This window comes from Cynocephalus volans, chromosome 6 (genome assembly GCF_027409185.1).
Source record: "Cynocephalus volans isolate mCynVol1 chromosome 6, mCynVol1.pri, whole genome shotgun sequence".
Taxonomy (NCBI): Eukaryota; Metazoa; Chordata; class Mammalia; order Dermoptera; family Cynocephalidae; genus Cynocephalus; species Cynocephalus volans.
The window spans coordinates 113,971,533-114,037,372 of NC_084465.1; the positions used below are offsets into that span (position 1 = coordinate 113,971,533).

Sequence of the window (65,840 nt, forward strand, 5' to 3'; positions counted from 1 at the left end):
ATGCATTAAGAAAGTTGTACACCAAGCTCAAGGGTTCAGATACCCTTACCAGCCAGTTACCAAAAAAAAAATTGTTGACTGAACAAACTTTGTTTTAGGTTTTAACATAAACTTCACAAATGTTTAAGCATGGACAGACATGTTTCCAACTTTAAAATGACACTGAAGGTTGAACTCAGGAAAACTTACCTGTACAAAAAATAAATTGACCAACAAATATTTATTGAGTGAATACTTTGTTTAAACTATGAAAAGACCTGGAACTTGTAAGTTCGTACTACTCTAGGAGTTGAAGTCCTGGCTGGGGAGACCAAAATTAGGGAGATGTTGACTCGCTGGCCCAAGCTGGGCTGGGTGTGACTGGGGCATTAATGGGCAGAGACCTATGTAGTTGGTCGGGAGAGATCTTTTGGCAGGACTGAGCAAGGAGGATTTAGTGGGAAAGAGAATTGATTCAGTGTTGGAAAACTTGGGCTCAAGTTCTGGCTGAGGCTTAATTGGTGGAATGACTTAGGGCAAGTCCCTGAACCTCTCCAGACCTCAGTTTAGAATATGAAACATAAATTGGGGAGGCGGGGTGTTGTTGAACTTGCTCAGTTATTAAGTGCCTTCCAGTTCTTAGGTGCTAAGATTCTCTATCAGCCACGTTTATTTTTCCTTTGAGAAGAAAACACTTTCTATGCTTGGAATTTCAATTAAGCCAATCAATGGCATTTGTAGAGCACCTGCTATATACTCGAGGAGACTGGGCCATCAATTTTCTCCCCCATGGCTGTTTTAAAATTATTATTATTTTTTGGCAGCTGGCCTGTACAGGGATCTGAACCCTTGACCTTGGTGCTACATGGTGGTGCTCTAACCAACTGAGCCAACCAGCCAGCCACAATTTCCTTCCTTTTTAAGGCTAAATAATGTTCCATTATATGTTGTGTAAACCACACCTTGTTTATCCATTCATATGTCAGTGCACACTTGGGTTGCTTCCACTTTTTGGTTCTTGTGAGTAATGCTGCTATAAACATGCATATACAAATCTCTCTTTGAGACTCTGCTTTCAGTTCTTTTGGATATATACCCAGAAGTGGAATTGCTAAAACATATAGTAATTTTATTTTTATTTTTTTTAGGAACTGCCATACTATTTTTGATACCAGCTGCGCTATTTTATATTTCCACCAAAAGTGCACAATCGTTCCAATATCTCTACATCTTCACCAACACTTATTTTGATTTTTTGATAGTAGCCATCCTAATGGGTAAAAAGTGCTGTCATTTTGATCCCTAATGATTAGTGATGTTGAGCATCTTTTCATGTATTGTTGGTCATTTGTGTATCTTCTTTCAAAAATGTCTGTTCAAGTCCTTTGCCCATTTTTGTTTTTGCTTTTTAAAGAAGGCATAACAAATTTTAACTGCTGGGGATGGGCAATGCATGGGGGAATCACAAGATAGTAACTTCCCAGTTTCCCAGTGGGGAAGCTTATATACCTATTTTCATAGGGGAGAGGGGAGGTGGGGAACATAGACAATTCTTTTGAGGAACAGTAAATGAGTATTAGGGGATGAGACCAAGAGGCAGAAATTATCATGTGATAGGTCTGTTCAGGTGTCTTTGCCTTGGGTTTTAATCAGGTTGCTTCTTTCTGTGACTGTTGTTGAGTTGTAGGAGTTCTTTCTATATTCTAGGTATTAACCCCTTATCAGATACTCATATATGATGTGCAAATATTTCCTCCCATTCTGTGGTTGCCTTTCACTCTGTTGATTGTGTTATTTGATGCACAGAAAGAGACTGCCTTTTCCCACTGAATAGTCATGGCACTCCTGTCAAAAATCATTTGACCATGTGTGTGAAGGTTTTGTGACATACACTTTCACGACTGGTGGTACAGAATGATATGGTCTTTGCCTTAAGAAAGCCACAGTTAAGTTATATCCTCAGATTCCGTTTCAAGCAGCATGTGTCCAGTGCTAGATACGTGCTCTGAAGCTGACTTTGCCTCTGAAGCTTCCCATCTAACCTAGGATGATCCCTTTAATAGAGAGGTAAACTTAGTCCCTGGGAGAGCACGGTTGTGGCTTATGCAGGGGCATGGAGAGAGACAGGATTTGAACCATGACTTCCTGGCTCCATGTGTCATGGTATTTCAGGTAAGATGTTCTCATCTCTGAAATGTGGACACAAGTGAAATGAGATGATCACTATTGAGCAGCCTTGAGCTCTAGAATCCTATGCATTGAGGAGTCGCTAAAAGTCTACCGTGAGGTGTAGACAGTAAGCATTACCGGGGTTCAATGAAGAGCGGAGCCCAAACACCACTCCCAGCCCAGAAGGGCAGAGTCCTAAAGCGGGAGCTCCACCCCGCCGGGCGGACCCCTGCTCCTCACCCGGAACCTGGGCGCCGCTGGGCTGTGCTACTGGCTCGGGTGGGTGACTGGCCACAGAACGACGCCGGCGACGAGATTCTCGTTGAAATTCTCCCCTCGCCCCTCCGGAGGGAGATTGGAGGATTCTGCAGGGTCTCCAGCATTAGCCCCCTTGCTTCTCTCCGGTTCTGTCACCTCCCGCGGAGTTATTCTTTGCACGTTGCCCCTTCGCTGCATTTCCCTTTGGTACGCCCCCGCCCTGACTCGGAGGGGCGAGGCAGGCGCCCGCATGGCCACTGCGCATGCGAGCCTGCCGCGGGTGGGGGGGGGGGAGAGCCGAGCACGGACCCCGCCCCTTCGCGGCCCCACGCGTGACGTGGCGGGGGCGCCGGCCTCCGCCCGGCTCGGAGCGGTGAGAGTGAGCGGCGGGCGGGCCCGGCACCCAGACCGGGACGGGCCACGGGTGCTGAGATCCTTCAGGAAGGGTGGGGGATGGGGGCCCAGGTGCATCGCGGCCGCTGACCCTCAGGCTCTGTCCGTCCTCCTTTTTTTCCCTTCCGGAAGTGCCGGGATGGGAGGCTGAGCATTTGTGACACCTGCATTTCTGTGGCTCCCTCCTCTTCCCCCCACCCTATATGTTTATCTCCTCGCTTTCCAGATGTTCCTTTTAATCAGGCTGTCGCTTCTTGCGTGAGGAAAAGCACTTCACGTGGAGCAGGAGACGGGTTTCAGACCTGGACCTTACCACTCTTAAGTTGAAGTCCCCGAGCCTCAGTTTCACCCACAGTATTTTTGCCTTGCCTCACCTGGTTTTGAGGATCAGTATGAAGGAGAGGGAGGAAATGGACATTTATTGAGTTCCTCCAAGGCCAAGTACCATGCAGACTGCTTTATCAGCCACGTTTAATTTTCATTACTTGGTGTTCCTAGAGCTCTCATTTCACAGTTCTTAAGCTCACAAGGGTTAACTGACCTGGTCTCACATAGCTGGTGAGTGAGTAGCAGGGAGGGAGTCGGACCTAGCTACTTAGCTCCAAGGCGAAGTTCTCCTCAGACACTTCCCTTGTCTGGGCTCAGCCAAACCCTAGCCCCAAAGCAGCTGCTTCCTATTTCTTTGGCTGAGAATTCTCCCTTTCAGCTTCCTTTTTTTTCAGCAGAGCTCTCTGCTCTGCTTCTGCCTTGATTACTTCCGAAATGAAATGCAGCAAACATTTATTGAGTGGTGCTGGGAGATTAACTTTTGGAGTCAAAAGCCTTGGATTCTTGTCCTGGCTCTGCCACTAATTGGCTGCGTGGTATTGAACAAGTCCCTTGTCTTCTCTGAGCTTTAGCTTCCCTTTGCATAAAATGGGTGAGTGCCCTCTGACCAGAAGGATCTTGTCCCGTTTTCCCTCCCTGTCCTCCAGCAGGCTCTGCGTGGACGCCCAGACCCCTCTGCTCCCCATGGGCAACTGCCAGGCAGGGCACAACCTGCATCTATGTCTGACCCACCACCCACCTCTGGTCTGTGCCACCTTGATCCTGCTGCTTCTTGGCCTCTCTGGCCTGGGTCTTGGTGGCTTCCTCCTTACCCACAGGACTGGCCTGCGCAGCCCTGACATCCCTCAGGTAAGTACCCTTCTGTTCATCCTGATGATGAAGGCCTACTCTTGCTGCTAATCTCATCTCACCTCTCTCCCACTCTCCTTTTGCACACAGGACTGGGTCTCCTTTTTTAGATCTTTTGGCCAGCTGACCCTGTGCCCCATGAATGGGACAGCCACAGGGAAGTGGCAAGAGTCTCACGTCGTGGGCTTACTGACCACCTTGAACTTCAGAGATGGTCCAGACAGGAACAAAACCCAGACATTCCAAGCCACAGTCCGGGGTAGTCAGATGGGACTGAAAGGTGAGATCAGGGAGGATTGTGGGGTCTGGCATCATAACACTCAAGACTGGGCCCTGCCTTTGACTCCACTGACTTGGCAACCTTGGGCACATCCCCGGGCCTTAGTTGCTTTTGCTGTAATGAAGATTAGAAACTTTCAGTGAACGTGATGCCCACAGTGTAGCTTCTCCGTAAATGTTTTCTCTTTCCCCTTCTAGTTCTGTGTTTCTTTGATTTTATCCTTGAGGTGTGATGAGATGGGCTAGGTTTGACTCAGTGTTCCTTCTCATCCTATACCTGCCTCGTCTTAGAGGCATCTTCTTTTTCCTCAGGAATTTCAGAGAAGCATGCTCTGTTCAATTAAACTAGTATCTTAATTGCCTGTTAGGTGCTTAGCACAGTTCTGTGTGCTACAGAGGATACAGGAAAATATTAGACACCATCAATTTGCAACAACCTTATAGTCTTCTGGGAAAATGACAAATGAGAAAAAGAGAAAGTCTTTGGGTGCCATTATTTCCTGTGTGACTTTTGGCCCCAGGTTCCTTATGTAAAAAATAGGGAGATGAAGAAAGAGGAAAGAAAGGTGGAATTTTGTGACTTCTGAGGTCCTTTCCATCACTGCTATCATTCTGAGATTCTCCTGAGTCACATATGGGGGTGGGGGGGTAGGTCTACGTGTGCCCAGATGTACATGAATCTGAACAAAGAACAAGAATAAGGAATGTGTCTGATTGTCTACAGACTTGGGACATTTTCCCCTATTCTTTTTACTTTTAAAAAAATATGTAACAGCTTTATTGAGCTATGATTCACATACCATACAATTCACATATTTAAAGTGTACAGTTATGCTTGTAACACAAAGGTCAAGGGTTTGGATCCCCATGCTGGCCAGCTGCCAAAAAAATAAAAATAAAAAAATAAATAAAGTGTACAATTATAGTTAGAGAGTGGTGCTGATAACACCAACAACCAGGGTTCAATCTCTGTGCTGGCCAGCTGTCAAAAAAAAAAAAAAAAGTGTAAAATTAATGGCTTTTAGTATATTTACAAAAGTATGCATCCGTCACCACTATCCATTTTAGAACATTTTCATCACCCCAAAAAGAAACCCTACAGCTATTAGCAGTCACTCTCCCTTTCCTCCTCAGTCTCTCAGCCCTAGGCAACCACTAATCTATTTTCTGTCTCTGTAGATTTGCCTGCTGTGGACGTTTGATATGATACATGGTCTTTTGTAACTGGCTTCTTTCACTTGTCCTGATGTTTTTAAGGTTCATCCATGTATCTGTACTTCATTTCTTTTTATTGCTCAGTAACATTCATTGTATTAATATTCTAAATTTTTATTCACCCATTCATCATTTGATTAATATTCGGGTTTCCACTTTTTGACTATTATGAACGATGCTGCTATAAACACTCATGTCAGCATTTTTTGTGGACATATGTTTTTTTTTTTTTTTTTTTTTTCCAAAAAGATGACCAGTAAGGGGATCTCAACCCTTGGCTTGGTGTTGTCAGCACCACGCTCAGCCAGTGAGCAAACCGGCCATCCCTATATAGGATCCGAACCCGTGGCCTTGGTGTTATCAGCACCGCACTCTACCGAGTGAGCCACGGGCCGGCCTTGTGGACATATGTTTGAATTTCTCTTGAGAATATACTTTCAGATGGAATATATAACTCTATCTTTTGAGGGTCTGCCAAACTGTTTTCCAGATTGGCTATAACCTGTTACATTCCCACCAGCATCAGATTTCCAGTTTATCCACATCCTCACCAACAATTGTTATTATCTGTCTTTTTGATTATAGCCATCTTAGTGTGAAATGATATCTCACTGTGGTTCTGACTTGCATTTTCCTGATGACTAATGCGATTGGTAATGATTTTTCATGTGCTTATTGGCCATTTGTATATCTTGTTTGGATAAATATATTTTCAGAGTCTTTGCCCATTTTTAAAATTAGGTAATTTGTTTTTTAATTATGGAATTGTAAGTGTTCTTTATTTTCTAGATACAAGTCCCTTAACTGATGAATGATTTGCAGATCTTTTCTTTCGTTTTGTGAGTTGTCTTTTCACTTTGTTGATGGTATTCTTTGAAGCACAGAAAGTTTTTAATTCTGATGAAGTCCAATTTATGTATTTTTTATTTGTTGCTTGTGCTTTTAGTGTCATATCTAAGAAGGCTTTGCCTAACTCAAGGTCACTAAGATTTACTCTTCTATTTTATTCTAAGGATTTCATAGTTTCAGCTTTCAAATTTAGGTATTTGATCCATTTTTAGTTAATTTTTGTGCATGGTCTGAGGATGGGGTCCAAGTTCATTCTTTTGCATGTGGCTCTCCAGTTGTCCCAGCCCCTTTTGTTGAAAAGACTATCCTTTCCCCATTGAAAATCAATTGACCAAAAATGTATGAGTTTATTTCTAGACTCTCAGTTCTTCTCTATTGTCTATATGTCTATCTTTATGCTTGTACCACACTGTTTTGATTACTGTAGTTTTGTAGTAAGTTTTGAAAGAAGGAAATGTGAGTCCTCTAACATTGTTCTTCTTTTTCAAGATTGTTTTGGCTATTCCAGATCTCTTGAATTACCATATGAATTTTAGGATCAGCTTGTTAATTTTTGCTTCTGCAAAGAAGCCCTATTATTATTATTTTTTTAATAATGGTTAGAAACAAAGTAAAAATATCAAAGATTCCTGTGGAGAAAACAATTACCTATGATTGCATCATCCATGCAACAATTATTGAGTACCTACTATGTACCAGGCATGGGGAATACAGCGATCTTCAATACATGGGCCTTCCCCTCAAGGTGCTCACAGTCGAGCTAGGATACAGATGGTAATAGATGGAAATACCTTTCTTTCTTTCTCTCTCTTTTTTTTTTTTAAAGGTGACTGGTAAGGGGATCTTAACTCTTGACCTGGTGTTGTCAGCACCACACTCTCCCAAGTGAGCAAACCGGCCATCCCTTTATAGGGATCAGAACCCGAGGCCTTGGTGTTATCAGCACCATGCTCCCAAGTGAGCCATGGGCAGGCCCTGGAAATACCTTTCAATGTGTGAAGTATAACACAAGGTACAGTGGGAGTACCCAGAAGTCTGTAAAGCAGGAGCAAACCGGCCATCCCTTTATAGGGATCAGAACCCGAGGCCTTGGTGTTATCAGCACCATGCTCCCAAGTGAGCCATGGGCAGGCCCTGGAAATACCGTTCAATGTGTGAAGTATAACACAAGATACAGTGGGAGTACCCAGAAGTCTGTAAAGGAGGAATACCAAAGACAGGCTTTGGTAAGAGTGCAGTGCCTCAGTTGAGGCTTGGGGCATGCTTAGGAGTGAACAGATCTGGCCAGAGGGAACAGCATATGCAAAGACATGTAGATGGAACCACTACGGCATATTTAGGAACTTCCAGGGGTTGAGTTGGGCTGCTGCAGCGGAAGGAATTTGAATGAATAGTGGGTGATGGTCTAAAGAAGGAGGCAGAAGGGCCGAGCCCGTGGCGCACTCGGGAGAGTACAGCGCTGAGAGCGCAGCGACGCTCCCGCCGCGGGTTCGGATCCTACATAGGAATGGCCGGTGCACTCACTGGCTGAGTGCCAGTCACGAAAAAGACAAAAAAAGAAAAGAAAAAAAAAAGAAGGAGGCAGAAACCTATGGAGGGTCTTGTGTGCCCAGGCTAGGTAGCTGGACTTTATCCAGCACATTGGGCAAACTCAAAGATTTTAATCAGGAAAGTAACAGGATTTTGTTTTTGTTGTTCTTTTTTGAAAGATCACACCCTATTGGCTGATTGCCTGGAAGGAATGTGTCCAGACTCAGAAAGACTAGCTACAAGGTGGTTACAATAAAGAGAGGATAAGAACAGCTGAGCTGAGACAGCTGTGTGATCTGAGAGATGTTGCAAGTGTGGGACTGATTCGATGTGGGTGGTGTAGAAGAAAGGGGAGAAGTTCTCTAATAGAATTTTACATGTATGTTTTTCAGTTGCAATTGTGGTGTGTATACCAATTTGTATTTCCCTTTTTTCCCTTACGTGTAAGTGGTGTTCCATATTATTACATGGTCTTCAACATTATTATTATTATATATATATTTTGGGGGCAGATGGCCTATATGGGGATCCAAACCCTTGACCTTGGTATTGTCGGCACCATGCTCTAAGCAACTGAGCTAATTGGCCAGCCCAACATTATTATTTTAATGGCCATAAATTGATATATTAAGTGGCTAGGCCATCATTTGTTAATGCTTTCCCTGTTAAATATCTCTATTGTTTCCTACTTTTTGATGATTTTGATAAAATCACCGTAAACATCTTGGTATACTTTGTATTTTTCCTTTTAGTCCTTTCCTTAGGATTAATTTCTGTAAGTGGTATTACTGAGTCAAAGGGTATGGGCTTTTTTTTTTTTTTTTACTGTACAAATTCATTTTGTTTTGGATTCAGACCATGCAGAAGTATGCAAAGCAGATGTAAAAGAAGTCCACAGTGTGTTGGGCATCCTCTCAGTCCCTCTCTTGTCCATTTAATTGTGACAGATACAGCTAAATTGTCATATACAAGTGAGAATGGCCACTTCCTCACATCTTCAACAATTCTCATTATCATCAATCTTTCTAATTTTTACCAATTTAATGGGTTAAAGAATTACCTGATTGTTTTAATGTACTTTCTCCTTATTCCCAGTGAGGCCGAGCTTCTTCTTAAGGGTTTATTGGACATTTTCAAGTCATATGTGGATTATTTGTTGTGTTAGTCCATTTTCTGTTATGTATAACAGAATACCTGAAACTGGGTAATTTATAAGAAAATGAAATTTATTTCTTATGGTTTTGGAGGCTGGGAAGTCCAAGGTCCAGGCGGTGTATCTGGTGAGGGCCTTCTTCATAGGGACTTTCTGAAGAGTCCCCAGGGAGGTGCAGGTATTGTGTAATAGTCCATTTCTGTTACCTACGCAGAATACCTGAAACTGGGTAATTTATTTTAAAAAAAGAAAGAAAGAAATGTTTTTCTTACAGTTTTTGAAGGCAGGGAAGTCCAAAGACCAGGGAACACATCTGGTGAAGGCCTTCTTTTTGGTGGCTCTCCACAGCAGTACAGGGAATCATGTGGCAAATGGGCTGAGCAAGAGAGCTAACCTGTTCACTCACTCTCCTTATAAAGTCATCAGAACCATGCCTATTACCACCCATTAAACCATCAACTTATTACTCCATGAATGGATCAATCCATTCACTAGGGCATAGTCCTCACAATCTAATCATCTCTTAAAGGCCCCACTTTCAATTACCATAATAGGATTTCCCACCCTCAACACTATTACGGTGGAGATTAATACATGAACCTTTGGGGGACACAATTCAACCCATAGCACATGGTGAGGGGGGAGAGCATGCTAATGTGCTCACTCGCTCTCTTTGTAAAGCCACCGATGCCCTTTCCATCATAACCCGCTCATCCATTAACCCATTAATTCATTAATCCATGAAGAGATTAGTCCATTCATGAGGGCATAACCCTCACAATCCAATCATCTCCCTAAAGTCCCACCTCTCAACATTGCCCCATTGAGGATCAAGCTTCCACATGAGCTTTGGAGGGGACGTTCAGACCATAGCATCTGATTGTATCCTTTGCTCATTTTTCTTTAAAGTTATTTATCTTTTTCTTCTTGATTTATTCTAGAGCGTAAATGTTTTTATAGATTACTTGTATTATAGATATTTCAACCAATCTATCTGTTTTTTTAATGTATCTTTCAGTGTAGAGAGGTGTTTAATTTTCATGAAGTTAGTTTTATTGCTCTTCACCATTATAAAGCCCTTTACGTTTTGTGTCTTTCATAGGAAGGCCTTCTTCACTTTAAAATTAGAAAATATTTGTCTATTTTCTTTTAATACTTAAGGTCTTTTTCTTTTTTTAGTTTGCGTAATTCTTTAATACATCTGGACTTTATTTTATACTGTGAGATAGCAGTCTAACTTTTTACTTTTTTCCACATGGAAATTGTCCCAAGGCCATATACTGAATAGGCCATCCTTTCCCTGCTAATTTAAAATAGGGAGTGAACCTTTTAATGGATTTTGGTACCTAGTGGAAAACTGCTTTCTTTAAAAGGACAAACTAGTTTGTACAACTGACATCAGCAATGTGTATCTGCCCATTTCACTGCAACCTTGTGAGTATTGGCATAATTGTTTTATTGATTGTAAGCTAATTTAAGTTAATTTGTGCTTATAATACACAGTTATTTTCATTTCTCAATGATATAAATGATGGTATATGGAGTACATTGTTGAATAGAATCAATGCCAAAGCACTTGTATTACAGGAAGCCTTCAAAATGAATAGAAGTTTGAAGTTGGATGGTACCCTTCATTTTCTTCCATCTCCTCTCCTGTGCTTCTCACAGGATCCTTTGCTGAAAAGATGGTCCTCATCACAGCCAGGGTGAACAAAGAAAGGACCCTAGGAACCTGCCTATATTTTAGTGCTGCCCCAGGAATCCTGCCTACCAGCCAGCCACCCATATCCTGCTCCGAGGAGGGGGCAGGAAATGCCACACTGAGCCCTAGGATGGGTGAGGACTGTGTCAGGGTCTGGAGTCACGAAGGCCTTGTGCTTACCAAGCTGCTCACCTCGGTAAGAGCCTCAGGTTGGTCGTCAGGGTTTGGTAGATTGCCACGCTGAATGCTGTCTTGAAGGTTCCTGAAGGCAATTTTACCTAGTAGGAAAAGTACAGGCTTTATAACCCTGCCTTGGAGGCTGTGTGACTTAGAGCAAGCCTCTGAACCTTTCTGAGCCTCAGCTTCCTCATCTGTAAAACATGATGCAATCTTTTGATTATTTCCAACAAATAAGGTTTACATGAGAATGACTGTAAAATGCTCAGCACAATGCCTGGTAGTAACAGATTTGATGAATGACAGCTGTTACTGTTTACTATTGTCTTTAAATACAATAAAACGTGATCTCTACCTCAAAGGAATTTAGAAGCGGTAATAAGAGGCAGAATGGGTTAATTGCTATCATAGAGATGTGAGCAGAGTGTTATGTAAACACAGATTAAGGAGCAGTTAGCCCTAACTTAAACATTTATGGAGTGCACTTCACAGAGAAGGTGGCATTTAAGAAAGAGAATTGTGTATAGGAGTTTATAATGTACATAGCGTTTTCAGGTTCATTATCTTATTTCATCTTAAAATAGCCTTTTGAGGTAGGTGTCATTATCCCATTTTACAGATGAGGAAACAGGTTTAGAGAGAAGGAGTGAATTGCCTAAGGCCACACAACTGGTGAAGTGGCAGAGCCAGGATTGCAACCTACTGCTTCTGCTCTATTAGGATGATCCTTGAAGAATGAGGAAGATTTGGGCAAGGAGGGCACTAAAGGAGGTTCAGGAGAGGAGAGATACAGTCCAGGCAAAGGGACAAGCATGAACACAGACCTAGAGATTGAAAGTGTTAAGCCTTTGGGGGCACTCCTTGATGAGAGGCTCAGGAGTGCCTCAGGAGAAGAGGCAGGAGAGACTGCAGGCCCTGATCATGAAGTACTAGCTTTGAATGCCAAGCTAGGACACTAGACTTGACACTGAAGTCCGTGGAGGCTGCTGAGGGTTTTAAGGAGGAGAGAGAAATGCTCCACTGGTGCTGGGTGGAGGAGACTGGCTGAGTGGAGGGAGGGAGGTCAGTTAGGAGGCTGCTGCATATGCTTCCCTGGCATTTGAAAAGACCCTGTGCAGAGCATGACTTCGGAACTTGGAATCAGAGAAGCCCAGGTTTCTAGACCTGGCACTGCTTGCACATCTTTTAAGTGTGGATAAGTCATTATGGGGGTTCAGGTTGATGGTTGGGCAAGAAAGTGGTTTGGAAGCCATTGAGACAAATGTTAGCTTGTATAAAAATAATAATTTCCCTTTAGTAGCTCCCGAGATGTGGAGAGTCCTCTACATCCCGGAGGCTTTTCTCCATAGCCCTTGGGCTAAGGGCAAGATGCCTTCCCACAGGAAGATTCCCCACCCTCCCTCTCTCCATCATTCCCCTTTGCTCCCTGTGCCCACCCCTAGGAGGAGCTGGCTCTGTGTGGCTCCAGGCTGCTGGTCTTGGGCTCCTTCCTGCTTCTCTTCTGTGGCCTTCTCTGCTGTGTCACTGCTGTGTGCTTCCACCCACGCCGGGAATCCCACTGGTCTAGAACCCGGCTCTGAGGGCACTGGCCTAGTTCCCACCATGTTCAGGTGAGGTTCTTTGCTCTAGTCCTGTGGAAGCAGGGGATGGGTTGGGGGTGGCAGTTGTAACTGGGGTAGAGCAGTTCCTTGGAATCCACACTCAAATATTGCTTCTTCTCAGTCCCTGAGAACCCTGTTCAACTACAGCTGTCCCTGTAGAGGCTGGGAACAACTTACACCATCAGTATTCGATATTTTTCTTACTATTTTTATTTTTTTAATTATGAAATATTTAACATTCATGTTGAAAAGCCCAAAAAACATAAAAGTACAGCTTGTCAAATTATTATAAAGTAGACACTTTTAAATAGCACTCAGGGAAAAAGTAGAATATTACGGGAAACCCAGAAGCTCCCCACGGCCCCTCCCTTCCCAAGGAAGCCCTCCATCACCCTAGAAGTAGCTACTTGTCCTGCTTTATGGTTTATTACCAAGTATGCAGTCCTAAACAATATGGTTTGGTTTTACTTATTTTTGAACTATATATAGATGGAATCATCTTTTGTGATTGCTTTCAAGTAACGTTCTGATTATTTTTTTTTTTTAAGATGACCGGTAAGGGGATCTTAACCCTTGACTTGGTGTTGTCAGCACCACGCTCAGCCAGTGAGTGAACCTGCCATCCCTATATAGGATCCGAACCCGTGGCCTTGGTGTTACCAGCACCACACTCTCCCGAGTGAGCCAGGAGCCGGCCTGTAACATTCTGATTTTAAGATTCTCTCATAGCTGTAGTTGACATCCAAGCTTTTGGCAACAATGGTGAGTTAAGAGGTTTCAAGTTTGATGATTCCTTCTGGGTATGAATCATGTTGTCTCACCTTTGTCCTGAAATTCTGATACCCAGTTTTATGATGGAAATTTTGTAAAATTCAGCTTGAACAGCTCATAAGAATCTAATTGATGATGCCCATTTATTGGGCACATAGCACTTTATATGCATCTTATCTTTTCTATTTAGTCACTGTTGCATTCAGAAAAAGTTGATTCTTTTGGGCCGGCCCTGTGGCTCACTTGGGAGAATGGGGCGCTGGTAGTGCCGAGGCTGCGGGTTCAGATGCTATATAGGGATGGCTGGTGCGCTCACTGGCTGAGCGTAGTGCAGACCACACTGTGCTGAGGGTTGCGATCCCCTTACAGGTCAAAAGAAAAAAAAAAAAGAAAGAAAGAAAAAGTTGATTCTTCTAACAAGATCTTTGGAGGGAATTCGACTTCACAAAAGTAGGAGTGGGTGGGGGGCATATTGGCTAACTAGTTCACGTGTCAACTCATTAAGGAGAAAAAATATTTCTGCAAAAAAATCTTCGTCCTGTCATGTGGGTCTCGTATAATTTTAGAGCTGTATGTTACACATCCAGCTGCTCTTGGCTTCAGCTGGCTGCTGTGCCCTAGGAAGTTACTGTGGGAGAAATAGAAACAGCCCAGGCTCAGGGAACTGCTCTGGCTAGAGGAACTGGAAGCTCAAGATCAACTTTGCTTATTTTGCTCAGGGCTAGGCCTAACTGCCCCAGCTACCTAACCTGGGATAGGAAATGATGGAGCCCTCTCAGCTCTGAACTGGGAAAGGAAGGCTTTCTGGACCATGGCAGATCCTGGGGTCCTTAAGCCACCCTAATTGGGATTAAGTGCCTGTCACTATCTTTAGTTGTCAGTCCCTCTGCACCTTCCCCAATTTCTGCATCCATCCCAGAGCTTCCCCTGTGGGCTGTCTGACCTGTCCTGTTTTTTATTTTTTCCTCTCCAGGTGTGAATCAACTTCTGGGGCCTTGGTTATGAGTTGAAAGCAATGTTACAAAAAGTGAAGAGCTGGAATGTGGGGGAAATAAAAGGCTTGTTTTCCCAGTGTTGCCTAAGGTGTTTATTGGGGATTGGATTGAGATGAGAACTTTAGGATTAGACAAGCTTGGGAGGCTTGGGACCTTTTTCCTTGTTGACCCTTTAGTCTGGGATACAGGTTGGCAGGACTTTTGCTACTTCTGCTCTTCCCACGGTTGTGACGTGGCTTTGGAAAAACACCTGGTTTTGATCTCAGCTCTGCTACTTTGTCTTGTTTTCTTCTATGAAATAAAATTGGTAATTCCAGCTAGTTGGGGGGTCTAGTCTTGGAAATGCTTTGAAATAAACGCAGTCTGACCTTGGGCAAGTCATGCAATTCTTCAGGACATCAGTTAACTGAAAGGATTTAACTGATTGAGTTTTACCAACATTGACGTGCAAAGATTCCTCGCACTTGGGGCCTAGTCCGAGCTGAATGGTTGCTAACTTCAGATCAGCCCATTTTCCCGCCTTTTCCGAGCCCAGCAGCAGCCTCCCCTTACCCCTCCCACCTCTACCCTACACGCAGGCGCAGATCACGCAGATCGCGTCTGCTCTCCTTACATCCTTGCCTTGCCCGATCAAAGCTTCCCGTAGCAACAAGCTTCGGCTCGGAGCGAAGGCAGGGCGAGCGCATGCGCCCCGGCTCTCTCCGCCGCCAGTCGTCGGTCTGCGTGCTGGGCTCCTCCCCTTGCAAGCCCAGCCCTTTTTCCCGCTTCCTTCCGCCCCGGGTCCGCGTGGCTGGGCGCGCGCGCATTCGGGCTCGGTGGCTGCCGGTCTCCACTGCCGCGGCAGTAAGGAGAGAGGGGCGGGGCCCTTCCCTTCGGGGCCCCGCCCCCCTTGGCCCGGCCTTTCTACCGCGCCTGCGCGTTCCCGCCCGGTCTCCATCTTGGAATTGGGAGGAAGAGGGAGAGGGAGACCGGGACGAGACTGGGGCTGTGGTGCGGAGAGAGGCTGAGACGGAGAGGAGGCGAGGGAGAGAGGGCGCGGGGACTGTCAGCAGCGCCTTAGCTACAGTCTTTCAGCTATTCTTGGGAGAGAGAAGGGGAAAGGGAGGAGGCCGGGGCCGGAGTGGGGGCTGTCACCCTCGGACCCCGGCGTGAGAGGGGCCGTGCGGCCGGACGTCCTCGGGGTGGGCTGTAGGTGGCCGAAAACCTGGGGCTCAGGCTCCTGGGTCCCAAATTTCCGGGCTTGGCCCCTTGCTTCTCAGATACCCAGGTATCAGCCCTCCTATTCCAGATATCCGGGACTCGGGTCCCAACGTTTCTAAACCTGGGTCTCTGTTTCATAGAATTCCAAATATCTGGGGTTAATTCCCCAGGCGTTCAAATATCGGATTCAGTCTTACCCTTTTCCAATATACGGGGTTCAGACCCCAAAATCAGAAATCCGGGATTCAGCAACTGTCGCCCTCGAGGAGGGGGAGGACTGGACCGCGAGGTCAGATCAGGTTGTCATCCCCTCCCCTCCACGGGAGGCTTCCCGGGCCCGCCCCTCAGGAAGGGCGAAAGCCGAGGAAGAGGTGGCAAGGGGAAAGGTCTCCTTGCCCCTCTCCCTGCTTGGCAGAGCCGCTGGAGGACCCCAGGCGGAAGCGGAGGCGCTGGGGCACCATAGTGACCCCTCCCAGGTGAGACACGGGGTGCAGGGGCGCGGGTCCCTGTGTCTAGCACTGAGAAGAAAGGGTGCTCCTTACTGAGAAGCTGGGCCTGGGTAGGCCCTCTCCTCAGGATGGGGAAGCCCAACTGAGCCAGGGGTCAGCCTCTGGCTAGCCTTGCCTTCTATTGCCACCTTCTTTCCCTGCCTCTTCCCTTCATTGTGTCTGGTTAGTAGGGGATCTCAGGTGACAGAAGGGTCTCTGATGTCACCGAGGGTCACACCCTAAGGTGCTTGAGCTAATAAGATTGGTTTGCAACCTTCTGTTCTTCCCTCACAGCCACCTCTTCTCCATGATTATACCCTCTTTTTCCTTCCTGCTCTGGGGTGTTGATACCCACGGTGGGTTTATCTGCTTTTTAGTCCTGGTGTGGTTGGGTTTCTCATCCTTGCTAGGAAGTGTGTGTGTATGGGGGGGGCTGACAATATTTTCCTCCAGCTACAGTACCTTCCAACCTCTTGCTGTGATGGTATAATCAAATACATTTGTCAAACGATCTATCTTTTACAAAGTGCTTTTACATCATTCTCTCACGTGACACCCCCCATTTACCCTGTGGTGGCTCTTTTATTGCTGTTTTCCCATTTTACAGTTGAGAACATTGAGGCCCAGAAAGATTGCCAAAGTTACACAGTGGTAGGATCAAGATTTGAACCCAAGTCCTCAATCAAGTCTTGCCCCTGATCCATACCTGTTTCTTGCCATATCTTTTTCTCTGAGTCTGGGCTTTCCCAGTGGTCCATAGAAGGAGTTGGGGTGAGGTTTAATAAGAGTGGGGGTGAGATGAGCTTCCTTTCTAGGAGGGCTATACTCAGAAACTTTTTCTGATGGGAAGGCTGTGGCTCCTGCCTATGCCTCATGAATTTTTCTATCTACTGTGACCTTCATCTTTACCCTGATCCCATACTTTGGCCTGGGTCCCTGAGAGGGCTCTTTCTTCTGACAAATTATAAGCACTATGGTGTCTCTTAACCATTAAAGCTAAGCTGTTAGGGTAGGATGATCCCCCAAAGGATTAAAGCCTGTGGCGACCCTGGAGGCAAAGAAGGAAAAAATCCATATGCTGTGTGTCTGCATAGTGTTCCTAAGTGTGAGATCTCATTAAAATCTCACAACAGCCCCATGCTGTAATCCATTTTACTGAGAAGACCAAGAAATGTAAGGAACTTATTCAAAGCCCCTGTTGCTGTTCGTTGCAGATGGGATGTGTAGTGTAGGGACAGATAGATTTGGGTTTTATCATCTGCGGGATGGAGATAACATTGTCTATTTTAGAAGGTGATTATGATTTAGCTCAGACCTTGGTAATTGCTCAAATGTTTGTTGTTATTGTGAGGAAGGGGACCTGTGTGATGTTTTGCTAATGGCTGGCACCTCTTACGTGTGGCTGGGGCCCTGGGTTGGCATTTTTGGGCCCAGAGCTGGTAAAGAGGTCAGGAAGATTCCTTTGGCAATTGCAAGCACCTGCCTTTGTGTGTGGGTGTGTGGTGCAGGTGAGGGGTGTTTGGCAGAAGGGAGAAATGGGCCTGCTTTGAGCAGCCTGGGAGCTGCTGAGGGCAATCAATCAATCTCCCAGGCTATTCGGAGCCCTCCACACCCTGGGGGCCCACTGAAGAGTCAGGCTCCCTCCTTGCCCTCCAGCTTCCAGTTGGGCTGAGGAGACAAAATTAACAACACAATGGGAAACAATGCATGACAGAATATAATTACATGCTAAAATTGTTAGGTGTTTTTAAGTAGCTAGAACTCTGCCTTGGAAGTCCACCTCTGCTGAAGGCTCCTTTGTGCCTAAATTCTAAGTGCATTAAGCCTCTCCAGGAGCCTGTCCTGGAATCCCTTTCAGGGTCCTGGTTCTGATATCCTGCAGGAACTGTCTATGGGTGTTTGGCTTGGTGCTCTAGGAGCTCTCCCCAAGGACTGGAGTGGTCAGGGGAGGCTTCCTGCAAGAGGGGGGCTCAGCTTGGGGTAATGTGCTGAGCAAGTAATGAGCTTGCAGGCCTGACTGGAGGGGAAGAGGTCCTGTTCTCTGACCTGGGTGGAGACCTTTTTCCTCTCTGTGCCTCAGTGACCTCATCTGGGAAATGGTGATCATTTTTTTTTTTTTTTTTTTTTTTTTTTCTTAAAAGATGACCGGTAAGGGGATCTTAACCCTTGACTTGGTGTTGTCAGCACCATGCTCACCCAATGAGCAAACTGGCCATCCCTATATGGGATCCGAACCTGGGGCCTTGGTGTTATCAGCACCACACTCTCCCGAGTGAGCCACAGGCCGGCCCGGAAATGGTGATCATGATTCTGCCCTGATTGTTTCATAGGGCTGTTATGAAAGCATGGCGGTGGAGGACCAGTTGTGGGCAAGTCACTCAACCTTTCTGAGCCTGTTTTCTCATCTGTAAAATAATAATACTTACCTCTTAAGGTTGTGGTGAGGATTGAATGAGAGATAATACATGTAAGGTGTTTACTATACATGCCCAGTAAATGTTATTTGTACAAATGTTATTCGTACAGTGCAAATGCCCTGTACCTGTGTGTGATGCTTATGCAGTTGGACGGGACAAGTAAGGCAGCCTAGATCACGGAGGCCCTCAAAGCCAGATGCCATTTATATCCCTGTCCTTCCCATTCTAGATCTCCTCCCTGCCAGTGTCCCTAGCCCTTTCTGAGAGTGAGTCTCTTGGCTCCTCTGGGCTAGTACCGACTTCTAACAATGGCCGGATTTCCACTGCCTCCGGCCTGGCTGTTTCCTGTTCTCTTCCAGGGTGTGAGAGGTTGAGGGAAGGAGGGGGCCTCCTCGTCAAGGGGAACAAGAAGGTGCCTGGAATTAGTTGGCGTATGGGACTTGTGGGACAGGACACTTGGGGATCTAGAGCACTGGTTCTATATCTTTGAGAGGAGAAATAGGGGTTATAGGGAAATAGGAACTTGTTGAGGGCTGAGGGGGTTGGTGAGGATGCTTAGCTTCCCAGAGTCTTCCTAGCAATTTTAGGGACTCCAGGGACCCGGCCCCCGTGATCTGGTTGCTAGGGCAACTTCGTTCTTTTGGAGCTTTGATGTTGTTCCTAATCTCCCCCTGCCCTTCCTTGGCAGTGCCTCCCCCTCATCAAAGAACAAGGGGAGGAGAAGGTAGAAACTTGAGGGGCCCCTTCCTCTTCCTGAGGGCCCTGTCCTTGCTCTAAGGGTCCCATCTCCATTCCCCAGGCCAGGCCCCACTCTCAGGGCCCCCGAGGGCCACCATGCCAGCTGGGGGCCGGGCCAGGAGCCTGAAGGACCCCGATGTGGCTGAGCTCTTCTTCAAGGATGACCCGGAAAAGCTCTTCTCTGACCTCCGGGAAATTGGCCATGGCAGCTTTGGAGCCGTGTACTTCGTGAGTTGCATCTTGGGAGGCTGAAGTAGGGGTGGGGACTCTTATTCCGTACCCCTCTGGACTTGCAGCAGCACTTCTACACTGTACCACCCCAGGCTTTCCTGCTCTCTCCTACTGGGCCTGCAGGTCTTCCCACTACTCTGTTCTCATTGGGGTCTTCACCACCTTCTTGTCTGGTTCTCTAGGCCCGGGATGTCCGAAATAGTGAGGTGGTGGCCATTAAGAAGATGTCATACAGTGGGAAGCAATCAAATGAGGTGGGTCAGGCACATAAGACCAGGTTGGGGGGCAGGGGACCCCAGTCTCAAGGTGCAGGCTGGATAACCCCTTCCTACTCTGCCCGCCTCCTAGAAGTGGCAGGACATCATCAAGGAGGTGCGGTTCTTACAGAAGCTCCGGCATCCCAATACCATTCAGTACCGGGGCTGTTACCTGAGAGAGCACACGGCTTGGGTGAGCTGGCCCCCCGACTCTGGCCTGATCTTTACTCCTACTCAGGTCCTCCTCATCCTGGTCTAGTTTCTTAGGTGTACCTTGTTCGGGGTGCCATTGTGGGATCTTGGGAAGGAAGAAGTCTCTCCTGACCACTTTAGTACTCAGACGAACCCATGAGCAGCAGTGTCAGTACAGGAGAGGCTGGCTCAAAGAGTGACACAGACTGTTAGCAGGTGGAAGAGAGCATGGGGGCTGGAGGAGGTGGAGATTGGTGCTTTGGAAGGATTCAGGTGGGAGTGGTGATGAGTGTTTTGGGCTCTTTCTAGGGGAGGCCCTGACTTTAGGGACTCTTCCCCATTCCCTCATTTCTCCAGTTCCCCTTCCTCCCAGTCATTACCGTGGGGGCATTGCCTGAGTGGCAGGTAGGCAAGGAAGCTCTGTTTTGAGTCTCTGCCCAAGGGAGGTGGACCAAGGGGGTTCAGGATCTGCTGATCTCTGACCGTTGACCCTTCCTTAGCTGGTGATGGAGTATTGCCTGGGCTCAGCTTCTGACCTTCTAGAAGGTAAGTGACTCATTGGCCAATAAATGGCAGAAGAGCAGAGAAGCTATAGGGGAAAGGTTAAGGGGAGCTTAATTCCCTTAACCACCCTTGGGCTCCCTCAGTTTGATGTTTTCCCTCATTCCCCAGTGCACAAGAAGCCTCTTCAGGAGGTAGAGATTGCAGCTGTGACCCATGGGGCGCTTCAGGGCTTGGCATATCTTCATTCCCACAACATGATCCATAGGTACAAGCAGCACTGATGATGGCGGGGGTGGGTGTGGGGTGCTCTCTACACCATTCCTCGTTTAGCTGGGCTTCAGTCGTCTTGGAAGCTCTGTGCTAAAGTACCTGCTCAGCCTTCCTAAAACACATGTCTCATCCTTGTACTTCACCTCTGGCAGGGATGTGAAGGCTGGAAACATCCTGCTATCAGAGCCAGGCTTGGTGAAACTGGGGGACTTCGGCTCCGCTTCCATCATGGCACCCGCTAACTCCTTTGTGGGAACCCCATACTGGTGAGTGAGAGTGACAGTGAGTGGAGAGAGCTCCCAGGATGTTGGGAGTCGGAGCTATAGGGTCTGGGCAGATGATTAGTCTCTCTCTCCTGACCATTTTCCCAGGATGGCTCCAGAGGTTATCTTGGCAATGGATGAGGGGCAGTACGATGGCAAAGTGGATGTCTGGTCCTTGGGGATAACCTGTATCGAGCTGGGTAAGGACATCCTCCTCTCTGCTCTCTCATCCTATTTCTGCTCCACTTCTTTCTGTTACCTGTCCCCGTCCCATCCCATCCTCCTAGGGATGGGATCCATATCCGTTTTGACTCTACCCTGGAGCCCTGCTACAGCCAGCTGTCAAATCCTGCCAGTTCCTAAAGATTTGTAGCATTCATCTCTTCCTGTCCACTACCCTAATTTTAAATCTGTTTTGAGTGCCTACTGTGTACTGTGCACTGTTCTTCATTCTGGGGGTATAGCAGTGAATGAGATTCCTGCCCTTATGGAATTTATATTCAAGTTGGGCAAACCAGGCATATTTTCTCTTAGTGTGATGAAACCTGAATGGAGAAGTTGCAGAAGTGGTATAAACAAAACAAGGGACTTGACCTAGTTTAGGGGCTGAGGAAGTCCTCCTTGTAGCAGAGATATTTAAACAAACCCACAAGACAAATAGTAGCTGTTTGAAGGAGGTAGGGAAGCGCATTCCAGACAGAGAAAGCAGGATGTGCAGAAGTCTAGAGAGGTACGAGCAGGCAGGGGAATGGAGACTAGTTTCAGTGTGGAGCACAGCATATGGTGCAAGAGTAGTGAGTGAGAAGGCCAGAGAGTCAGGCCTGAGTGAGTGCACGAGGCCTTAAAGCCATGTCAGGGTTCTCAGCTCTGCCAGCCTACTGTATCGAAACAACTATTTATTGAGATAATGTCTGTAAGGCCTCTAACACAATGCAGCACAAAATACAAGCGTACTTCAAAAAGTTTGTGGAAGAATAGAAATAAAAGATAACACGAATCCTTCTGTGAACGTTTTGAAGGACCTTCATAGTTGCCCAAGAAAGAGTTGCTCTTAGTTGCTCTTATCAACAACCTCCTGCACAGATCTTCTTACCTCCAGTCTCTTCCAGTGGCTCCCCATTACCTTCAAGACTGAAGCCATCCTCATCCTTCCTTACACCAGGCTAAAGGCTCTGCTTCCTAAAAGCTGGCTCTCCTTCACAGGCTTCACCTCCTTCCCCAAGTGTGTAATGAACTTTTCCACTTCCTTGCCTTGGTTTGTATTGTGTCTTCTGCCCAAAGTCAGAGATTTGGACATGACCTGTCCCTCCATTTCCAGTCTTCATTTACCATTTAAGGCCAGAGCCAGGCAGGTGATGAAAATGTATGAAATAAACCAAGTATGAGAAATAGCTAGGTCTGTCCATTTTATTCCTAGTTTTTGGTAGAGACATGGATACAGAGAAATATTTCTGTACTATTGAGAAAACCCATCAAAACTGATATCAAAGACAACTGATCCTCAGAGTCAGAGTGGCAAAGTATAGATAGCTATTCCTTATAAAAAGGTCAGCTATTGGTCAGCTCTAGCCCAGTGTTATGCAGGATGTAGACTGTTTCACCAGATCTCATTTTTGAAGAGAAACTAGACTGATTATTATTTAGTTATTATTTTTAGCAGTTAATAAAAAGAATCACTGTTTAGGCCAAAAACAAACAATGCAAAACATTTGTCTGGGCCTCAAGGGGCTCACGGCTTGCAACTTCAATCTAAGGCCTAATTCCAGTATCCTTTTTTTTTTTTTTTTTTAAAAGATGACCGGTAAGGGGATCTTAACCCTTGACTTGGTGTTGTCAGCACCACACTCACCCAGTGAGCTAACCGGCCATCCCTATATGGGATCCGAACCCGGGGCCTTGGTGTTCTCAACACCGCACTCTCCCGAGTGAGCCACGGGCCGGCCCCGAGTGTCCTTTTTTCCAAAAGACCTTCCCTGAATTCCCTGCACACGGACTTGCTTCAGTGCCCACCACACACCCTCAACTTCCTGGCCATTTACGCCAGTTAACACTTTGAACTTGATGCTACTTGTTTAGTCCTATTTAATCCTCCCTTCTAGACTGGATGTTCCTTGAGAACAGGGCTTATTCTTGTTTTTCTTTGTCTTCCCCATAACACTTACCAAATTTTCTGCTCTCATTTGACACCTAATTATTAATTGGGCTTGATAACTGAATTTGCTTCCTTCTGCCTTCTTTGATGTGTTTTTGTATTTTTTTTTTTTTTTAAATCCCTATTCCACCTGTGTGCCGTGGAGAGGATGGGCATTGCATTTAGAAGAGGGAATTAATTGAGACTCAACAGGATTATGGGAATGGCCCAAGGTCATGCCACAAGGAGGTCAGGGAGCTGGGGTTTCAGCCCAAGTTGTCCAAGTTCCATTCCAGTCTCCTCTGCCCACCTGCCACCTCTCACTTTCTCCCCCTTGACCTTTCTCTGTAGCGGAACGGAAACCGCCACTGTTCAACATGAACGCGATGAGTGCCTTATACCACATTGCACAGAATGAGTCCCCTGTGCTCCAGTCAGGACACTGGTGAGGACTGGGATTCCTGGGACCACGCATCAGGCCAGGGGGTAATGTTGCCTGACTTATGCCCTTCCAACCCTCTCCCATCCTCCTGTGGCTTCCAGGTCTGAGTACTTCCGGAATTTTGTTGACTCTTGTCTTCAGAAAATCCCTCAAGACAGACCAACCTCAGAGGTTCTTCTGAAGGTAAGGGCTCACTGGCCTAGCATTCTCCTGAACTGCAGCTTGTTAGAGCCACAAGATACCCCTCAATGAAATCAGTGGTTCTGAACTCCTCCTCCACCAAGAGCTTCATTTATGAATACCCACCCCCATCCCTAATGCCCAGTGGACTCTGTTTTATAAGATTTTGCCTACCAGACTGCCTTAGTTTATTAAGTAATAATTTATTTTCCCATCTTTTATTAATCAAAGATGTACGTAATTGCCAGCCAGAGCTTCTGGTCAGCGTGCGATAACCAGGATTACCACACTGATCTGATGTAATTCAAGCCAAAAGCCAGTGTAGCCTTATCATGGGTAAATGTATGATTTCCCTTAGGTGTTTTTTGAGTTATCAAAAGTAGAGGGGTCCCATTCCCTGCACAGATTTTTGGGTGCCTAATGAGCCCTAGTTAGAAACTGACTTAGAGGGCCGACCTTGTGGCTCACTCGGGAGAGTGCGGTGCTGGGAGCACAGTGGCGCTCCCGCCGTGGGTTCGGATCCTATATAGGGATGGCCTGTGCGCTCACTGGCTGAGCATGGTGCGGGCGACACCAAGCCAAGGGTTGCGATCCCCTTACCAGTCACAAAAAAAAAAAAAAAAAAGTGACTTAGATTGTCTAGTTTGACCTACATGTTTTGTAATTGTGGGGTACCTTATGAAGCCCAGAGAGACCTTGTGACATGTCCGTGGTCAAATAGCACTTTGGTAGAGGAGCTGGACTAGAGTCCAGATCTCCTGACGTTCTTGCCCGTTAGCAATGCCTGGAGGAACAAGGGACCACCTGGGTAGTAGAGAGAGACTGGGTGGTGGAGAAAATTATTGTGGGAGAAGGGGTTGGGACAAGGCCAGCATCAACCCAGGGTGAGCATGGGCCCAGGGGAGTGCCTCAGGCCACAGAGAATGCTGCGAGCCATGGGTAATGGGGGAGCGGGCAGCAGGCCTCAGTGTTGTCTTCCACCAGCATCGCTTTGTGCTCCGGGAGCGGCCACCCACAGTCATCATGGACCTGATCCAGAGGACCAAGGATGCTGTGCGGGAGCTGGACAACCTGCAGTACCGCAAGATGAAGAAGATCCTGTTCCAAGAGGCACCCAATGGCCCTGGTGCTGAGGCCCCAGAGGAGGAGGAGGTGACCCAGCTCACCCTCCTCCCTTCTTCACCCCCATCCCGTGCTTGCCTCATAGCAGCTGCTTGGCCCCCTTCCCCATCTCTCCTCAAACCCTCTGTCTCCTGTGCCACCTCCAGGCACATGCCCTTGTCCTTCCCCTTCCCTGCCCAACAACCTACGCCCTGTTCACAGGAGGCGGAGCCCTACATGCACCGTGCCGGGACACTGACCAGTCTAGAGAGCAGCCACTCAGTGCCCAGCATGTCCATCAGCGCCTCCAGCCAGAGCAGCTCAGTTAACAGCTTAGCAGATGCCTCGGACAATGAGGAAGAGGAGGAGGAGGAAGAGGAGGAGGAGGAGGAGGAAGAAGGCCCTGAAACCCGGGAGATGGCTATGATGCAGGAGGGGGAGCACACCGTCACCTCCCACAGCTCCATCATCCACCGGCTGCCGGTATGCAGCTCATCTGGTAGGCCTGGCAGACAAGTGGCCAAGCCTAAGTTCTCTTACTCAGGAACCACCTGGGTTCCCTGTTCCTCCCAAGTCTGAATGGGTCTTCTCGGGTAGTGGCCTCTGAGCATTGAGCATCCCTTCTTCCTTTCCTTCCTCTAGGGCTCTGACAACCTGTATGATGACCCCTACCAGCCAGAGATGACCCCAGGCCCTCTCCAGCCACCTGCACCCCCAGCCCCCACCTCCACCACCTCATCTGCTCGTCGCCGGGCCTACTGCCGCAACCGGGACCACTTTGCAACCATCCGTACTGCCTCCCTGGTGAGTACAGCAGTCCTTACTCAAGTCTGCTTGCCATCATTTGTCTGCCTCGTCTGGATGCTCTTGTCTTTCTAAGTCTAGAAGTGATCTCCCTGTGGCCTATATTAAGCCCAGGTTCCACCCTCACTTCCTGTTGCTGTCTTTTGCTTTCTCACCTCGACTTCACCCTCCTCCTCCTCCCCACAGACTGTTTTTTGGTCCTATTGACTGGTCTGGGTGTTCCCAGCTTGACAAACGCATACTCCATTTTCATGGCCTGTCTTAAATAACACCTTCTGGGCTGCCTTCCCAGGCTCCTCTGGCCAGTCAGGAGTTTCCCATCCTGTATACAGGCATGTCCAGCCCTGTGCTGTGGTGCTCCTGCAGGACACTGTGTTCCATGCTTCCATCTACCCTGGAAGGGAGAGGTGAGGCAGCTGGGGCTCAGGGGCAGCTCGCCCAAGGCACTTGCCCAAACACTTCTGATGGTTCTCAAATTCTATAAGCAGGACCATAGTTCTCTCCTAAAATCAGGTCATGGAGTTTGGCAGTCTTTTTTTTTTTTTTTGGGCACCTGGCTGATAGGAGGATCTGAATCCTTGACCTTGGTGTTACAACACCACCCTCTAACCAACTGAGCTAGCTGGCCAGGCAAGTCATGGCAATCTTTTTCTCAGTTCATAGGAAAAAGTGGTTAGAATTTTCATAAAACGTACTTTTTAGATTTCATTCCTGCTTAGCTGTATTTGAGCACCAACAATCCCCTTAGAGGCCACTAGTTAAGTATAGTATGTTCTTATAGCCTCTCTTCAAGTCCTGTGGTGCTTAGTGCCTTGTGGTGCTGTGCAGAGAAGTCTGTGACCAGGGGCTTGGCCACCTGGACTAGCCTGAGAGCCACTGTCACAGCCGGTTGAGAATGGGCCCTGGGATCATACTTCAGGTGAGGACACCCAGGCCTGGTATTCTTGTTATTCCAGCATCTCATGGCCCAGATCCTAGTTCAGTAGCTGCGGTGTGTAATGGACCCTCCGTATTTGCTGAGAGGGAAGGAAGCCAACACTCTTTGGTTTAGAGAATGTTCTAGATAACTTTTTCTTTTTTGGTGGCTGGCCAGTATGGGGATCCAAACCCTTGACCTTGGTGTTACAAGTCTGCGCTCAAACCAACTGAGCTAACTGGCCAGCCCTAGATACTTTTATATATGTATTAATGTTATTTACACAGCCTGCTGTGAGGAGATATCATTTGCCCTATTTAACAGTGAGAGAACTGATGCTTTGAGAAGTTAACTGCTTGATATCACATGGTTAGTACATGGCAGAATTACGATTTGACCCTAGGTCTGTCTGATTCACTCTTTTGGACTAATCTAAATTGTTCCTATTTTTGTGCCAGGCCCTGTGCTTGCCACCTTTTATCATCTCATTCGATCACACTAAACCTGTGAAGTAGATGATATCTCCATTACCTAGTTGAGGAAAGAGGCTCAGTGATGTTATGTGTGGGAAGGTACTAAATGAGAGTGAAACCAGTTAATCTAAAACCCACCTTCTTTCCCCATGGAGCATGAAGACAGTCTGTCTTAGTAGAGTGGGGGCCAGGGCCGAGTCCCACTTCTCATCCTTCCACTGCCCCAGGTCAGCCGTCAGATCCAGGAGCATGAGCAGGACTCAGCACTGCGGGAGCAGCTGAGTGGCTATAAGCGGATGCGACGACAGCACCAGAAGCAGCTGCTGGCCCTGGAGTCGCGGCTGAGGGGTGAACGTGAGGAGCACAGTGCACGGCTACAGCGGGAGCTGGAGGCCCAGCGGGCCGGCTTTGGGGCTGAGGCAGAAAAGCTGGCACGGCGGCACCAGGCCATTGGTGAGAAGGAGACACGAGCTGCCCAGGCCGAGGAGCGCAAGTTCCAGCAGCACATCCTTGGACAGCAGAAGAAGGAGCTGGCTGCCCTACTGGAGGCACAGAAGCGTACCTACAAACTTCGAAAGGAGCAGTTAAAGGAGGTGGGTTGGGCTGCCCCTCTGGGTGGGGCAAATGGCAGGTGAGCGGGTCCTGACCCTGCTCTCCACTGTCCTTGCCAGGAGCTCCAGGAGAATCCCAGCACACCCAAGCGGGAGAAGGCCGAGTGGCTTCTGCGGCAGAAGGAGCAGCTGCAGCAGTGCCAGGCTGAAGAGGAGGCAGGGCTGCTGAGGCGACAGCGCCAGTATTTTGAGCTTCAGTGTCGCCAGTACAAGCGCAAGATGCTGCTGGCTCGTCATAGCCTGGACCAGGACCTGCTGCGAGAGGTAGGCTACCCCACCCTCCCTTCCTCTCCCACACGTTCGTGGGTCCCAGCCCCACCTTTTTCCATTTGTCTCACTGTGTCTTCTTTCCCCTTGCCCTTGTGCTATGGCTCGGCTTCTCTGCAGCACCCCTTTTGCTTCCCATCCTCAATCAGACTCTGGTAGAATTACCTTAGGCCTCTGTTCCCAGGCCAGCCTAGAGCTTGGCTCCCTTACACCCCTCATGGCCTCCTGCCCACTCTTCCCCCAGCTCTCTGTCAAGGAGTCCTGGGTTTCCACTCCCTTGACACCAACAAGGCTCCCTGACTGGCCCCTTCTCCCTTCTACCTCAGGACTTGAACAAGAAACAGACCCAGAAGGACTTGGAGTGTGCGTTGCTGCTGCGACAGCATGAGGCCACACGGGAGCTGGAGCTACGGCAGCTCCAGGCCGTACAGCGCACACGGGCTGAGCTCACCCGCCTGCAGCACCAGACAGAGCTGGGCAACCAGCTGGAGTACAACAAGCGGCGTGAACAGGAGCTGCGGCAGAAGCACGCGGCCCAGGTTCGCCAGCAGCCCAAGAGCCTCAAAGTACGTGCAGGCCCGTGCCCCCTGGGCCTCCCGCTCCCCATTCCTGGGGCTCTGGGACTACCCAGCACAGGCACCCCTAGAGAAGAGCAGTCCTGCTCACCTGGCCAGGAGGCAGTCCTGGACCAAAGAATGCTGGGAGAGGAGGAGGAAGCAGTTCCAGAGAGAAGGATTGTGGGAAAGGAAAGGGCCACCTTGGAGCCAGAGAAGCAGAGGATTTTGGGGAAAGAATCAGTAACCCCTGGTCTCAATCTACAAAAACATAGGAGTCTGGTTGATGAGGAAGTTTGGGGTCCACCTGAGGAGGAGATAGAGGAGCTTAGAGTCCCATGCCTGGCACCCCAGGAGAGGAGCATTGTTGGCCAGGAGGAGGCTGAGGCATGGAGGTTGTGGGAGAAGGAGGACGGGAGCCTTCTGGGTGAGGAGTTTGAGCTTGCCTGGGTCCAGGGCCCAGCACTGACTCCAGTACCTGAGGAGGAGGAGGAAGAGGAGGAGGGGGCTCCAATCGGGACCCCTAGGGATCCTGGAGACGGCTGTCCCTCCCCAGACATCCCTCCTGAACCCCCTCCGACACATCTAAGGCCTGGTCCTTCTAGCCAGCTCCCTGGACTCCTGTCCCATGGTCTCCTGGCTGGCCTCTCCTTTGCAGTAGGGTCCTCCTCTGGCCTCCTGCCCTTACTACTTCTGTTGCTGCTCCCACTGCTGGCGGCCCAGGGTGGAGGTGGCCTGCAGGCAGCACTGCTGGCCCTTGAGGTGGGGCTGGTGGGCCTGGGTGCCTCTTACCTACTTCTTTGTACAGCTCTGCACCTGCCCCCCAGTCTTTTCCTACTCCTGGCCGAGGTCACTGCACTGGGGGCCGTCCTGGGCCTGAGCTGTCGCCGAGGCCTTATGGGTGTGCCTCTGGGCCTTGGGGCCGCCTGGCTCCTAGCTTGGCCAGGCCTGGCCATACCTCTGGTGGCTCTGGCAGCAGGGGGCAAATGGGTGCAGCAGCAGGGCCCACGGATACGCCGGGGCATCTCTCGACTCTGGTTACGGGTTCTGCTGCGCCTGTCACCCATGGCCTTCAGGGCCCTCCAGGGCTGTGGGGCTGTGGGGGACCGGGGCCTGTTTGCACTCTACCCCAAGACCAACAAGGATGGCTTCCGCAGCCGCCTACCTGTCCCTGGGCCCCGGCGGGGTAATCCCTGCACTGCCCAACACCCACTAGCCCTGTTTGCAAGGGTTTGGGCCCTGTGCAAGGGTTGGAACTGGCGACTGGCACGGGCCAGCCAAGGTTTAGCTTCCCACTTGCCCCCCTGGGCCATCCACACACTGGCCAGCTGGGGCCTCCTTCGGGGTGAACGGCCCAGCCGTATTCCCCGGCTGCTACCACGCAGCCAGCGCCGGTTAGGGCCCCCTGCTTCCCGCCAGCCACCGCCAGGGACTGCAGGTGGGCGGAGATCCCGAACCCGCCAGTCCCGGGCCTTGCCTCCCTGGAGGTAACCAACTCCAGCCTTTCCCTGGCCTATATCTACAGCATTGAGCACTTTATGTCCCTTGACTCAGCGAAGTCTCTCCAGTCCTCCATCCTCTCCTCCCTCTCACCCCTCCTTCCTCAGTGTGCATCCCCATCCACCTCCAGACCTCTAGACAGGCAGTCTCCTCCACCATGGAGCCAGAAGTCACACTTTGTGTCCACCTGCCCCTCCCCCCCCTAAGTTATTGCTGTCCCCACTGTGTGTGTGTTCATCCTCACCCTCATTGACTCAGGCCTGGTGCCAAGGGGCGGTGGGTGGGAACAGTCATGTTTTTTTCTCCTCTTTGATTTTGTTTTTCTGTCTCCCTTCCAACCTGTCCCCTTCCCCCCACCAAAAAAAGAAAAAGACAAACACAAATAAAATATCTGAGCGGAACTGTACCTTTGGCCCAGGCTGCCTCTGTCTGCTTTGTCCTGCCGCCTAGCCTCCCGGTACGCCCCCATCTGGACCCTCGGCCTTCAGCTCCATGACCTCTTCACCCGTCTGCGTTATCTCAGCCCCTTTCACTCCTCAGCCTCATCTTCTCTGCCTTCATAGCTTCATTGTACCACGACCACCACCAGCCCTGGGGCTTGGGCCCCGTGGAGCTGCACAGAACTTCCAGGTCCCACCGTTCCCGTTTGTGGGTGCCTTCTCAGAAAGCCATTAGGTTCCAGGTCCTTTGGTCTCATTCCCTGCCTTTTCTCCCAACCCATTCCCTACATGGCTTCCTTCTGTTTGGGAGCAGGATTGCACTTCTGCATCAGGCCTCACCCCAGAGGGTGGGGACTGGGGCTGCAAACCCTCCACATAGAGGGGCTAGGCAGAGAGAGTGGGAGCCATGGAAATGGGATTGGTTGTGGGCTTGGAGTGGGAGCTGAGTGCGTGAGGGCCGGGCTGGAATGTGGTTCTGGTCAGGATGGCAGCTGCTGGCCTGTTGGACTTGTCAGGTCCTTTCTGGCCACCTCCTTTGCCCCTTTCCCATCTGTGGCCCGAAATGGGGCAGCCCCTTCTTATCCATTTCTCGGCTCAGTGCTTCTCCTTCCCTGTCTTCCTCCCTGAGGACCTGGGACTTCCTCCACTGTCCTTAGTTGTGTTGCTTTCTTCTATGGGTGTTTTGTGTGACTTGGTCCTCTCATTCATTCTGTGCATACTCTTATATTTACTCACATGCTTCTCTCTCTAGGTCATATTTTCTCCCTCTTTGCATGGTCAAAGCCTCTTTTGTTTCCTCAGTACCTTAAAGATTCTCCATTCCCTGTCCATGAACTCACAGTTCTTTCTTAACGGGTGTTCCACCCAACTCTGTGAATGTGCTCTCTGAACCTGTCTTGTTTTCTCTGAATCCCTTGCCCATCAAGACCTTCCTGATCTCTCGACACAATCCCATCTTTCCATGTCTGTCTGTATACAGTTCCCCCCGCCCCCTCTGTCTAACATGTTTTCTGTTTCTCTCCCTCTCCCTGTCTCTGCTTCTGTCTCCTCTCCTCTCTCTCTTCTCCCCCTTTCCCCTGGTTGTTCCTCCTCTTCTTCCTCTCCCCTGCCCCCATCTCCCCTTGATCCGTCCGCTGCATAGTCTAAGGAGCTGCAGATCAAGAAGCAGTTCCAGGAGACGTGTAAGATCCAGACTCGGCAGTACAAGGCTCTGCGGGCACACTTGCTGGAGACCACGCCCAAAGCTCAGCACAAGAGCCTCCTTAAAAGGCTCAAGGAAGAACAGACCCGCAAGCTGGCGATCTTGGCTGAGCAGTATGACCAGTCCATCTCAGAGATGCTCAGCTCACAGGCGGTGAGGCCTGGGGTCCAGGGAGGGAGTGCAGTGGAGGTTGGCCTCTGTACTTCCAGCTTATTTATGGGCAGTGGAAGGGGGTGGTGTGGACAGAGCTAGGCTTTTTGTACTTGGGAAACTCAGATCCTCACTGTTAGTATTCTCCGCAGTGGTTTCATTATTTCTCTTACTATCTCCTTAAGGTCTTAAGAAAGCCATCCTGCCTATTTTACCAAGAACCACCAGGGAAAAGAGTGCCTATAATTTTTCCTGAGCCTGAGTTAGTTTAATATGTGACCAGGAAGCAGACCGAAATAAGTGTGGCCCTCAGGCTGATTTACTCAGATTTCTGGAGGATATAGAAGGTTGCTGTTCTGAAACCTGATCACACACAGCACTGGAGTGGGCCACTTCAAATGTGCACGTAGTATAAAGAGTGAAAGTGCCCATTTGAGGCCATTCTCTCACCCAGTCCCACCTCTGAGAGGTTACTCATTAATAATTAACTGTATTTGAGACTTTTTCCAATGTATAGTTGGAAAATTATATAAAATTTTAAAACACAAATGAAATCATACTTTACATACTGTTCTCTAACTTCCTTTTTCCACTTAATATTTCTTGGACATCTTTCCATGTCAGTACACATCTCATGTTTTTTTACAGCATAGAATTTTCCGTGGTATGGCTGTACCATAATTTATTTAACCCATCCCTTATTGGTGGACATTTAGGTTGTTTCCAGTATTTTCGCTTCCGTGAACACCTCGAGCACATGTGCAAGTATACCTGGGGGATAGATTCCTGCAAGTGTAATTGCTGTGCCACAGGGTATGACCATCTTCCATTCTGATAGATGTTGAGACCGCTGCTTCTTGAAACCTTAGGGCCCACACCCACCTGGGGCAGGGGGGGGATGGGGGGTGGGGGAGGAGGTCCCTAAAACTGGTTCTTCTGTTTTCTAGCTGCGGCTTGATGAGACCCAGGAGGCAGAGTTCCAGGCCCTTCGGCAGCAGCTTCAACAGGAGCTGGAGCTACTTAATGCTTACCAGAGCAAGATCAAGATCCGCACAGAGAGTCAACACGAGAGGGAGCTGCGGGAGCTGGAGCAGAGAGTCGCTCTGAGGCGGGCCCTGCTAGAGCAGCGGGTAAGGGGCTCAGCCACCAGGACAGGGTGGGGAGGGCAGGCTCCATGCCCCTGGACTCTCTAACTTCTGTTCTGGGTGCCCCAGGTGGAAGAAGAGCTGCTGGCCCTGCAGACAGGGCGCTCTGAGCGAATCCGGAGTTTGCTCGAGCGGCAGGCCCGTGAGATCGAAGCCTTTGATGCTGAGAGCATGAGGCTGGGCTTCTCCAGTATGGCTCTGGGGGGCATCCCAGCTGAGGCTGCTGCCCAGGGCTATCCCGCTCCCCCCCCTGCTCCTGCCTGGCCCTCCCGTCCTGTTCCCCGTTCAGGGGCACACTGGAGCCACGGCCCTCCTCCACCAGGCATGCCCCCTCCAGCCTGGCGTCAGCCATCTCTGCTGGCCCCCCCAGGTCCTCCCAACTGGCTGGGGCCCCCAACACAGAGTGGAACACCCCGTGGTGGAGCCCTGCTGCTGCTACGAAACAGCCCCCAGCCCCTGCGGCGGGCAGCCTCAGGGGGCAGTGGCAGCGAGAATGTGGTCCCACCTGCTGCCGCAGTGCCCGGGCCTCTAAGCCGTAGCACCAGTGTTGCTTCACACATCCTCAACGGGTCCTCCCACTTCTATTCCTGAAGTACAGGGTGGATGAGCAGATGAGTGGGGCATGGGCGGGTGGAGCCTGGTCCTGGAGGGCAGTATGCTTGAGGCCCACCCACGGGTAGGGAGCAGGATGCTGGCTCAAGCTCCCCTCAGACCTCCTCATCTCATGAGTTTCTTGGGGCTGGCCAGTGGCCCAGGGCCAGCTTGGGCATAGGTGCCTCAAGGCTGACCAGGAGCTCCTGCCTCCCCACCATGGTGCCAGGGTCTCCTTCCACCACTGTCTGGGAAAGGAGGGAGATGTGTGTGTCAAATATTCATCTGGTCCCCTGGGGGAGGGGAAGGGTGGGTCTAGATATATTATATTCAGAGAACTATACTACCCTCGCAGTGGGGCCATGGACTGGGGACCACAGGGCCCCCAGACCTGAGACGTGGGAGAGCAGGCAGGTCTGGGGTCTGAGGTGGGAGAATGGGAGAACGCCTTTCTCAGAAGGAAGGATCAGGATGGAGTCTTGGGGTCAGGATGCCTGGGTCTCTCCATTCCCCTGTTGCTGTCTGACGTCCTGTGCCGTCTTGTCCTTTATCTTTTTTTTTTTTTAATTGGGATCAGGGCTGGGGCGGGGGAACAAGGGAAGGACCTTGGAAGGGGCTGCTCCCAGGCTGGGTGCAGTCACAGGAGCCCCTCTCAGCTATGGCACTGACACAGAGCCCCAGGGCGAGCTTTTAATAAACTGTTGGTTATTCTAACAGACTCCAGGACTCACCCTTTCTGTCAGAGGTGTGTGTGAAGAACTGTTCAGTAGCAAGAGAAAGTATTTTAAAAGAAAATCTGTTGAGCTGTGTAACTAAAAATTTCAGTGAATTTAATGACTTCAGGCATGACTGTGTGCAGGGCTTCAAAGGAAGTCACCAACCTCTTAACCTCTGATTTCTCTGCTTGCCTTTATTTTGGCTTCAAAGATTTTCAAAAGGTTCACTTCAGGCACAGATCCCTGGAAACTCCAAGCTTATGTCTCACTGGCAACCTCAAAAGCAAGAGTTCCAGCAGAATCCTGAAGTGACTTCATTGGTGCAATTGGTAGCCACGGACCTGGAGTGCTCTTGATTGTCAGGTCTAGGTCCTATACCCACCCCTTTAAGGCTGAAAGTCACCCCTGGACTAAGTGGCTGTTTCCAGGAGAGGGAAGGAAGACGAACACCAGCTGTCCCTGAGCCATTTTGTGCTTCACATTCTTAAGGCAAGTTTTCAGATCCTCCTCCCAGCTGGACATTAGGTTATCAGACCCAGCTCAAAGTGGGGTGGTCAGAGGGGCCCACTGGTCAGGTGGAGGAAGGACAGCAGCCTGATACGGCCTGGTGGTTGACTTTGGATGGCAGGGTCTGGAAGCTGGGACGTCTTAGGGGAACTGAGGGAAATTAAAGAGAACCAGACACTGGTGGGGGGTGGGGAGCAGAGTCTACTCTTTAGCTTCCTGGCTCAAAGAACGGGGGGTAAGAGTGGGGGACCAGTTTTGATGAGGTAATTATAAACCTTTATTGAGTCTTAAAAAATAAACCCCTGTAAACACCTGAAACAGAGAACATGAAACAGAAGTCGCATCCTAACACCTTGTGTCCTTGGGGGCGGCAGTCTTCTCTGGAAAAAGCTGCTTCTGCTCTGCAGGGCAGGGAGTGCTATATATGCTTTGTAAAAGTGGAGAGGTCCCTCCTGGAGGCCTAGAGCTCAGTTACTCTCGCCGTCACTGCTGATGATGCCGCGCATGTGTGACCAGTCTGGGGGTGCCGGACGGGGCCTCTCTTCCTCTGAGTCCAGGGTCCGGCGGTATAACTCCCCAGAGGCTGCTTCTCCTAAGGGGTTCCAGGCTGTGCGTCTTCGTGGCCGACCTAGAGGGGGAGGGGGAAATGGGAGATTATTTGTCTGAGAAAACTCAACCCCATCTACTCCTGGGCAGTGAAAAGAAACCCCTTACCCGAACTGCTGATGATGTTGGCAACATCCAAGGAGGCCACCTCAGCCGCCTCCTCCCGCTGCTCCTTCAGGGCCCGACACTTCTCTAAGGAAGGGTTACCTGAGGTAGAACAAGCTAATGATCCCCTTATCCCCAGCAGCCAATGCCCTCTCCTGTACCTCCCCAGCACGTGCCCAGCCTCACCCTTCATGCCCAGGGCTTCTAGCTCTGCCCGGAGGACACTCAGGCGCTCCTTGTGTGAGCGACAGGAGCCCAGCAGTTTCTTGTAGTTTCGATGGGCACCACAGGCCCGAATGTAGCGCTTTAGCCTCATCACAGCTGGGTGGTCCTCTCCGCGACGACCAGAGCCAGCCTAGCAAGGAAAGACAGCAGCTGAGGGCCAGGCCCCTTGGGCTTGAGTCAGGGTCTTCCTCTTCCTTAACAGTGTCTCCAACCCTGTCTTCACCCTCACCTTCCTGCCTTTGGGCTCTGGACTTCCATCTGAGGAGGAAGAGGAGCTTCGTGTCCTGCCTTTCTTGGAACTCTTCTTGGAAGAGCGGTTCTTCCTCTCCCCTTTGGGGCCCTCTCCTGCGTCACTGTCACTCACCTCCCTCTCCAAGTCACTCTCCTCACCATTGATACTGCCCAGTGTGGCTATCTCTCTAGTGCCTTTAGTGGTTAGTTTCCCCTTGCAGGTATCTTCTCCATCCTCGCTGCTTCCACTCTGCCTTCTCCCACTCTCACACTGGGTCCTGTCCTTGCTCTTCCTCTGCACTAAGGGCTCTTCATCTCCCTCACTGCTGTCCCCACTGCCTGCTGCCTCTTTTTCCTTCTCTTCCCCACTGTCCCCTCGGTCTCCCATTAGCCTTCCTGCCTGGCTTTTCTGCTTACAAGCTGACCTTTCCCCTCCATTGCTCCTGGCCCTGGGTTTCCAATCCTCCTCCTCCTCTCTGTTCTCGTTCTTCTTGGCTAAGATCCACTCTTCCTCATTCTCACTCTCCTTTTCACTTTCCTGGTGGCTTTTAGTGCCTTTATTTCCCTCCACCTTCTTTGCTGTTCTCTGGACAGGTTCTTTCTCACTGTCTTTACTTTCTTCTCTGGCCTGCTTCCTACTGGTTGAGGCCTTGCCTGATGCTTGCTTGTTCTTTGTCATGGGTTTCTTCCTAGTCCTGCCCTTGTACTCCTTTCCTTCCTCCTCTTCCTTACTGCTTTCTTTCTTCCAGACCTTACTTGTTCTAACAGAACCCTCGCTGCCCTCCTCCTCCTCCCTGCTTTCCTTCTCTAATCCCATTTTTGCAGTCAAGTCACTCTGCTGTTCTTCATCGCTGCTGTCAAGTGCTTTCTTTGAGGATCGCCTTGGACTCGCCTCCTTGGCCGGGCTGACTTCTGCTGCTGCCATCCCGTTCTTTGCTGGGGGTTCACAGCAATCTGGACTGGAGGCAACAGAGCTGGAATCTGGAATACGAAAAGAGGGTTGGGACAGGTTCCTCCAGTCCCTTCTCCCTCCACTTGGGATATACTATCTCTAACCCTGATCTTACAGAGAGAGGGAAGGGCAGCAGGAAACACATTTATCAGACCACCCCGTTCCTGGTTCCTGACTCACTGGCCTCGCCCCTCATCTAATATCTTGGGACACAGCACATGCACAATAAATACTTTTTGAATGAACAAAAGATTCATCCATTTTGCTCCATCTGCAAAGGAGTAACTAACCTGACTCCGAATTGAAGCGGAACCTTTTCGTCTCTGGATCACTGCAGGGGGTGGGAGGCCTCTTCGCCTTCTTAATAAGGTCTATCTTCTCTTCCCTGGTACCGGCTTCATCCACCTGTGCACGGACCAGGAGAGCAAAACAGTACCAAGATTGTGTTCTGCCCCACCCCCTTTCAGGTCCCGCCTCCTCGACCCAAAGCCCCGCCTCTCGTGGCCCAGGCTCATGCCCACACCTGCATCTTCAGCAGCTCCTCCTCCACCAGCCGCTTCAGCGCCTGCTTCTCCTCGGGTTCCAGGTGGTCGCGGCCCAGGTGCGCCAAGAACCTCCGCCGCACGATGGAGTGCGTGAGAGTACTGCGGAGACATGTGGTCAAGACGGAGTTCCGGCCCACCCCTTCCCTTTCCAACCCCAGCTCCAACCCCCTGTGCACCTGAGGTCCGGACAGCCTCGGAAGAAGCTACGGGTGAACTCCTGCATCTCGTTCTCCCGCGCCATTTTGCTCCACCCGGGATTGGCGGCTCCCTCCTTTTCTTCCTTCTCGGCCTCCGTCAGCACGGTTGACAGCAGCTTGCGCACGCGCAGTGTTGTGGCACCGGGAGGCGAGGGACCGTTTGTACTTTGGTCGCGGGCCTCCTGAACTGAGAACTTTGCCAAACAAAACTTTCTTAACCCGGGCAGTTGGAGGGTCTCGCGGCTCCAACCCTTCCTTAGAACAAATCATTTTTAAAGTTTTCGTTAGAAACTGATTTGGCGCCACAACCTTTGGGTGTAACGTAATAAACCCGCGACGCTACCTTCCTCCGTGGTCACGGGCACCAGCTAGTCCGCTGATACTTCGAAAGGCAGAAGAAAAAGGGCATCCTCGCCAGGAGACGAGGAATCTCTGGGGAAATCTTTTTGTAGCTTGAAATCTCGAAGCACATTAAGAATCAGAAACGGCGCCCACCGGCGCCCGCCATCTTTGTGACGTCATCGCGTCAACGTCACGCCCCCTTCGCGCAGCCCCTCCCAGCCTCGTTCCTTTCGCGGCATTCCCTAGGAGGGCGGCCCGTGGTTACGCTCCCTGGGCGCGCGGTACGCCGGGAGTTGTAGTCCTAGCGGGCGCAGCCTTGCCGAGTCCCCGGAAGCGGAGACGGGAGAGGCCGGGCTGAGCCGGCTCGAGGTAGCGGGACTCTCGACGCTGGGTTGCTGCTCCTGGGCCGGTCATGAACGGGCCGGCGGATGGCGAAGTGGACTACAAAAAGAAATACCGGAATCTGAAGCGGAAGCTCAAGTTTCTCATCTACGTAAGTGCTGGTGTGGGGAGATTGTAGGGGTTGAGGCCTGGAGTTGATAGGACCTCAGTTTACCCATGTGTAAAGGGGGTGGGGCGAGCTGTCGCCGGGTTACGGCGTCCTTTACGGATGGCCGTTGGCTCAGCGGCCACCTTGCCCGTGACACAGGAACACGAGTGTTTCCAGGAGGAGCTGAGGAAGGCGCAGAGGAAATTGCTGAAGGTGTCCCGGGACAAGAGGTGAGGCACATTGCGGGTGCGGGGCGGGGGGAAAATGTGGCCGCAAATGCATGGGCTCTTTCGAGAATCCAACCGGCAAGCTAGGAGAGACAGGGGCCCGGGACAACATTGCTGTGATGGGAATAAACACTCGTTTTCCCCACCTCTTCCCTCAGTTTCCTCCTAGACCGGCTTCTGCAGTATGAGAACGTGGATGAAGACTCTTCTGGTGAGCGAAGTCATGAAAAATTGGTGGAGGACATGGGGCAAGCTTCTTGGGCCCCTTCTTTTAGGCTGTGGTGGCTGATGCAGCCGCCTATGGTTCTCAAGCCTAGTTGCTTGCCCCCGCCTCTACCATTCATTCTTTCATTCAGCCGTACTGTTTCAGGTACTGTGCTTGGCACGGGAGATGTAGCGGTAGCAAAGATGGACAAAGCTCTGGGCTTCTTGTCATTTATATTCTAGTTGGGGTTGGGGGAGCGGAGATGAGTCAATGAAGAAGTAAACTAGAATTTTAGAAAGCAGTAAGGATTTGAAGAGAATAAAAACAGTTATGTGGTAGTGATTGAACAGGGGATGACAAACTTTTTCTGCAAAAGGCAAGCTCGTAAATATTTTAGGCTTTGTGAAATATACAAGGCTTTAAGGCAGCTACTCAGTTCTGCTGTTGTAGTGTGAAGGCAGCCATAGCTGATATGTAAATAAATGTGTGGCTGTGTTTTGATAGAACTTTATTTATAGACACTGATATTTGAATTTCACATAATCTTCACATGAAATATTGTTTTTCTTTAGTTTTTTTTCCAACCACTTAAAAATGTAAAAGCCATCCTTAGCTTGCAGATCACTCAAAAGCAGGCAGCAGTCAGTGTCTGAGTAGAGGGTTCAAGAAAGGCTTTTTCAGGAAGTTGTGTTTGAGCTAGGACTAGGTAAGAAGAAGAAACCAGTCTTGTGAAGATATTAGCTAGAGATTTCTGGGCAGGATAACAAATGCAGATGCCCCAAGATAAGAACTCCACACTGAAGAGCAGAGGGTTAAAGCATGTAGAACACTGTTTTTCAAGCTTTTGGGGGGAGATTGTTTACAATTAACTATATATTTTGCATCGTGATGGAAGTCCCCACATAGATCCTTACTTATAAAACAGAGTTTAGTGAAACAGTTTTAAGATCACTGTATGCAGTTTGTCCTAATCTGCTTTTTTTTTTTTTTCTTTTTCTTTTTCTTTTAATGCTGGTTGCAAACCAATATTGATTTCATGACACATTAATGGATTTAGACCCATAGTTTGAAAAAGCCCTAAGGTGGGCTTTTTTGGGCCTGTTCCAGGTTAGGACCCTCATAAGCCATGTCACATAGAATCACTTCTATCCACAGAGCCTTTAAACATTGATTGGTCTAGCGCAGGGATCAGCAAACAGCAACCAGCGAGGCTGCTTGTTTTTATAAATAATATTTTGTTAGAGTAGCACCCATTCATTTACTATTATAGGAAGATTGTAGGAAGGTTAGAGAAGGAGGCAGAGGCCAGCTCATGTAAGTCATGGCAGAAAGTTTGGCTTTTATTCCAGCCTCTCATTCTCTGCCTCTCCCTTCCCTTAGGCCTTCCAGTTAACTTCTTGTTTGAGGGGAGCTTCAGGACGGGATGCCTGAGAGAACCCAACATGTTCATGGTCAGAGTGGGTTAAATCTGAGGAGCAAGAGCCAGAGATGTAAGCCACCACTTGTATCCTGGAGGAGCCCACAGTCTGGTCAGAGAGACACCCTCACATGACAACTCTCAGCACGGTGTGAGGAGAACCATGACAAGTGAGAGTAGAGGGCTCTGGGAGAGCCAGCAATTAACCAGGCTGAGGGATTCTAGAAGACTTCTGAGAGGAGGTGGCATTTAATTTACTTCTTAATAGGGCCGGCCCGTGGCTCACGCGGGAGAGTGCGGTGCTGATAACACCAAGGCCACGGGTTCGGATCCCTATATAGGGATGGCCGGTTTGCTCACTGGCTGAGCGTGGTGCTCACAACACCAAGTCAAGAGTTAAGATCCCCTTACCGGTCGTCTTTTGAAAAAAAAATAATAATAATAATTTACTTCTTATAGTATCTGAGCAGAAAAATTGAGAACAGCATATATCCTGTGTAGTGATTGTTAAGTGAATGATGGGCCTTCTAGACAGAGGCACTAAACTAGGAAATAAAGTCTTTTGAAGAAATAAGTTGACACAATGTAAAGAATACAGTTTTGTTGGGAGACCAGAAAGGTAAATTGAGGCCAAATTAAGAAGCCCTATGAATTTGTACAGGCAGTGGGGACATCATCAGGAAGGATGTGATCAGGTTTATGTTTTAGGTCATTCTGGGGTTGGGGAGGACAGTGATTGGCAGAAAGTATTGAGACTGCTTAGCAGGTGATTTTGGCATGGTGGTGGTCTGACCTCTTGGCATTTGGAATGGGGAGCAGTGGATAGAAGTAGAAGAGATTTGAGGGGTATAGTAACAGGACTCTGGATGTGGGGAGTGGAGCAAAGATAGGAGCTGAAGGCAGCTTAGAGTCAAATAAGGAGAGAGTGGCGTAAAATGGTCAAGGAATCACAGACCTGAGTGCAAGTCCCAGGCCCACATCTTACTTCCTAAGCCTCAGCGACCTCATCTGGTAAGTGTAGGGGATGGCCCTGCCTTCTTTGGAGGTTTATGAAGACAAGAAAGGTGTTGAGTGTTAAGGTTCCTGGCACATAGTACGTGCTTGGCACACGCGTTATGGAGGAGCCAGAGCAGGAAGTAGTTTGTGGAAGCTGAAGAAGTTGTGGGCCTCCCCAACAGCACGTGTGTGTGCGCTAGTTGGGGAGTCAGATTCCCCTGGAGCCCTTCTGTAGTGTTGGGGTTATATCTGTCTGGGGTAGACTGCGGCCCCCCAACCCCCACTGACCAGCCCTCCCCCCTCACAGACTCAGATGCCACAGCATCTTCAGATAACAGCGAGACAGAGGGGACGCCCAAGTTGTCGGACACTCCGGCCCCCAAGAGGTGAGAAGAAACCAGCATTCCTCTCTCTGGGGGAGGGGAGGGGTGGGCACCTGGGCCTCCTAGCTGCTTCTGACCCCCTCCCTTCTTTCTCCAGGAAGAGAAGCCCTCCGCTAGGGGGTGCCCCCTCCCCCTCCAGCCTCTCCTTGCCTCCTTCAACAGGGTTTCCCCTTCAGGCCTCCGGGACCCCCTCCCCATATCTGAGCTCGGTGAGTTGGGGTCAAGGTGGAAAGTGTGAACTAAGATGCCTGGGATAAGGTGGGCACCATTTGGGCAAACGGGTGAGCCTCAGGGTGAGGCCAACCCAACTCTGGGGACATCTGTCTGGGTATGGCCAGCAGGCATCCCTTGGAGGGTGTGAGTTGGGGATGCCCACTTCTTTCTGGTGTAGGAATAGGGGGCAGACCTGACTGAGGAGAGCAGACCTCAGGACACAGTCCTGCTGCTGTCCCATCCCCTTCTGTTCTCAGGAGCCCTGGGAGCCACACTCATCACCATCTCTTTTGTTTTTCCATTCTTTCTCCTGTTTGCATTTCTTCCCTTCACCCCTCACCCTGATCTATTCCATTTCCCATCTCCATCCCCCACTCCCATGTGCAGCTGGCTTCCCCCCCTTACCCCCCATTCCCTTCTGACTACCTGGCCCTGCAGCTGCCCGAGCCCAGCCCCCTGAGGCCCAAGCGGGAGAAACGGCCCCGCCTGCCCCGGAAACTCAAGGTACCCTGATTTGGGGATGATAGGGAGGGGCCAGAACGGCAGGAGGACAGCCGTCTGCGGGAAGCTCAAGGCAGGCTGGGGGCCCAGCCCGGAGTGAGGCACTGAGGGTGGATCTTAGAAGCTCAGGCTCATTGTGGAGACAGGTCAGGGGTAGAAGCAGCTTTGGGGGACTCAGAATAAAGATGCCCAGGGTCCTGCCCTTATGCGCTGCATTGTGGCCAGGGACGAGGCTCACTTTCACAGGTGGTGAGTGTTCTGTGATGCCAGGCAGCCCCAGAGGAGGGGCATGATTGTGGGATCTGGAATCAAGGCTGCCCCAATTAAAAACCATGTGACCTTGAGCGGTCTCTACCTTGTAGGTCTAAATTCTGCATCTATAAAGTGAGTGATCAAACTAGATGTAATTGGCAAGTGTTTATGGAGCACCTACTATATACCAGCACTGTTCTAGGTGCTGCAGATACAATAGTAAACAAAACAGACAAAAATCTCTGCCCCCATGAAGTTCACATTCTAGCAAGACAAGCAAGAAAATAAAGAATAGATACCAGTGGAGAAAAATGGAGTCAGGTAATGGGAGTGGGGAGCACCAGGGTGGATGGGGCTGGTATTAAGGCTGAGTGGTCTGAGATGTTATTCAATCAGAGACTTAAAGGAACTGAGAGCAGGCCATGTGACTCTCTGGGAAAGTGTTTCGGTCATGGGAATGACCAGTGCAAAGACCCTGAGGAGGGTGTGTGCCTGGCTTGTTCACAGACCTGGAAGGAGGCCAGTGTGGTGGGAGGAAAGTGAGAGGGGAGAGTGATCAGAGAGCAGGTCAGAGATGGACATAACTGAGGGGCAAGATTGGGTCAGGCCGCAGAGGTATTGGAAAGAATGACTTGTACTGTGAATGAAACAAGAGCTACTGGAGAAGCTTGAGCAGAGCGGGAATCTGATGTACTTTACATTTTAACAAAATTGCTGTCAATGCTTTGTGGAGAATAACCTGGGTCAGGGTGAGTCAGGGTGGAAGTGACGAGGCTACTGCAGCAGCTGTGGAGAGGGTGGAAAGTGGACCAGGGGTTTCCTGGAAGACCAGGTATGGGCTGTGAGAAAGGAGTCAAGGGAGGACTGCAGGGTTTTTAGCCTGAGCAGCTGAGGAAGCAGAGTTGCTTTTTTCTGAGATGGGCAGGACTGTAGGAGGAGGAGCAGGTTTTGGAGGGAAGATGAGTTTGGTCCTGGACACATTGAGATGCTATCTGGAAATGCCATCTAGACAACTGAATATGTGAGCTGAGGTTCACGGGGTGGTTGGCATGGAGGGGGATGGAGAAGAGCGGAGGGCCGAGCACTGAGCCCTGGGAGAGGTGATAGGAGCCTGCCGAGGATGCAGAAAGGCCCCGTGCCCTTCCAACACTGGACCAAAGCTGAACAGCGACTGGGCTGGACAGTCATCAAGGTTCTAGAGCCAGAAGCAAAATGGAAGGTCACATTTGTGGCAGTTAGGAGTGCAGGTTCTGGCGTTCAACTCCCAGCTCTGCCATTTACTGTCCCTGTGTGACTTAACCTCTTGAGCCTGAGAAATAGGGGTGATGAAACTGGCCCTCACTCTGCTTAGGCAGGTTTTGCTTCTGTCCTGTAGGGCAGGGTGGTAAAGAAAGCAAGAGTAGGTGGAGGCTGGAGCAGGTGGTTGGAGGCACTTGGCTTTCTGGTTGGTGCTGTGTCCTGAAGTAGAGTTGAGTTCTGGACATACAGGAGAGAAGGTGTTGGTTGGGAGAGGGGCCCAAGTCAATTGTTGGGCAGGGCGGGGAATCAGGAAAGGTCTCAAAGAAGAGTGAACATTTGAGCCAGGGTAAGTGAGATTTGGATATTCCCGGGCGAGGCAATAGTGGGAAGGGGGACAGGGACACTGTGTAAGTGTCGTTTGGGCTGAAGTGGGTGTGGTCAGAGACGACAACATTGGAAAGAAAAAGATAGTGAATGAAATTATACAAGGCCTGGATACCCAGAATCAGGAGTTTGCCTGTTACTGAGAAAGGAACAGGAGTCCCTGCAGTTTCTGGGTGACTTGGTGCGAGGAGGTGGGAAGTGTGAAGCCTGAGCAGAAGTGGGACAGCTATAAAGACTGAAACAGGCTGGTTAAGGGTTTGGGCCTTAGATTTAACCGGGTTTGACTCTTCTGTGGACAGTTATGCGCCACATAAGGACATCTCAGTCCACAACGGACCATGTGTGTAGTGGTCCCCTAAGACTGTAATAGCAGTGCCATACAGCCTGGGTGGGTTGTAGACCATCCCACCTAGGTTTGTGCAAGTTCACTTTACAGTATTCCCACAACCTCACTATCACTTAACGATGCATTTCTCAGAGCATATCACTGTCATTAAGTGACGCATGACTGTACTCACCATGTGACCTTGGGCATGTCATTGAACTCTCTGAGTCTTGGCTTTCTTTGTTTAATGAGGTCATTGTGAGGGAAAAAATGAGCCTACTGCTTGGTCCCTGGTAAGCCACAGATAAACATTAGCTGCTATTGGTCATGCTGAGGAGGCCATTGAATAAGTCCAGGCAAGGATAGGACATGGGGAATAGGGTAAGGATCAAGAGGAGACACTCCTCATGCGGCTGTCCTTTTCAGTCGTGCATGTGCATCTGCTCCTGTGTCTACATGGGGGTGCATGGTACTGGGTGCAAGGGCACTGTTCCGAGCTACGCCTCCTGTCTGTCATCAGTCCTGACAGACTCTTGTACCCCGAGGCCTGGCCCTCTCTGGACCCCCACGCCACTCCAAGAACAGAGGTGAGGGTAGAGGCTCTTTGAGGAGCAGAGAGTAGACCATGTGCTGAATGTGTTAAAGCAGTCAGGAGGGCCACTGTGAAGATCACATGTGAGCGTTTCCTGCCACCCCCAGCCCAGGGCCAGATTGGACACTGCCCAGTGGGGACTTGGCAGGCCTTGTCCTTAAAACCTCCATTTCCTGGTCTCAGTTTCCTCCTCTGGCAGATGACCTCTCCTTTCTCCCAGGGTGGTCCTAAAAGTTGGAGATCATTAAAAAAATTACCCGGCACATAGTAGGTCCTCAGTTTGTGCCCACAGGCAAAGCATGAGGGCTGTTGCTGAGACCCAGAGAGCTCTCTGTGGGGAGGATTTGTGAGGACCTGGTAGGGTGGGGCTGGAGGGTTGGACAGGATGGAGGCCTCTTCCTAGCCTCGGAGGACAAAGCAGGACTCTTGACAAATAGAGAAGGACCCTGCAGGTGGCAGTGTCAGGCACGCTGCACTGCCTGTCTATAGGGCAGCAAGGAGCCTGAGGGCCCTCGAGTGGGGGAATGACATACTCAGGTTTGTGTTTTAGAGAGATCACTCTGGCTGCAGTGTGGAGGAGGAACTGGATCTGGGAGAGGCTGAAGGCAGGGAGTCCAGTTAGGAGGCTGGTACCATAGCACAGGTGAGCTGAGAGGAGGGCCTGCCTAGGCCAGTGGCTGCGGGGATCCCAAGGAGGGGCCCGTCCAAGATACAGTAGAAGTTTCCGGGGGGCAAAGAAGCTGCCCAGGCTCCTGGCTTGGGGCCTGTGATATATTCTACCGAAGCAGTGAGTCCCACAGGAGGAGGAGGGAGAGGAGGCTAGTGGTGGTACATGGTACCTGAGGGGTCCAGAGGCAGGCAGGCAGGTACCCCAGGCTGACACTGACCCTGGCTTTAACTGCTGCTGAAGTGCAGCCAAGGTGCCTCCCTGGAGGACAGAGCCCAGCCTTTCCCTCCCAGTTTCCTATCAGACACCCTCACCCTTCCCCCATCACACCACCATCACCACCCTTACCCCCAGGCACTTGCTGGCTTGAGACTGTGAGGGGCTGAAGTGGGGCAGGTCCCCCAATTCCAGCATCACTGGCCTGGCTGTGTCCACTGCCCCTTGAGTGAGCCTTTGCTCTTCCCCACCCTCTAGAACTGCCTTAAGCAGGCAGTGCCCTGCTTCCTGGAGGTCCCAGTGCCTCTCTGACAAGCCCTCTCTGTGTTTCTTACCCCTGCTGCAGATGGCGGTAGGACCCCCCGACTGCCCTGTGGGAGGGCCACTGACCTTCCCTGGCCGGGGTTCTGGGGCTGGGGTCGGGGCAGCTCTGACCCCCCTGCCACCTCCCAAGATGCCCCCCCACACGATCCTGAGCACCGTCCCTCGGCAGATGTTCAGCGATGCAGGCAGCGGGGATGATGCCCTGGACGGGGATGATGACCTGGTGATCGATATCCCGGAGTGAAAGCCCACTGCTGTCTGCGACCCTGCCCAGCGCCCCTCCCCATGCCACACACGTGAGCCCCAGCTTCCTCAGAGATGTTTATTGACACCCAGTTACCATGCTTCGGCCACTGACACAATCAGAAAAGGCGTAAACATGCACAAATGTCCCCAGGAAGGTGGCAGGGGCCGGCCCTCACATCCTGGCCCCATTCAGGGGACAGTTATTTAAATGAGTGGCCAGGAGTATCTGCCACCTCTTGGGGAGGCAGAGACCCTGCGGTGGCCACCCCTTTAAAAGGGCAGCTGTATAGGGCTAGGATTTCTTTTAATGAAGATTCTGTGTTAAAGGAGTGGCTCCTTTTTTTGTCCTTTTCTTTTTTGGAAACATTCTCCTCCTCTGAACCTCCCCTAATCCGACCTCCTCCCTGTGTGGGAGGGGACGGGCAGCCTGGAGAGGCAGGAGAGAGGAGCAGCGCTGGGGTGGCTCTGGCAGCACTCCCCTGGGTGTGCAGAGGACCGGCATTTGCATATTTGTGTGGAGTAGCAAGTCAGGCAGGAGGAAGTTTGCATATGTGAATATAGATCTCCATGGATGGTCCCTCACAAGAAGACAGACCCACAGGCACGAAGACTCTCACAAAAATAAGACAGGTAGTGCGGGGTGGGGGCCTCCCACCCCGTGTAAACGTGCAACACAGTCGTGCGAATGTTAGGTACTGGACCCAGCCCGAGGGGCCTGGCTGGGTGGCTGCTGCCGGCTCAGGCCAAGGGGAGAGCCCCGGCTGCTGGGGGCAGCTCGCTAGTCAGGGTGTGCCAGCGCTCCAGGGTTGTATCCGGCTGCTGCAGACAGTCACTCCAGTGCTTCCGGGCCTCTCCACGGGCTCTAGACCCCAGGGACACACCACCTGGGGAGCAGGCAGAAGCAGGCAAAATCAGGGCCTCTTCCTGCTGGGTCTGCCCTCCCTTAGTGCCACCCCACTGGGCTCTCCCCTCACCGATGAAGTCGTTGGATTTGCCAATGTCATAGTCCCAGACTGTAACTTCTAGAGTCTTGGTAGCCAGGGTGGAGAGCTCCATCTCATAGAAGAACTCCTGGAGACAAGGCAGGGGGTGCCTTCTGTGAGATCGTCTCCATCCCTGACTCCTCCCCCTCCACCAGCCCACCTCAATTTCTGGTCCCTGCCCCGTTTACCTCATTAAATTCTGGGTTTAGAGTCTTCTTCTTCACACATGTTTTATGCTTGGATTTCTTATCCACGTCCGGTCTCAGGTACCTGGGGTAGGGGGATGGGGAGCATTATGGTTAGGGACAGGCCAGGCGCCAAAGGAATATGGGTCAGGGATCAGGTTCCGTGGGGAGGACAGAGTGGACCTCAGGGCCCGGGCTCACGTCTTAACGTAGGGGTCAGAGTAGCCGTTGACATCCATGGCAGCCAGGTGGGCACAGCGAATGATGCCCACCAGCAGCCCCTGGCGCCGAGAGCTGTAGCTGAGGCTCAGCAGGATGCGCCCACGCTCTTCCAGCAGCCCAGGCCCCTGCTCCACCTGCTCTAGCTGCCAGGGACAGATGCAGGGGTCAGCCTGGGTCCTCCGCCAGATCCCACCCAGATATGGTCCCTGTGAGGTGGCTCACCTCCTTCAGGTAACAGGAGATGCCCCTCAGCGCCGCCGACATGGAAGAGGGTGAAGCCAGCTGAGGGGGCAAAGAGAAGGTTCTGGAAACCTGGCCTCCCCAGGGCCCCCTCCCCCTGGTGCCCATGAATCACTGCACAGACCGGGACCTGGCGCTCCAGGCAGATGTTAAAATGCTTCTTCTGTGAAGGCTTGAGGCGGCGGAGGGGCACTCGGATCTCCCCGATAAACTCATTGTGGCTCAGCTTGTCCTCATCACAGACAGCGATCCTGGTGGGGAAGTGCAGTGTCAGGGTCCCCTGGGATATCTGAGCCCCGCTCCAGTGTGGAAAAAGATTGTCAGACCAGCCCCAGCCCTGCCCTCAATGCTCAATGCTCTCTACCTCACCTGTAACAGGGGCTGGAGCCCGGGGGGGACAATGGATTTGCCCTGTTTCTCTGCCCCTCCATCCCCAGCTTTCCAGGCTGTCCCTGGGCCACCAGGACCTGCTCAGCTACTGCAGGAAGTCCTCATAAGTCTTGGAGACCACCTCCCTTGCTGCTTCTGTTCAGGGCCTGGGGACAGGACCCAACTGAACAGAACAGGGCATGCATTGGCAGATGTGGCCACAGATCCAGGCTGTAAGAGCTAGAAGGGCCTTGAGGGGTCTTGGGCAGCCAGACAAGGACCCCACACCTCCTCGAGCCCTCCTGTCCTTTTCTGCATGGGGTAGGGGGCCAGCCTGGCAGAGACCCATGAGTCCAGCAATCAAATGATTGCTTTTACTCCCAGCTAACCCCTTCTGCAGGCCCTGTGCTGCTGCTGCTGTGACCCACAGTTGTGTGGAGCAGCTGTAGGGGGATCCAAACCCCAGCGCTGCCACTTACTAGTCACCTGTGTGGCCTTGAGCAAGTGATATAACCTCCCTAAGCCTCAATTCCCTTTTGTAAAATGGAGATAATGATTACCCACCTCTGAAAGCTATCATGAGGGTCAAAGTGAAATAAAGAAAAATAAAAATGCTTAGCCCAGGGCTGGGCACAGTTATCTTTAGGCCTTATTCTTTTGCACCTGGAATATTGGGCCAACCTCTCTAGTTTCTGCCTCTGTCCTCCCTCCAGTCTCCCTCGCATCCAATGCCAAGGTGATCTCTCTAAAACACATCCCTGACCATGCCCTTCACTCATGCAAACCCCTCCGTAGCTCCCGATAGCCCCGGAACAAAGGAAGAGGTCCCTCCTGAGCCTGGGCTTTGCTGCCCTCCGCTCCCCTTGAAGGCTCCTCTCCCCACATTTCCACTTCCTGGGATGATGGGGTAAGTTCCCTGTCCCTGAAGACTTCACTCCTGAGAGATTTTAAGGGAACAGAAGGGGCGGACCTAAGCAGTCTAAGTCTGACTAAAGTCAGGCTCTGAGAAGGGGTCTCAGCTAGCAGGAAAAGCTTTCAGGAGGGGGCAGCACTTGGACTGAGCTCCACATGAGTGGGATTTAGGTGGGCAGAGAGGAAGCAGGGCAGCCTCTACAGGTGAATTAAGCACAACAGGCAAAGGTCAGCAGTTAGGAAGAAGGGAGTCCCCTGTTTGAGGGGTACTTGCTGATGTTTTGGGGGCAGGAATGCCAGGGAAATATTTTGTCCTGCTGCTGAAGGGGATGGCAAGATACTGATTGTTCTTGAGCATCAGAGGGGTAGAGGCTTAATGGGACGTGGAGAGATCAACCAACCAAAGAAGGTTACAGTGACAGCTGTCCCAGAGGAGGTGCTGGGCTGGAATCCGTGACAGCAGGGAGGATGAGCCCTCACCTGAGCACCTTGTGAGTGATGTCATCATCTGTGATTCCGCTGTACATCAGGTCCTCATTCCACACGGGATTCAGTGTGTTCCTCTGAGTCTTAGTTTTTAGCTTATTGGCCTGGGGTGTGGGGATGAAGGTTCTGAATACATGTCCCCCAGCCCCACAGACGCTGAAGGTGGGGGCTGGGGGATTCTAGGACAGAACCCCAAGCTGAGGCCAGGCTGGGGGGGGCGGTGGTCAGGAGCTGTTACCTTGCAGGCTCCAGGCAACAGGTGCAGCTTGACGTAAGGGTCGGCGAGGCCATTGAAATCCATGGGCTTGAGGCCCTGGAGAGGAGAGCAGGGAAGAGGGCTGTGGGCTCCCAGCCCCTCTCTCCTGCAGAGCTGAGGTGTGGAGAGCCCAGAAGGAAGGTGGCAGGGAGCGGGAAGAGGAGCTGGGGTCCAAGGGAAGGAGGGATGGAACCCCCGTCCCCCCCACCCCCAGAGCCAAGGCATGGGAGGCAGGGAGTGCCCACCTTGGCCCTGAGAATGCTACAGTGCAGAGTGCAGGAGGCCTGGTCGTAGAGAAGGTCAAACTCCAGTGTGCCCAGGGCGGCTGGAGGAGAGGGGAAAGGTAGCATGAGGCAGTGCGTAAGGACAGGTGTGTGTGAGAGCGGTAGGCAGGCTCTGATGTGCGTGTCTAGTCTCTGTCGTCCTGCAGGTGTGTGTGCGGGAGGCCGAGTGGGCATGTGCGTGTGTGTGTCTGGGTCCCTGGCTCAGCGGCAACCAGGCTGTGTGGGTGGTGGACTGTCTCAGCAGAAATATTGAATATTGAGCCTTGCTGATGCTGGAATCTCCACACTGGCTGCAGCTGTGGTGGCAGTGCCCCCGCCCCTGCCCGCACACCCAGCAGGGCCCAACGCCTCCGCACAAGCATGGAGACCCCCATTAGCACCCTGGGCAGACTCACTGGTATCATCCGAGTCATAGCTGTCCACCTCAGCTCGATCCTCTGGCGTGGTGGCCCCAAGGAGGGCCGCAGGGGGGGCCAGAGCCAGGGGGGCCAGACGAGTGGGGGCCTCCCCACAGCCCCTGCCACTCCCTTCGGGTTCTGGTCCCCGTCGGGGGAAGTAGTCAGAGATCTGGCGGATGGGCCGGATGGGCCCGGGGCACACGTTGATGGCCATGTGCTCCTGGATGTTGATGGTCATACGGTCGCCTCTGCGGCCCCTCATGCAGCACCCCTGAGGGGGGAGGGGGTGGGAGAGAGCTGAGCCCGGAGCTGACTCCTCATACCTACCTATAGGCTCCTGGTGGTAACCTCCCCACACTGTGGGGCCCTCCCTGGCCTTCCTTCCTGGATGTCAGCTCGTGGGTAGGCAGGAGGCCTGGGCCCTCCAGATCCCAAGCCTTGCTCTACCGGGGCTGGGCTGCCACCAGGTCGTGGCTCCACCTCAGCCGTGCCCACCTACCTCTAGGCTGTCCCTTTGTCATCTTCCCAGCTCCTCCCTCTCATTCTGGGCCCCAGTCTGACCCTGAGCCTTGTCAACGCCCCCAGCGGCCCCATACGTCCCTCCTCTGCCTCTCTGAGGCTCTGTCCATCCTCCGCACCAGGCGCTGGTCTGGTAAGGGTGTCACCCACCCCTCAGCCCCAGGATCTGTGTGCCCGCCTGGTTCCCCGCCCTCCGCGGCCCAGGTAGGGACCCCTGCCTTAGATGCCTCCTGCTGAGCTTAGCTTTCCCCGGGGGAGCCAGAAATTGCAGCCGCAGGAGAGCCAAACACCCCCGGAGCACACACGGGCCGACACGCTCACCCTCACCCTCGCGCCCCCGGCCGGCCAGCCCCCTGCACCTGTCTCTGCGCCTCCGACAGGTGCCCGGGCGCTGGGGGACCGGCGGCTGCGGGCTGGGCGGCGACGGCCGGCGGTTCCCAGGGCGGCGGGCGAGAAGAGCGCGGAGTCCGGCTGTGCCGCCGAGAGGGAGGGAGAGCAGAGAAAGTGCGGGAGGAGGGGGTGAGCGGGGGAAGGCGAGGATCCGCCGGCGGCGGGGGGCTGGGAGGGGCGGGATCCGCGGACACCCGCCCGCCCGGGCACGCTCGGGAGCGCACACTGGACTCGGAGGCTCGCGCGCGCACACGCCTGTGCCCCCGTGTGCACGCTCGCACCCAGCACACACCCAGACACGCGCCGGCACGCTCACCCAGAGAACTTCGCAGACACACACTCGCTAACACGCGGGATCCCTGCGCCACCGGGACCCAACGGCGAGAATTGCCGGGTATTTCCCAACTCCTCCCGGGAGACCCCGGCCCCTGGCCGCCCTCGCGTGGCGCCCCCAGAGCCTCCCGCCCGCGGGCTCCAGGCCAGACCACCAGCCTCGTTGCCATGGCGACGCCGGCTCAACTCCCTCCCCCTCCCCCGCAGCCTCACGCCCCTCCCCCGCACAGAGATCGCGGAGGAGGAAAGGGCATCTGTCCCACCCCTCATATCCACAGGGGAGGGACGTAGAGATCTGCTGTGACCTAGGAGCGGGCAAGGGGCGGGGGTCTGATCCGCCTGCTGTCGCTGGCCTGGGATCTCGGGGGTCCTCGAGCCGGGCTGGGGAACCTCACAGTCTGAGGGAGGAGACAGAAGCCCGAGGCTGTGGCTTCCCTCATGCCTCCTCCCTTTGGCTGTTCAGGAGTCTCTCCTTGTGCCCCAGACCGGTCCCCAGGGGCCCGTGTCCTCTTCTCAGGGATGACATCTCTTTTGGAAATCTACACTCCCACACCCGCACCTCCTGCCACCTCCAGTTCCTCCCACAGGTGGAGAGGGTCGTCCGGGCTCGCTCTGAATGCCCCAGAGCCCTACGTCTTCCTCATCGGCTGTCATTTCTCACCTGAATCCTGTCACCTCGCTCGCGCCCTCCTGCCCTGCCACCTGCCTGTCTGCCTAACCCTAGCCTTTGATCTTCACTATCCTTTGTCCCCAACTTACCATCGCCAAAAGACAAAGTCCTCACAGTGGCTTTCAAGGCTCTCCAGACCCGGACCTGATCACCCCCTCTGCCCACAGCAGGCTGGCAACGAAGACTTATCTGCTGTTCCTAGAACACACCTAGATCTCAGGCCTCTGGACTTTTACCCACATACCACCTCTACCTGGGAGACCCTCCCTTCCTTCAGGGGTCACCTCTTCCTGGAAGCCTTCCCGGAGCATCCCCACCGCCCCGAGGTTCCAGCGCTACCTCAGACTTCGCTGGGCTGACACTGTTTGGTTGATGCCTGTTTACATTTCTGTCTCTTCCACCAGCCAGGGAGTTCCACAGCGAGCAGAGGCTGATTCATCTCCCAGTCCCTATGTCCCAGACTGGGCCTGGCACTAAGTTGGCATCACTAAATATTGTGTTTAAAAGAGAGATGTGATTGCACAACAATATGAATATACTTAACATTACCTAACTGTATTCTTAGGAATGGCTAAGATGATCAATTTTGTTATGTGTATTTTACCATAATTTTTTTTAAAGTAAGAGAAATGTAAAGTCAAACTATACTGAGATACCATGTGTCACCCATCAACTGGGCAAACTTAAAAGTGTCTGGTAACACCCATGTTGGCAAGGCTGTGGGTGAGTGAACACCGCCTCTGCAAGGCCAGTCTGATAGTAGCCACTGAGATGACAGGTACACATGCTCTTTGACCAGAAATTCCACTTCTGGGATTTTATCCTATTGATAATGCTGACCCATGAGCAAAATAATAGAAGTTCAAGGTTCTTAACTGCAGACTGTTCCAGAAGATTGGAAACAACCGAAATGTCCGTGCTTAGGAGCCTGGTTAAATCAGTTATGACACAATACCACGAAATAGTATGCAGCCAGGAAAAAGGAGGATCTTTTCATACTTTCGTAGGATCATCTTCACAATCTCATTTTAACTTAAAAAAGCAAGGTGCAGAGCAGCATGTCTGGAATGCTGCCATTTGAGTGGGAAAGGGGGGCTATATGTAGTCGCTTATTTTATTTGTGCATAATTATTTCTGGAAAGCTGTACAAGAAAATGGTAATGATGTTGACCTCTGAGGAGGTGGCTGTGGGGCAGGGTAGAGCAGGAACAGGGAAGACTTACTTTTCAACGTACATCTTTTTGTACCTTTTGAATTTTGTGCCATGTGCTTATGTTACCTATTCCAAAGAATACATTAAAATAGTGTATTTTAAAAGTAAAGGCAACCATTAGGCTTCCTCTGTGGCTCTCCTGGATAAGAAAAGAGGCAGGACTACAGGACATGCTGTCCAGGACATCAGCTGGTGAGTATAGTGGGAGGGTCTCCTTGGCCTGGTGACAGGGGCCTGCGGTGAGGGGAGGGACAACCTGGTCAAGGAGCCTGTAGAGTCCTGTCTGTCCGTGGCTTTCCTCTGGTGGCTCTCAGCTCAGACCCGGCCCAGCATGCCTCCAGAGAGCCTTGTGGTGGCAGGTGAGGATGAGGCCAGAGCTCAAGCCAACTGCAGGGGAAAATGGCAGGCAGTGCTGAGCCCTGGTTGTCCAGAGGCAGAAAGGCTTTCCGTCCACCAGTCATGCATCCAGTCATTCACTAAATATTTATTGAAACCTACCATATATTGTGTCTATCTCCCCATAAGGCTGCGAAACCTACCATCCATCTCTGGTTTCGCAGCCTTATGCGGAGATAGACAAATGCACAGATAATTCCAATCCAGCAAGATTGATGCAGTGACGGGGGATGGTCACAAAGCCTGGGAGTTCAGGGACCCTTCCCAGGGGAAGTCTTGACTCAGTGGAGACCTGAGAGATGAGGAGGAGTTAGTCAGGACAGGTGTGGGACAAGAGCATCCCAGGCAGAGGGCTGTGCAAAGGCCGGGAGGCAGTCCAGACCTGGCATAGCATGGGCCACAAGAAGAGGAGGCATGCAAAGAGCTGAGGTGGGTGGGTGGATGGGGAGGCCACCAAGAGTCTTGCAGGTAAAGGGAAGAAGCTTAGGAAGCCACTGGAGGGTTTAGGTAGTGGACGCATGTGTTCTCATTTGTTCTGGCTGGTGGTTGGGGAATGGATCTTAGGGGGTGAGAGTGAACACAGAGCAATTAATGAGACTAAAGGCTGTTGCCATAAGCCAGGTGAAACATGATGTTGGCTTCAATGAGGAGGGCAGCACTGGAGCGGAGGGAAGCAGAAGGATTTGAAATTTATGTTGGAAGTTGAGCCAACTGGTCTTAATACTGGGTTTGTCAGGTGAGAGATAGGGAGGCACTGGAGATGATCCCTAGGTTTCTGTGTTGAGTAGAACATCTAGAGGAGTGGTAGGAGCATTTACTGAGATGACAAGATGAGAGAAGCAGGTTGGGGTAGGAGAATCAAGAGATCAGTTTGGGATCTATTGCATTTGAGATGTTTTTGGACTTAAAAACAGAGGTATCAAGCAGGAAGTTGGATCCAGGAGTCTGGAGCTCAGAGGAGAGGTCTGGGCTAGAAATATACATTTGTGAGTCACCAGCATATAGATGGTATTTAAAGCCATGAGACTGGATGAGATCACCTAGGGAGAGAAAATATAGATAGAAAAGAGAAGGCCCAAGGGCTGGCTAGAGGAGTTGTCCAGAAATTGGTGTGTGGCTCCCATGCTCAGATTGAGGGGACAGGTGCACCATGTTGAGAGACAGACAGAATGGAAAGAGAAGTAACCATTAGATTTGGCAGATTAAGAGGTCATTAGTGGACTTGACCTAAGTGGCTTCAGTGATGCTGTGGGGACAAACCCTTATCAGAAGAGGTTGAAGAATACGTTAAAGGTGAAGGAGTGAAGTCAGCAAGTGTGGACAGCCCCTGACTGTCTGTCACTATTAGAATACGTGCATTCACGAGCTCGCTGCCTGCGATCCTGCAGGGCAGAGACCCGGGCCCTGGTGATTTCTACCTAAGCCATACATGGAGTCCAGCCCAGCACGTAGCAGCAGCTCAATACATTCCTTAATGGGTGGATGAATGAGTAATTCACTGCTTGAGTTGAAAGGGCCTTTTCTGGTAGGGAAAGCAGATATATTCTTTTGAGGCAATTGAGGGAGCTAAAATATCAACCCCAAAGGCTACAGGCTCTGGACCCTTCTCCCAGCTAAACGCTAGGAGCAGCTGCGCATGGGCCTGGGGCGGGAGCCTTGGCCCAGTGTCAGGCACAGATTGTTGAGAACCCACTCTCCTCACAGCCCTGCAGCTCTGGCTAAGTTGCTTTCCTTTTCTTCTTCTTCTTCTTCTTCTTTTTTTTTTTTAAAGATGACCAGTAAGGGAATCTTAACCCTTGACTTGATGGTGTCAGCACCATGCTCTCCCAAGTGAGCCAGCCGGCCATCCCTGTATAGGGATCCGAACCCATGGTTACAGCACCACACTCTCCCAAGTGAGCCACAGGCTGGTCCTGTTGCTTTTTCTTAGAAGAGATACATGGAAAGGGAGCAGCCCCCAGGAGCCAGCGCTAGAGGCGGCCCCATGGACATTCACTTCCCTCCTCTTTTTCCTGTTTTTTCTTCTCTGGGCTTTTTTCTTGTTCAGGAAATAGAAGCCAATCACGGCTAGTGCCCTCCAGGGTTATTGTGCCAACAGGTGGGCTAGGACTTTGGGGTCCCTGAAGGTGGGACAGATGGAGAGGCCGAGTATCCAGTGGAGGAGGGAGCCCCCACCTGTGGAGCAGAGGACCTTACACATGCCACAAATACACACCTGGCTTTGGGGAGCCACGGAACCGGGTCTGTGGGAGGCTGATGAACAGGCATCTGTGCAGTAAACCAAGGAGACCCTGAAGTGTCCTTGGGATTGAGTGGGGAGGAACATGCCTGTGACAGGCAGGCTTACCTGCCAGTCAGAGGGGAGCTAACTCTTCTGAGCTGAGATGGGGCCACAGGACTAAAAATGGCTGTTGGGAAGTGACAGAGTGGGGAGATGGTCTGGGCTTGGGGATGTTCACCAGCCACAGAAAGGGAAACTGAGAAGCAGTGAGAGTCTGTGAAGGCTCTGTGGGTGGCCAAGAGATCTGCTTCGGGATGGGTCAGGGGACTGCCTCTGACAATACCTGACTGCCTCCCGTTCCCCAGTGATCACTGTTGCTGCAGCACCAGACACAACCTGCGGGCAAGGCAGGAGCCTGGAGTGCCAGAGCCGGCCTTCCGCGGGTGGGCGGGGGTGAAACCCGCAGCAGGACACTGCTACCACCTAGTGGGCACAGCCTGTTGTTTCTCTTGGTTCCCAGCCCAGGTTCATTCTCAGCGGAGCACTGAGACAGGGTTTGCAGATGGCTGAGACCCTTGTGTCCCTAGATTGGGGACACAATGCAAGGGAGAGCCTCAGGGAGGAAAATACACACCCCTGGGAAGTGTGTGTTGCCTGTGTTACTTTTCCCCTCTGTGCCTTGGTGCCCTGTTCTGTGTAATGGGGGCACGAGCACCTACCTTGCAGGGTTACTGCAATGGTTAAACGAGTCAGTCTGTATAAAGTACTTGGCCTAGTAATAAGTGCTCAATAAAAGCTACCTGTGGTTTATCTGAGGAGTAACTGGAGGTGTGTAGCCCTGATCCCCCGCAAAACAGGCCTGCTGTACAAATGCAGCTCCCTTTAGTCCCTGCTTTCAGCAAGACCGCCCCACAAGTCCCTCCTACTTATAAATTCTGGGGCTGCCACTGTTACTGTCTTATCAGCATCATCCTGAAAGACGAAGGCTCTGTGGGCCCCAGCCTCTCCTGTTCTAATTTGGGGGCTGGGGGAAGGGGCCCAGCTCCTAGCACTTTCTTTCACCCCTCACCATCAGAATGGTTCTGGGCTGTGACATCATAGAGCCCCCACCCATAACAGAAGTGGAGGGGTCATGAGGCTGTGGCAGTGGGTGCTGGTGTGGGTGTGGCTGGCCCAGCTGGGAGCCATAGAAACAGGTGGGAAGCTGTCTGGGAGCAGTGGGAAGGAGGAGGGCTCGGGGACAAGGGGCAATGACCCCTTGGGGGCTGGGAGGCCAACCCTGGCTCTTTGTCTTTTCTCCCACCTTTCTCCCTCATCCACCCCATGTCCATCCCAGCATGGGCCTTCTCACGGAGAGCTCGGCTGACATTGGGAACAAACTCCAACCCCTTTAGAGCCACACTAAGGCCGTGTGGCCTGCCGGGGCTCTGAGTCAGCCTGGACCCATGGGGTAGGGGGCAGGGGTCTGCTTGACTGTTGTCACAGGCTTTGCTGTGGGTCCTAGCGCCCATCCCCGAGAGTGCCAAGGCTTCAGCCCCAGCAGCAGAGTCTCCACTCTTCATAGACAGACCTGACTTCTTTGATTACCCAGACTCGGACCAAGCCAAGCTCCTGGCCGTGGCCCAGTTTATTGGAGAGAGACCTGTCCTCTTTGTTAACTCAGGTATGGCCACCTTGAGAAGGGGCCTGGAGGACAGCTGCCCTTGACCCTTCAGTTAGAGGGCAGTCAAGGGTCCCGTTTCCCGCTATTGTCTGGCAGGTTCCAGCTCCGGGCTCTTCCATCACATCCTGGTGGGCGCGCTGGTGGTGGCCTTCTTCTTCATCCTTTTCCAGTTCTGCACCCACATGTGAGGCCTGTCCCCATGCTCCTGACCCCAGCCACCTGCGCCTTCTTTAGGGGAGGCTGAAGGACCCAAATCTGGGAGAGGCACTGTGTGACCTCCCACCTCTGACCTTCACACCCCACAGGAGCTGCCAGAAGGGGGCCTAAAGAGCCGGACCACGGCCCTGGACCGGCCTTGGTGCCCAAGCCACCCTCTGCTCCTGCTGACAAATAAAGGTCCTTGCTGTCTTCCTCCCTGTCTGCTCAGTGGCCAGCTGGGAACCTGCCTTTCTGTGGTCATCTTTCTTCTGGCTGCCCAGCCCCCTCCCTTCCTGGCCCCAAAGAACTGGGTGAAGAGAGGGCCTTGGTGGCATTCAGGCAGATCGTCTTTATTAGCGGTCTGTAAAGCACCTCCCAGGGTCCCCCAACCCAGACTGGAGGAAGCCTGGAGAGGTCTGTAGCACCAGGGACATGCCAGGGCCCGAGGGCAAGATGTGCGGCCTAACGGGGAGGGATGGGGCATCCCCTTGCCCCAGGGGTGCTCAGCACTGGGAAGGCTGGGGGGTAGCAGCTACCTCCCCGTGCCCCACAAACTAGTTTGAATTTGGGCAAATGAATAAATAAGATTCTTCAGTCTGGCCTCCCCTGGAGAGGAGCTGCGGGGGACAACTGTCCTCTTCTGAGGCCCATGAGGTTTGGTTAGTTGTCCTCTCCCTCCCCGAGACAGAGGGGTCTGCAGCAGAGGGGCTGGATGTCCTTGGCAGCGGGGCCTCCCCCACGTTCTATGACTCCTGGTCCCCGTGAGTCCCCCACCATCTCCCCACAAGCCCTCAGCCCTAAGCGGGTGGGAAGTGGCCCCTCCTTCTTTCCTTCGCTTCTCCAGCACAGCGCGTGCAAGAAGGGACACTGTGGGGAAAAGGGGTTCCCCCCCTCCCTGCCTTCCTGTCACCTGGTCCCCATCCTCAGCCCGAGGGAAGGTGCCCCCTCCCCCTTCTGAGTCCATCTGTCAGTCCTGGGGCTGTCCAGGCAAGAGGCTTCTGGCTTCCAACTGCCCCATCAGTCCCAGGGACAGGTCCCTGCGGGGTGGGGATGGGGAGGGTCCCGGGCCCCGCCCTCAGTCCTGGGTCTGACAGGGTGAGGGCGGTGAGGAGCCCCGGGGCCGGAAGAGGCGGCAGGCCCCGCGGCAGATGAGGAAGAACCAGTAGAGCTGTGGGGCGAGCAGCAGCGCGGCGCCCAGGTTGACGTGGGCCGGGATGGCCAGGGGCACGGCGAGCAGTGGCAGGCCCGCGTGCTGCCCATAGGCCCAGTACAGGTAGGGGAAGAGCAGCACCCGGCAGCACAGGAAGCTGAGCAGCATCAGGGCCCCATTCACCTTGTGCAGCAGTGTGTGCTGCCGCTTGTACTGTGGGCACAGGGCAGCTGGCCAGGAGGGGCCCCCGGCCCAGCCCCCAACCCAGGCAGAGCGCCACCCACCCCCCCCGCTGCCCCAGCCTACAGCTGCTCCCAGGCCCAACACTCCGCCTGCCCCTCCTGTGCCCTTCCTGCAGATACATACGCTTAGGTACCCTCTCACCTGGATGAGGATCTTGCCAAGGCAGACGAAGGGGGTGCTGACCTCTGCCATCAACATGCAGCCCAGAAAGAAATCCCCTTTGCCCTGTCGCCACACCTGAGAGCAGAGGAGGAGGGTAAGGGGCTGGGCCTTGAATTCTTGGACAGCCCCAGCCCCTGCTCTCTCTCCCCTCCGTTGCTCTTGAAAATGCTGAACTCTGGCAGTCTGAACACGTGTGTGCAGTAGCAAAGCTGGTGCATAACCTCACTGTGCCCCTCCAACAGTCCTGCAGGTAAGGTTGGATACCTGACATTACAGATGAGGAAACTGAGGCTCAGAGACATGCAACAGCTCCAAAGCACCATAGCTGGGCACAGTCTAGACCCTTGTGCCTCTTGGGACTGGAGCTGGGCTAGGGCTCAATAACCACCTCCCCATCAATGGCTTTCCCGGTGCCAGTTTGGGCCTGCCCTGTTGCTGGTACCCAGACCCAGGGCCTCCCAGGCTCCTGCAGTGCTGGCATGAGCAGGACAAGGAGGACCAGGCTGTGAACCTCTGGTCTGCCTGGCCCTCGGAGAACTCACCACCGAGAGCGGGAAACACACCAGCACCATGACAGCATGGTGGAGCACCATGAGGAACTCCTTGTGCAGGTAGCCGCGCGCCACAGCCCACGTGCTGCCCTGGGTTCTGGCGGCCCCATCATCCCCTCCGTGCCCTTTGACCTGGTGCTTGTGCCAGTGACAGAGGAACATGGCGTAAATGTCATAGATGAAGTAGGGCACTGCAAACTGCGTGTAGGCAGAGGAGAGCCAGTGTCTGTCAGGTAGAGAAAGAGGGGACCAGGGGGAGAGAGACTGTGAGCATGAGTCAGATCTCAAGGGATCTTCACAGCAACCCTGAGATGAAAGTGGAGTCTCGAGTTACTGATGATGGAACCCAAGGGTAGAGGGTGAGAAACTTGCCCGAGGTCACGTTGTCACAAAGTCAGTAAGTGGCAGTGCTGGATGGACCTCAGAACCCACCCACATTTCCCTCTCTTTCTCTGCAATATGGTAGGAGCAAAAGGAAAAGGGATCACAGACATCTGCAGACCAAAGGGCAGAGATGGAGTGTGAAACCAACTCAGGCGAGGTACGCAGACCACTGAGGTGAGGACAAATAGCAGAGAAGGGGCGACAGCAAGGGGGAGAGACCACATCGGCAACCAGTGCCTACTCACAATGTGCGGGTGCTGTTCTAACATTCTAGAGCTTTTGCATGCATAAACTTATCTCCCCCTCATCAAAACCCAATCAAAAGTAGGTATGGTGATCATCCTCACTGTACAGATGAGGAAACTGAGTCATAGAGAGGCTAGGTAATCTGGCCAAGGAATAGACATGGGAAATCTGGCTCCACGGCTCTCGTGGTCAACCCACTGCTCCTAGAAGACTCAAGAGTTTCAGAGACAGGCCCCACTGGTGACTTAAAGGTGCTGTCATTGCCGTCTGTTCTGCCCAAATGTGACCCAAGCTCGTTTGTTTGTTTTCAGGTACAGCCAAGCATTAAGGAGAAAACGCCGAGCAAAAGGAGCCAAGAGCAGAGAAAATTCTACGTACATTGAGAGTAAACAAAACTGAGAAGTTCATGAATATGCAACACTGCGTGTTTCTTCCTGACTCAGCACATTGGCCCTTTCTCTTAAATCCTGGGGTCCTGAGACAGGTCTGAGGTGGGGTGGGAGGCTGGAAAGGCAGATCCAGGCTGGGCAAGCTCAGACGGGTGGAGGGATGAGAGCAAAGCCAGACAGAAACCACAGGCCAAAAAAGCTAAACTCAGATATGAGGAGGTGCTACGGGAGACATGGAGAAGCTGGGGGTGAGGCCGCTAAGGACCAGGGGCGGTGGAAGCAGGAGGCAACTCTGGGGCAGGCTGGCTGACAAAGGGAGAGGCGGCCCACTCTCAGGCAGGGAGGACTTCAGGGAAGAGGGAACCTGAGCCCACGGTGCAGTGGTGCTGGAACTGTGACTGGGAGGCAGGTAGAGGTGAGAGGGATACAGGGAGAGAATGGAAACGGATCCAGCCAGCCTGTGAGACATTATAGTGAGGGTGGCCCAGAGAGCGGCCTGGCAGACACAGTGGGAGACAGGGCCACTGGGCTATCGGGGAGGACAGGAAGCCACCCTGGGGAGCAGTGTGAGGTGTTAAGTCACCTCCCCACCCTCTCAACAATTAGGTGCTCAGAGTAGGAACAGCTGTTGCCACTGGATTATCCCTGATCCTTCCCACCTACCTGAGGATTAAAGGGGAAGGAGGGACAAGAGCAGAACTGGGGGGCAGGGAGGCCTTTGGCAAGAGCCAAAAGGTGACCTCTGTGCAGGAGGCTGATGAGGAGGGAACACCTGGGAGCCCAGGCTCAGGCCGACCCAGCGGTGGGAAGGGGAGGGGGAAGGCAGGAGGAAGCCAAGCCCCCGGGCAGGGTCTGGAGAAAGAGTTAAGCATCTGCTGCATATGAGCCAAGAGCTGTCCTAGGCCAGTGCCACACACATCAACTCAGCTTCTCCTCCCAGCAGCCCTTCCAGGAAGGGAAATCCATCAGTGAGTAAAGAGGAGGCAGAGAAGAGGGGCCCCTCTGCGTCAGGGTCATCAGATGATATGCCGTGGGGCTCAGACCACCAGAGAAGGGGAGCAGAAATAGAGACTAAAAGCCTGGCCTGGTCATCAGCAGCATCCCGCACACAACTCAAGGTGCCTGTGGGGCACCTGAACCGGCCGTCAGCACCACGGACAGGGCTCTTTTCTCCTCCTGCCCCAGCTCTGGCCTGGTCCTTTCTGGCAAGCACCAGGCACTGCAGTAGCTGCCAGTGCCAAATTTTGGCCTCTTCACCTTCCCTCCCTTCCCCCACTGCCTGACCGCTAGTGGCCTGTGGGTGCCATCTCTGTCCTTGCTTCTCCCTTGTGCATGAGGCTGGGGATGGATGCCTGGATTCTGGGAGAATGGAGATGTGAGTCCGGCATGAAGATGGGGGCACCCCAGTTGGGTCTGAGGTGTCTAAGGGTAGAAGGATGTAGAGAGGAAACAACACTTGGAACGCACTGCAAGAGTCCAGGGAGCCAACTAGGAACTGCTTCCAGGACTCTTTGATCCCCACTCCATTTCCCCTTGGTTCTGACCTTTAAGGATAGGATGGGACAAATTTGTCCCTGGTATTGAGTTGCAGCTACTGCAGTTCACTTGCTCAGGCCCAAGGTAGGAGCTTGGGGCCCACTAGAGCTCTCTCGAAGATATGGCGTGTTCTGGGGTCACACATATACACAGCCTGCTGGAGCCTGCAGAGGCACTTACTGGTTGCATGGCACTTACTGATCGTCAATGATGTGCTTGCAGGAGGTGGAAACGATGTAGCCCGCTGTGGAGGCCATGATGGCTTGGACAGAGGACACTAGCCTAGGGAGAAAGAGGGAGCAGTGGTAGAAGAGAAAGACGCATGCCTCGACTTCTCCCCTTTGCTAGTCTAGTGACTGTGCTTCGATTCAGACACTACTCAGGGCTGTCTTTGCCCACTTCTCCTGGGCTGGGCTTGTCCAGATTCACCCGCCGGCACTGCTCACAGCTCCTGGACTCGCTCAGCTGCTCCTCAGCTCACCCCATTCCTTGCTGCCTTCCTCCTCCCTCAGTCTGTCGATACTGAGTTGTCTTCCCTCAGGAGACACCAGGGATGTCACCCTGAGGTGAGACAATGCTGAGAATGTGTTGCTGATAACAAGGCCTCTTCCTGGGAAGGGAGGGGGCGGCACGAGGGGGGCCGGGGGAGCCCTGCGCCTGGTCTTGCACCACTCGGCTGCCTAGTCACTATGCCGGTCATCACTCCGGCCCCTCGGTGAACCCTAATACCCCTTGGCCACTTGTCTACTCTTTCTTTGATGGCCACCATGCTCCCATCGCCAACTCTGGCCCTACTCCAGGTTGTGCAGAGTTCTACCAGTCACTGCTCTGTCCCTGGTCCCCACAAACAATGCCCTGAACATATGGCTCTCCTCCCCTTGCCTTGTTCCCTAATATCCTATAGGAATGTGTTAGTCACATGCTGGTCCTGTTCTGCAGGGTGGGAGGGTGACTGGGAGAAGGAAAGAGAAACAGTCTGAGTACTAGTAGACCAGATGGCTGGGTTTGGACAAGGTCTCTTGGGACAGTGAGTTGAGGCGGTGAGGAGGGAAGGAACCTGGAGGAAAAGCCCCCCGACCACTGCAGGGGTGCCCAGTCCCCACTAGGCCAAAGGTCCAGGCAATGCTGGGATCCCTTCCTTCCCCAGAAAGCCTGAGAGGGGGAGAGGGGCTGGGGGGAGGGCTGCGGTTTACCTGGCTGAGACAATGACCGCGTCGGCCTCCTCCCAGCGCAGCTGGGGCAGCCGCTGGAGCGTGTTCTTGGAGAGGAGGAAGAGTCCGGGGAACACCACCCCCCCAGCCACCATTGGGGTCAGCATGGTGGCTCAGGACTTGGGCAGGGAGACCAGCGGGCCGTGAAGGGACAGGGAGGCCGAGCCGAAGGGAGTTAGAGGTGAGAAGGGACTCCAAGCCAGAAAAGGGAGAAGGGGCACAAAGGGGACGGGGTGGGGATGGGATGGGGGCAAGGGAGGCAGACCAGGGGAAGGGAGGAAGGGAGGAGGAGGAGCTGGGGAAGCAGGAGAGAGGGCCAGCTGGGTAGAGACCGGGGCGAGGGAGGCTGGGAGAAAGCGAGCAGGAGAAAGCCGGTGAGCGGGCAGGGGACAGAGACGAGGAGGGGAGGACTTGGTGAGAGGACAGGGAGGGAGAGGGTACTGAGGAGGAGGATGCGGGTGGGGGAGGGGAGGGAGCGACTAGGTAGGTGGGGAGGGGCGGCTTACGTGGAGAGCCTGGGAGGGCCTGGGAAGGCGGGGTGGGGGGTGGGGGTGGGACCGTGGTGCCAGCCCTGAGAAGAGGGAGGGCGACAGAGGAGCGGCTGGGCAAGCGGTCAGCGGTCAGCACCGCTCTCCTGCCTCCACTGCCTCCTCTCGCCGCCGCCACAGTCCCCTTGGCCCAGCACTGACGCCGCACATGGCATTATAGAGAGAGAGTTCATGCCCAGCCCCCTGCCCCCTCTGTGGGGAGGGGAGGGCAAGGGGGAAGTCTCCAGCTTGGGCAGGGTGGGGGAGGGGTGGGGAAAGGGTGGCACAGACCAGACACCAAGAAACCGGACCTGCAGCGGCGTCTCCCCATGCAGCTCTGAGCCACAGCAGCAGCGGCTGCGACAGAGATGGGGGGAGCAGAGAAAGAGGGAGGGGGAGGCCCTTAAAGAGACAGCAGCTGCAGCACAGGGGGCTGCTGGGGACAAGGGCCCGGGGAGGGATGGCTCTTCGTTTGGGGAGGAAGTTGGCCCAGGGCTCCTTGGCCAGCTGGGAGAGGGCTCTGAGCTCTGAGAGGGGCCTGACTTTCCCAGCAGCACTTTGTGAATGCCTGGCATTTCCTCCTCTGCCAGTGCCTCCCAACATGTATCCCTCAGTGGCCTGCCTGGGGTCCCAGGTTAGGGGCTCCCGGGCCAGCAGAAGAAAGGATTCCCTGGGGGAGGAAGTGGGACATCTTGCTTAGTCTGAAGGAGGAGTTGAGGGAATGCATGGGAACAAAACACCTTGACACAGCATCGTTCAGACCCTGAGACACCCCTTCTGCGCCCCAGGGAGAGGGAGAGAAGCTCACATACACCAGGCACCTTTCATGTGCTCCTCATTCTGCTGCAAGATCGTGGCTGTGCTTGTCCCCTCTTTACAGGTCCACAAATGGTCCCTAGGCATTAAGTGAAGCTTCCCAAGGTCACATAGTTAAGGAGCAGCAGGAACCTCTCATACTAGCTGTCAGAGTGGCAAGGCAAGGTTTGAAGAAGGTGGGGAAGGCTGCCTCTCAGAAAGCCTGCCTGAGCCCGAGGATGCCCAGCTCCTGTTCTCCAGGCTGCCAGCTGCCCCTGGCCACCCCCAAGCA

The 65,840-nt window shown here is 52.2% G+C and overlaps 7 protein-coding genes across 18 annotated transcripts; 4 read left to right on the forward strand and 3 right to left on the reverse strand.

Annotated features, from left to right (window-relative positions):
• The first annotated feature begins 2,681 nt into the window (after positions 1-2,681).
• On the forward strand, positions 2,682-14,400 carry TMEM219 (transmembrane protein 219). Of its 5 annotated transcripts, none has more exons than XM_063100546.1 (6): positions 2,682-2,779; positions 3,774-3,975; positions 4,066-4,255; positions 10,670-10,899; positions 12,323-12,490; positions 14,226-14,400. In XM_063100546.1, exons 2-5 carry the CDS (start codon positions 3,811-3,813, stop codon positions 12,458-12,460), a joined length of 723 nt encoding a protein of 240 aa, XP_062956616.1. In that variant the 5' UTR covers positions 2,682-2,779; positions 3,774-3,810; the 3' UTR covers positions 12,461-12,490; positions 14,226-14,400. The 5 variants fall into 5 exon arrangements, with proteins under 5 accessions (XP_062956616.1, XP_062956613.1, XP_062956614.1 ...); XM_063100543.1 differs by having other exon boundaries at positions 2,698-2,779; positions 3,777-3,975; positions 14,226-14,399; XM_063100544.1 differs by having other exon boundaries at positions 2,749-2,830; positions 3,777-3,975.
• Positions 14,401-15,202: 802 nt separating this feature from the next.
• TAOK2 (TAO kinase 2) lies at positions 15,203-34,012 on the forward strand. 4 transcript variants are annotated; one of them, XM_063099287.1, is made up of 19 exons: positions 15,203-15,923; positions 19,152-19,318; positions 19,504-19,575; positions 19,670-19,771; positions 20,271-20,316; positions 20,443-20,539; positions 20,697-20,810; positions 20,916-21,007; positions 23,290-23,383; positions 23,482-23,563; positions 24,545-24,712; positions 24,884-25,144; positions 25,304-25,465; positions 27,082-27,447; positions 27,526-27,729; positions 28,059-28,298; positions 31,368-31,580; positions 32,525-32,707; positions 32,792-34,012. In XM_063099287.1, the coding sequence occupies exons 2-19, from the start codon at positions 19,187-19,189 to the stop codon at positions 33,311-33,313; spliced, it is 3,150 nt and encodes a 1,049-aa protein (XP_062955357.1). In that variant the 5' UTR covers positions 15,203-15,923; positions 19,152-19,186; the 3' UTR covers positions 33,314-34,012. The 4 variants fall into 4 exon arrangements, with proteins under 4 accessions (XP_062955357.1, XP_062955358.1, XP_062955355.1 ...); XM_063099288.1 differs by lacking the exon at positions 31,368-31,580; XM_063099285.1 differs by lacking the exons at positions 31,368-31,580; positions 32,525-32,707; positions 32,792-34,012 and having other exon boundaries at positions 28,059-30,245.
• Positions 34,013-34,789: 777 nt separating this feature from the next.
• Positions 34,790-37,927, reverse strand: HIRIP3 (HIRA interacting protein 3). 3 transcript variants are annotated; one of them, XM_063099343.1, is made up of 8 exons: positions 37,741-37,927; positions 37,377-37,591; positions 37,179-37,299; positions 36,946-37,060; positions 35,702-36,684; positions 35,434-35,602; positions 35,251-35,349; positions 34,790-35,164 (listed from the first exon to the last, which is right to left on the reverse strand). In XM_063099343.1, exons 2-8 carry the CDS (start codon positions 37,439-37,441, stop codon positions 35,004-35,006), a joined length of 1,713 nt encoding a protein of 570 aa, XP_062955413.1. In that variant the 5' UTR covers positions 37,442-37,591; positions 37,741-37,927; the 3' UTR covers positions 34,790-35,003. The 3 variants fall into 3 exon arrangements, with proteins under 3 accessions (XP_062955413.1, XP_062955412.1, XP_062955411.1); XM_063099342.1 differs by having other exon boundaries at positions 37,377-37,648; XM_063099341.1 differs by having other exon boundaries at positions 37,377-37,652.
• Positions 37,928-38,044: 117 nt separating this feature from the next.
• INO80E (INO80 complex subunit E) lies at positions 38,045-47,624 on the forward strand. 3 transcript variants are annotated; one of them, XM_063098819.1, is made up of 8 exons: positions 38,045-38,232; positions 38,389-38,459; positions 38,615-38,667; positions 41,382-41,460; positions 41,555-41,666; positions 42,058-42,174; positions 45,514-45,606; positions 46,193-46,270. In XM_063098819.1, the coding sequence occupies exons 1-7, from the start codon at positions 38,152-38,154 to the stop codon at positions 45,583-45,585; spliced, it is 585 nt and encodes a 194-aa protein (XP_062954889.1). In that variant the 5' UTR covers positions 38,045-38,151; the 3' UTR covers positions 45,586-45,606; positions 46,193-46,270. The 3 variants fall into 3 exon arrangements, with proteins under 3 accessions (XP_062954889.1, XP_062954887.1, XP_062954888.1); XM_063098817.1 differs by lacking the exon at positions 45,514-45,606 and having other exon boundaries at positions 46,193-47,624; XM_063098818.1 differs by lacking the exon at positions 45,514-45,606 and having other exon boundaries at positions 42,109-42,174; positions 46,193-47,624.
• Positions 47,130-51,013, reverse strand: DOC2A (double C2 domain alpha). Its single transcript, XM_063098815.1, has 10 exons — positions 50,749-51,013; positions 50,315-50,394; positions 50,052-50,126; positions 49,808-49,917; positions 48,171-48,297; positions 48,029-48,088; positions 47,786-47,949; positions 47,588-47,669; positions 47,391-47,487; positions 47,130-47,300 (listed from the first exon to the last, which is right to left on the reverse strand). Exons 1-10 carry the CDS (start codon positions 51,011-51,013, stop codon positions 47,155-47,157), a joined length of 1,206 nt encoding a protein of 401 aa, XP_062954885.1. The 3' UTR covers positions 47,130-47,154.
• Positions 51,014-54,207: 3,194 nt separating this feature from the next.
• Positions 54,208-58,344, forward strand: C6H16orf92 (chromosome 6 C16orf92 homolog). The gene is given in 5 exon segments (XM_063101113.1): positions 54,208-54,235; positions 56,859-56,932; positions 57,948-57,986; positions 57,988-58,156; positions 58,253-58,344. Coding segments are annotated over 5 exon segments (402 nt in total).
• Positions 58,345-59,257: 913 nt separating this feature from the next.
• Positions 59,258-64,333, reverse strand: TLCD3B (TLC domain containing 3B). The gene is made up of 5 exons (XM_063098816.1): positions 64,209-64,333; positions 63,214-63,297; positions 60,452-60,686; positions 59,889-59,984; positions 59,258-59,717 (listed from the first exon to the last, which is right to left on the reverse strand). Exons 1-5 carry the CDS (start codon positions 64,331-64,333, stop codon positions 59,430-59,432), a joined length of 828 nt encoding a protein of 275 aa, XP_062954886.1. The 3' UTR covers positions 59,258-59,429.
• Between the last annotated feature and the right edge of the window lie 1,507 nt (positions 64,334-65,840).

Coding starts and splice junctions, on each gene's coding strand:
- TMEM219 (XM_063100546.1), top strand. CDS start 3,811: ATGGGCAACTGCCAGGCAGGGCACAACCTGCATCTATGTCTGACCCAC. Junction 3,976..4,065: donor GCAGCCCTGACATCCCTCAG/GTAAGTACCCTT, acceptor TTTTGCACACAG/GACTGGGTCTCCTTTTTTAG. Junction 10,900..12,322: donor TTACCAAGCTGCTCACCTCG/GTAAGAGCCTCA, acceptor GCCCACCCCTAG/GAGGAGCTGGCTCTGTGTGG.
- TAOK2 (XM_063099285.1), top strand. CDS start 19,187: ATGCCAGCTGGGGGCCGGGCCAGGAGCCTGAAGGACCCCGATGTGGCT. Junction 20,540..20,696: donor TCCCACAACATGATCCATAG/GTACAAGCAGCA, acceptor CACCTCTGGCAG/GGATGTGAAGGCTGGAAACA. Junction 23,564..24,544: donor CCTCAGAGGTTCTTCTGAAG/GTAAGGGCTCAC, acceptor GTCTTCCACCAG/CATCGCTTTGTGCTCCGGGA.
- HIRIP3 (XM_063099343.1), bottom strand. CDS start 37,441: ATGGCGCGGGAGAACGAGATGCAGGAGTTCACCCGTAGCTTCTTCCGA. Junction 37,061..37,178: donor AGGAGCTGCTGAAGATGCAG/GTGTGGGCATGA, acceptor GTCCGTGCACAG/GTGGATGAAGCCGGTACCAG. Junction 36,685..36,945: donor CCGCTTCAATTCGGAGTCAG/GTTAGTTACTCC, acceptor TTCGTATTCCAG/ATTCCAGCTCTGTTGCCTCC.
- INO80E (XM_063098817.1), top strand. CDS start 38,152: ATGAACGGGCCGGCGGATGGCGAAGTGGACTACAAAAAGAAATACCGG. Junction 38,668..41,381: donor CGTGGATGAAGACTCTTCTG/GTGAGCGAAGTC, acceptor CCCCCCTCACAG/ACTCAGATGCCACAGCATCT. Junction 41,461..41,554: donor GACACTCCGGCCCCCAAGAG/GTGAGAAGAAAC, acceptor TTCTTTCTCCAG/GAAGAGAAGCCCTCCGCTAG.
- DOC2A (XM_063098815.1), bottom strand. CDS start 51,013: ATGAGGGGCCGCAGAGGCGACCGTATGACCATCAACATCCAGGAGCAC. Junction 47,488..47,587: donor TAAACCCAGAATTTAATGAG/GTAAACGGGGCA, acceptor CCTTGTCTCCAG/GAGTTCTTCTATGAGATGGA. Junction 47,301..47,390: donor CAAATCCAACGACTTCATCG/GTGAGGGGAGAG, acceptor CCTGCTCCCCAG/GTGGTGTGTCCCTGGGGTCT.
- TLCD3B (XM_063098816.1), bottom strand. CDS start 64,333: ATGCTGACCCCAATGGTGGCTGGGGGGGTGGTGTTCCCCGGACTCTTC. Junction 59,985..60,451: donor TGTGTTTCCCGCTCTCGGTG/GTGAGTTCTCCG, acceptor CTCTGCTCTCAG/GTGTGGCGACAGGGCAAAGG. Junction 59,718..59,888: donor TTGGCAAGATCCTCATCCAG/GTGAGAGGGTAC, acceptor CTGTGCCCACAG/TACAAGCGGCAGCACACACT.